Genomic DNA, 71,528 nt, shown 5'->3' on the forward strand with positions numbered 1-71,528 from the left:
TTAGACCAGTGCACACCAGGTTACAGCCCCCCAAAACGGTGCACCCACACAGCTGCATCTTCCCTGGCCACTGGGCACCCACATTCACGAGCATCAGCATAACATCCCCAAACTGCGCCTATACCTGCCCTGAAACAAATCACCGCACTGAGTGCTCCACTCCGTGTCCTGCTTCCTGCTGGGCAACCATCCCACAAACACAAGGCCTGAGACTACTGAAAGAAATCAACTCCCAAAGTAAATCAATCAAGATATTTACATGCCACAAAGACAGCAGAAGATCACTAAGCATATCACAATGCAGACAGATACAGCCCTGCCTAATGACCAAATTAAAACACCAGAGGAGAACTTAGACATTGGAACAACAAATCAAAGATGTTCATACAACTCTACTTAATAAAATAAGTGGAATAGCAAATGACATAAAGGAAATCAAGAAGATAGTAGAAGAGCACAAAGAGGAATTTGAAAGAATAAATAGAAAAATAGCAAAAATCACGGAGATTAAAGACTCTGTTGACCAAATAAAAAACATACTAGAGGCACATATGCCTAAGTAATGTCTTTTTGGGCCTTTTCTCCTCCATTATTAGATCCAGTCCAAGATCATGTATTGCATTTAATTGTCATTGTTTATTTCATTGCTTTTTAAAATTAATTGTGGAAACATATATACACATAAATTTTCCCATTTCAGCCACTCCTAAGCATATCATTTGTAATGATAATTACATTCGCAATGTTATGCTACCCTTATCACTATTCATTACCATAAATTTCCCATCACTCCAAACAGAAACCCTACAAACATTGGGCATTAAATCTCCCTTATCCCTCCCCACCAACCCCTGGGGATCTCTACTTTACTTTATTTTTCTATGCATTTACATGTTCTAGCTATTTCATATGAATGGGATCATATAATACCTGCCCTTTTCTGTCTGACTTATTTCACTCAACATCTTTTCAAAGTTCATTCATGTAGTGACATGTATCAGAACTTCATTTCTTTTCTTTTTTTTTTTTCCGCATGGGCAGGCAACGGGAATCGAACCTGGGTCTCCAGCTTGGCCTGCCCTGAACCTCATTCCTTTTTAAGGCTAATTATCCATTGTATGTGTACACCACATTTTGTTTATCCCTCCATCTGCTGATGGACATTTGGGTTGCTTCCACCTTTTGGCAATTGTGAATAAAGCTGTGAACATCAGTGTCCAGATACCTGAGTCCCTGCCTTCAATTCTTTTGAATATGTAAGTAGAAATGGGATTGACAGGTCATATGGAAGTTCTAAGTTTTACTTTTTTCCGCAGTGGATGCCTAAGTTTACATTCCTTCTTATAATGTATGAAGGTTCCTATTCTCTCCATCTTTGCCAGCATTTTTTATTTTCCATTTTTTAACAGCCATTCTCGTGAGGCAGTATCTCATTGTGGTTTTTATTTGAATTCCCTTATTATTGATGTTGAGTATATTTTCATGGGCTTATTGTTCTTTTGCATATCTTTCGAGGAATTTCTACCCCTTTGCCCCTTTTAAAATTCGTTAGTTTTCTTGTTTGGGGCATCATTTTTGAGTTGCTTGTACCTTTGTTGATAGGATTTAGCAGGACAACCACTCGCTATTGCTGAGTGCCCCCTTGTGGATAAACAAAGACCTTTGGTGGTGCATTTGGATGTTGGCAACAGTTGGACATAATTCTTGGATTAGAATTTTTGCTCTGCCACCTACCAACCATGTGACCTTGCGCAGGTTACCAACCTAACTGTATCTCAGTTCCCTCATCCATAAATGTGGATAATCTACCAACGCCATAGTTCCTGGTTTTATAGTGAGCACACAATATGACTAATATGATGTCTTTGCATATCATAAATTAGGGGGGCACTGGTGAACAAGATTATGCCTAAATGAGAGCAATCATAATAACAACTAATAGTAATATTAATAACATAATAATGGCTAGCATTTAGTGATAACTACTTTATGGCAGACACTGGGCTAAGTTCTTTACATGAACTATTTCATTTAATCTTCACGACGGTCCTTTGTATTGAACACTCTCAATGTGCTTAATTCACAGATGAAAGTATTGACACTTGATAAGGTTAACTGATTCCCCCAGAGTTACCCACCTAATGAAGGGCACAGCTGCGAATCAAACCTAAGTGTGATGTTAAAACTTGTGAGCCTAACTTTGGTGAGACTCTTGTGAAAGGGTTGAGGCTGAAAATAATATTTTATAGGGAGAAAACAAAGCTGCGTGTGTGTGTGCGCGCACACGTTCATGCTTGTGCAAGAAGCAAGAAACAGGTGTGTGGTAGAGGTATGGCCATTCTTTTCAAATTGTTAAGTAGTTGTCACATGGAGTCTGCCCATGCTGCGTGCTGCTCCCCCCACACCACCAAAAAAAAGTAAATAGTTGTCATAGGAAAAGTAATGATATGTTTTTTTCAAATGACTCCAAATGTTAAAACACTTTGGGTGAAGAGATTTCTGCTAATGCTCAAAGAATGGTTTTCTAATAGAGTTGCTCAAATATGGAATGATCTGCTATTGGAGATATTCAAGTCCTCAATATTACAGTTAAGTAGAGTCTAATGATTCTTGGGAGAGATACTTTAGGGATTGTATCTGATTGAGAGGAACCATTAAGATCTTTTCTTATGAGTCAATATTTCTATATTAAATTTCAAGATTGGATAATTTCTCTGGTCTGTGGTAGGTTTGGGGGCAGAGGAGACATTTCATTTGGATTTGTGCATTAGGTAGGACACTTTTATTACAAGTTACAGGGTGAAAACTCATTTAAGAGAAACATGTTTAATTATAAGAAATAGAAAATGTATCAAGAAATCCAGAGGTAGGAGGAAGATAACGGAGTCTAGGACCTGGAAAATAATCTATTTTCTCTCTCCATCCTGAATTGATGCTTCTGTCTACAGATTTGGTTTCTTTCTTCTCTACCTCTCTGTAGAATAGCTTTCAGCTTTCTCTCTATTCCCCTCTCTACTATGCAAGCAGTAGATAATTTCTGAATTTGATCGTTCAGAACTGGTATGTCACAGATATTGCCATCTTGAGAAAGATAAAAATCTTACTTTTGTTTTTAATTCCAACTTCTGGTGGACTATTTTTTGAGAGGTTAAATTTACATAACATAAAATTAACCATTGTTTTAGTTTGCTAAAAGCTGCCGAAATTCAACAAGCCAGAAATAGATTGACTTTTATAAAGGGGATTTATTTAGTTGCAATTTTACAATTCCTAGCTGTCTTTCATCTGGGTTCCTCTGTCACATGGGAAGGCACATGGTGATGTCTGCTGGCCTTCTCTTCCAGCTTCTGTGTTCAAACAGCTCTCCCGGAGGTGTTTCCCTTCTGCATCTCCAAACATCTGGGTCTATATTGGCTCAACTGAGCTGAACTGAGCTGTGCTGAGCTGTGCTGAGCTGCTTCTTTCTCTTCTGACTTCTCCTTTTAAGACTCCAGTTAATCAAATTAAAAGGTCATTCATTGTGGAAGGCACTCCCTTTAGCCAATGGCAGATGTAATCAGTCACAAATGAATCTCGCATGCTGAAGATTTACATCCACAGCCACAGAACACTGGACAAACCATCACTTGGCCAAGTTGACACCTGAACCCAACTATTACAACCATTTAAAGCGTACAGTTCAGTAAAATTTAGTACATTCACAATGTTCTGTAACCATTGCCCCTATCTAGTATTTCAAAATATTTTCATCACCTGCAAAGAAGATCCTATACTCGAGTATTAAGCAGTTACTTTCCATTCTTTTCTTGCTCAGTCTGTGGCAACAACTAATCTGCTTTTTGCTTCAATGGATTTATCCATTCTGAATATTTCATATAAATGGACTAATATAATGTGGCCTTCTGCATCTGGCTCTTTTCTTTTAGCATGTTTTTAAGGTTCATGCATATCACACACTTTTTATAGATGAATACTATCCTATTGTATGGCTTGACCACACTGTTGCATATCCATTCATTTGCTAATGGACACTGAGAAGTTGTTTCTACCATTTGGCTACTGTAAACAGTGCTGCTATGAACAGTTGTGTATACTTTTTTATTTGAATATATGTTTTTGACTCTTTTGAGTATATACCTAAAAGTGGAATTGCTGGGTCATATAGCAATTCTGTGTTTAACTTTTTGAGGAACCATCAGCATTTCCACAAAGGCTACACCATTTAATGCTCCTCCCAGCAATGTATGAGGGTTCCAATTTCTCCAAAACTTTTTTCCTTTTTTTTAAAAAAATAATACCTATCCCTGTACGTATGAAGTGGTATCTTGTAGATTTGATTTGCATTTTCCTAATGCTAGTGAACAGCTTTTCTATTTTGTTTGTTAGCAATTTATATACCCTCTTTAGAGAAATGGCTATTCAAGTCCTTTGTCCACTAAAAAAATAGCTTGTTTGTCTTTTTTGCTTTTGAGTTGTAAGAGTTCTTTATATACTCTGGGTATTAGACGCTTACCAGATGTATAATTTGCAAATATTTTCTCCCATGCTGTAGGCTATCTTTTCATTTTCTTAATAGTGTCCTTTAATGCACAACAGTTAAATTTTGATGAAGTCCCATTTATTTTTTATTTTGTTGTGTATGCTTCCAATTACAATTTTTGCGGGAAAGTGATGTGGCTTAGGTCAATCAAAGATGAAACAACTGTACCTAAGTAGATGTCCCATTCGTTGATAAATGGCTGCAGAAGCACTTGCCAGAGAAGTTTATATGATTTGTAAGAATTATACAGCTAATAAAGGGGAGATCTGAGAATCAGATATATATCTGATGTGAAAAACTATAATTTTAACTGCTCTAATTATGCACACAAGGGATTATTGTGGTGAGCTCAAGAAAAACCTAAAGGGCAATCAGCTTTCTTTTAATGAAGGGGTAGCATTTAGGTAGAGAGGGGAAAGGGCTTTTCTTTTTACGGAATCGTTATTTGTAGAAGATATGTTCAAGCTTATGCACAGCAGTATAAATAAGGAAAGAGAAATCACTGTAATCACTACCAATCAACTTCTTTCTTCCAGGAACTGCACCCCCTATTGTTAAGCCTTATTTTATGCCCCTATCATTTAGCAGTGTTGGTTTCTGTCATTACTACTTGTGCACAAGAGAATACTTAATGATCTGTCCTCTTTCCAGTCTTTAGGCCCAGATGCAGAAAATTTATGTTCCCTTCCCTTAACACTGTTTCCATTTGCAGTAAAAGAACTTGATTCCCCAAATCAGGAAAATCCTAATAGAGATAAATGGAAATACAAACTAATAGACAAATTTTTAGATTTCAATATTTACTGAAGTCCCTTGATGATTTGGTACAAGATGAATGGAGGAGAATTTCAGAAACAGAAAGAATGTTTAAAATGACCTTTCCTTTTCTTCCTTCCTTCCCTACCTCCTCCCCTCTCCCTTTCTTCCTGGGACAGTTTGTTAGTGCAGTCTTTCCAGGGTGGCAAACAAAACAAAATATAACCAGTGTTGCTCTTGAAATGGAGATAGAACCCTGAAGTCCAATCTCTGGCTCTACTTTCCCCATCATGGCAGCCCCGAGAATAGTCGTCTAGGCAGCCCGCCACATGCAAGAGCTTGAAAAGTCATTCTTAAGGTCAGGGGTTGGCAAACGATAGTAACAGATCAAGTACTGTCATCTGATTGTTTTTGTATAGCCTGCGATCTAAAAATAGTTTTTACATTTCAAAATGTTGAAAAGCATCTTAGAAAGGCTATTTGGTTGTACTGGTTTGAATTTGTTATGTGGCCCAGCAAACCCTGTGTTCTTTAGTCCATTCCTGTGGGCGCAGGCCTAGAGTGGGAAGGGGCTTTTGATTAGGTTCTTTCCATGGAGATGTGACCCACCCAATTCAAGGGGAGTCTGATTCCTTTTCCTGGAGTCCTCTATGAAGAGAACAAAACACAGAAAACACACAGGGAGACTCTAAGAGATGAAATTCAGAGAAAACCTCAGAGGAGGGAGAGAGCCATTGATAACCAACCCAGGAGAGAAGGATCAGCAGATGTCGCCACATGCCTTCCCATATGACAGAGCAACCCGGTGCCATCGACCTTGCCTCAGGAAAGGTATCCTTTTGTTGGTGCCTCAATTTGGATGTTTTCATGGCCTTAGAACTGTAAATTTAATAATAAACCCCATTGAGAAAGCCAACCCACTTCTGGTATATTGCATTATGGCAGCTTTAGCAAACCAAAACATTTTGTGGCACATGAAACTTATAGGAAATTCCAATTTAATGTCAAAAAATATAGTAGAACACAGCAACATTCACAATTATTGTATGTGGCAGTTTTCTTGCTACAAAGGTAGAATTGTGTAGTATGACAGATGCCATATCTCAGCTTCTTCATTCAACATAAAGTTATAAAAAGTAATAATTATAAAAAAGTGTTGTTGGCTTTGTAAGACTTATAGATGCAATAGGTATAATAGCAGAAAAAGGAGGAAGTGAGAATAGAGCTATTAGGAATAACATTTCTATATCTCACTTTTATTCAGTATAAATGTGACATAGATTCAAGGGATATATGATAAGCTTGCGAGTAACCATTAAAAAATAACCAAAAGTGCTTTGAAAAAATCATTACAAGAATTAAAATGTAAACTAGAAAATATTCTCTTACTGCAAAAGAAAGGGGTAAAGGAGGCATAGAGGAACAAAAAAAGACGTGAAATATTTATGGAAAAGAGAAAGTAAAATGGCAGATGTAAATTCAACTGTATTATAATACATTAATTCTGAATACCTTAAACAAGCCAATCACAAGGCAGAGATCTTCAGACTGGACTTAAAAAGAAGATCCAACTATATACTGTGTACAGGTGATGTAGTTTAGATGTAAAAATGCAAATAGGTTGAAAGTAAAAGAATGGAGAAAATATCATGTAAACAGCAGCCTAAAAAAAAAAAAAGCTGGAGTGACTCTATTAATATCAAACAACATAGATTTTAAAAGGTAGAGTGTATGGCCCTCAAAGTTTAAAATATCAAATATCTAGTCCTTTACAGAACAAGTTTGCTGACCCCCGCACTAGCTATTAATTCTGACTCACGGTGGAGAGAATACAGTAAATTTTCTATTACATTAACAAATCTAATTATTTAATAATTTTCAATCACAATATGTTTTATATTATACACAGTATACTAGAGTAGTTCATATATATACTTTATAAATAAAGTATACATATTTTTGTGTATATATTCACAAATGCTTTCCTGATTGAAGTGCATAAATAAATATCTTTAGAAACCACTATAATTCAATGCCATTGTTTTCTAAGTGGAAAAATAGAGATAAAACGATTAAGGTTCCAGAACAAGTTACTCAGAGTCAACTGCAGGCTCCTATTCTTTTCATTATACCATTTTGCTTCCCTCCAGCCTGGTTTTCCTGAAGTAAGCCCCACCTGTGGTGACTTCAGGTCTTCTCTATTGCTAGACCCATTACTGTGCAATACATTCAGAAGCCTTGATTTCTAGTCTTTTTATGAGTCTTATTTGTGTTCTGGTCATATTAGTGCTCTTTGGTCTCTAGACAGAAGTAGAGGAGTAACCTAATTTGGTTCTAATGTGTTCTCTGAGCTAGCAAATGTTTCATATACTGGATGCAGTAGAAATCTGCATACTACTGCACGGTACAAGCAATTTTTGATTTAAGAGTGTGATATCAGGAATAGCAGATTGGAAAAGTTGCTCTAGTTGATTTTGGACCTCCCTGGCTGGAATGATGCCGCTGCCTTGGGAAAGTTACGAGTCAAGAGGGACACACACAAACTTAGGCACATCACAAAGAAGGTCTGGGATGGTGAAAAAAAAGGGCAACATCACGTCTGTGAAAAAGGGGAGAAGTAACTGCGTGATATTTAGCCCAGAGGAGACTCAGATGTCAAAATAATTCTCTTCCAGTATCTGAATGACTGTCATGGGGAAGGAGGAAGATAGTTGCTCCATATGGCCCAGAACTAGGATGAATGGGTAGAATCTTCTGATATTTAGGATTGGGCTTAGGTCTAAGGATGGACTCGATGCCACATAGGCTCTAACATCAGAGAGATGTGGCTAAAGCAACATAAATTTACCATCTTATAATTCTGGAGATCAGAAGTCACCAAGGCTGTGTTCCTTCAGAAGGCTCTTGAGTAGAATCTGTTTCCTTGCCTTTTCCAGCTTTTAGAAATCACCAATATTCCCTGACTTTTGGCTACTCCCTCAATTTGATCTCTGCTTTCATCACCATATCTCTCACCAACTCTGACGCTTCTGCTCTTCTAAGGATCCTTGCGATTGCATTGGCCTTTCAGGATAATCTTCCTCAGAGGGAAGTTTCTGGGGATTAGGATGTGGGCACCTCTGGGGGCCCATTATTTTATCTACCACAGGAGAAATTCTTGTGGTTTCGTTTGTTTTCCATGATTTCATCAATTTCCACCTAAGTCCATGTAAGAGAGACTTTCTCTTCTATATCACCACCTCTCAGCATCCCACATTCTGCTTCTTAGGCATACAAGTGCCCTAGGATGCTTACTGGGAGTTGACAGTTCAGGGTAGGCTGGATGGGAATGGAACAGAACTGAAGGGTAGGGGTATGCATGGTGACCACTCCTGCTAAATGCTGACTTTTATCATTATAGCTCCTCAGTGCAGACAACATATAAGGCTTCATATCTGAAGGTCCTAGCTATTGTTCCTGGTCTCCAGCTCATCTGGGCACTGATACTTCCCTAGATGCTGACTTGATCCTGTCCTTATGGTCACGTCAGCTTTAGCTCCTCTTTCTTTGTCCTACTAACCTCTAGGGCTCTCCTATCTCCTTACCTCCTAGGCTTGGGAATCCTTTTTATTTGTTTATTTTTTGTCTTGGAGGTGGGAACTTTTTCTCTTATTAATTACATATTCTCTCAAAAATCTCATGTTTCTACAGCTGAGTCATAATATATAGATTGCTAAACTTAAAAGGCCACAAGTCAGATAAACATCTCTCCTTGCTTTCCCTGCTTTCTGCTGTCAGTTCATCCCTAACACAATGACTGAGAATGCTTAGCTGACTGAATGAGGGAAGAAGCAAGGGTTGACGCAAGCTCTAGGAACAAAAGAATATTAACTAATATTTAAAAATATTAGCCATTTGCATGATTTTAAAGATTCATTTCACCACTGAAACGCAAAAGATGCAATTTCTCACGTCTAGGATTAGAATTTTTTTCTACTATACCACACCCCTTTGTATGTTGTCTTTAGCTTATATTCCCTCCAATCACTTTTTCAACAACTTCATGGTATTGGATTACCAAATTGGCACTGGCATATTATGGCTTAACCCAGCACTTCTCCACTGCTAGTGAATCTCCACTATCACTGATGTGAGAATATCCTGCTCTCCCACTCCTGGGAAAGACTGAATAACAAGAGATCTGCACCACCCTGGGTTAGGTTTGTGTGTGTTCCACAATTTCAGCCAACTCTCTGACTCAGCTCTCTGTCTGCCAAGCTAGGCAAAGACTGGTAGAAATCATCTCCTGCTGCTTCCCTTCTCCCAGGGTGAATAGGATTAGCACTCAGAATACTTGAGCATAGGGCTACTCCTTTTCAGTTTGTTTACCTGGTATTAAAAGGGGATGGGAAGGAGCTTAAGGTTTGAAATGAGTTCCTTCCCATAGCTCCCTGCCCACCCTCTAATTCTCAAGAATTTCTAAGTCTACAGAAAGAATGTAGATACTGCTTGGCAGTTCAACTGGTCCCAGTTCCTTAGTGCAAGTAACTGCTTGTCTGAACCTTTCTCACTGTTCTAGCTTTTCTCTTCTCTTCCACTTTATAATAAAATAGTCCATTCAGAGAGGTAGTCAAACACCAGGCGAAATATGGACAGCATCCCAATTCTGCTACTTACTAACTGTGTGACCTTGAGCAAGTTATTTAACCTCACAAAGTTTCAGTTTCCTGTCCTGTAAAATGAAGTTGAATGCACTGACATTATTTGATTGCTATATGGATGGCACACATTATTCTATAAGTGGTAGTCATTATTATAATCTGTTTTATTTAATAAAAATTTGTTAAATTCCTATTATGAAAAACACCATTTGTGGTACTATGCAAGTAGGCAAAGAAGAAGGAAATGTGGTCCCTGTCCCCAAAGAATGTGTAGATTAATGGGCTAGAGAGCAGATATCAAATAAGCAAAGGGAATGTATGAAGGGGTGTGAAGTACGAGGGAAAGGGCTGAGTAGGGGTGAAGTTGGAACTACTCATTGCCATGGTGTGGCAAAGGCCAATTACCATTGTGTCTCATCCTGTGGGTGAAGCTTTCCCCACACTCCTGTGTGAAACTCTTCTATTCAGTATTGCTGCACTGCTATCATGAAAATATATGCTTCGATTATTTTGTGTTTTCTGGTATAATCACTAGTTAGAGCTACACTTAATTAGGGGCCTCAAGGAAAACCAATAAATAAGGTAAGACCTCATGTGTCCTGGTCCACCTGCCTTTCCCTTACATGATTGTGCCCATCTGGGCTATAGTGAACCATCTAGTTTCTTTGGCTAGCTGGCATTCCTTATAGATAATTTCCAGGCCAGGTTTCAGCTGGTTCTAAAATTTGGAATGAGAAGTAAATGAAGACATATGTATGCCAAGCTGTATGCATATATTACTTCTCCACCCCAAATAAAGTGTGCAGATTCTCTGCGTACTTGACTGTGTAGTCATTGCCATGTGTGGGCTGAATGCCTTGGGTAGTACCTGGGGAGGTGGCTGGGTCATTTCTCAGCTGACTAGCACAAAGTTCCCCCCTTCCTGCATTGTCAGGTCATCTCTGTTCTAGTGCTAACCCAGCTGTGACAATTGCATATAAAATCAGGCGTATTTTCTTAATTGCTCATATGGCCCTGAGGCATATAAATGTAATTTTCTTTGCAGAATCTGACATTTCTTGACTATGAAATGGTGGAGTGTTTTAACTTCAGCCTGGCCTACTTGGCTTGGTTATTGTGAAGACCAGGTGAGATCAAGGATGCAAATGGGTTATCATCAGCTATATATATATACATCTAGGAGAATGTCAACTGAACTCAGGTTACCCAGTCTCAGTAAAGAGATAATAGGAAGGGGAGTGTCTTCCAGGATTTAGGGTTCTCAGAATAAGGCATTTTGTAGTTATGACAATCACATTTCAGTGTGCTTAAAATTATTCTAATAAATTCACTTTGCACTTGGAATAAAATTCAGACTCATTATCAAAGACTGTCCTGGTCAATCTTGGGCAACCTGCAGCTTCTCTCATTATGATCCAGTCACACAAGGATTCTTTCTGTTCTTCATACATACCAAACCCATTCCTGACTGAGGATTTTCACTTCTACACTTCCCTCTGCCAGAAATGCTCTTCCCCTAGAACTTTGCATGACTGGTTCCCATTCTTTTATCTTTGTTCCTGTCTCAACTCCAGTCTCAGTTCCTTACAGAGGACGTGACTGATCGTGCTCCCCAAAGTTGTCCCCCACCCCCACCTCATTCATGTATAGCTCTTATCACAATCTAAAATTAAATTGTGCACTGTGTCATTTACTGATTTACTCTGTCTCTTCTCACTAGAATGAAACCTGTTCTTCCCAGGTGATATGCAAAATATTTAGCAATCAGTACTATGTGAGCATTAATCAATCAGAATTGACACTAGAAAAATTCTTGGACTGGGCCCAGGAGGCCCCTCTGTCTGGGGTTTAACACAACTTTAAGTTGCTGGGTTGTGAGATTGTCTAGGAGTCCCGGGGGAGGGTTTGCAGCAAACAGGGCAATGTGTGTGAACTAGGGGCTCAGAGGAATGGCTCTCCGCCCATTAATATGGGAATATTTCAGTATTTTGCAATCTCTATGGCTACCTGTTTGTACTAGTTGAACATCAATCCTACTTGTCTCCCATCTTCAGAACAGTACCAGGCACATAAGTCCCTCAGATGGTGTATCTTTGGAGTATTATCGAGTCTTGCCTGTATATCATTTTCTCCAACTTAGTGTTTTCTAGAAGAGCTGAAAGGTCTAGGGCTCATGGGTCACCCAAGAGAGCAGGTAATGGCGAATTTAGACCATCAAGTCTGCCCTAATGATAACTAGTGTTCATTGTTCATCAAATTCACACATCTATTATTTTATTTTTATCCTCACCACTTCCCTGTGAGGCTGTCAGGATAAGAACTATACTCAATTTTTTGGTTGAGGAGACTCAGGATCTTGCAGGTCAACTGATAGCTAAAGGGTGGGTAGAGCTGGCAAATAGCTCCCATCTTCTGGAATGAGACTGCATTATTTCCACTGGGCTATGTATTTTCCCCTAGGCCTGGATAGATCTGAGGCTGAGCATGGAAGCAGCCTTTAAAGTAGGTGTAAGGATTCTGGGCTCTAGAACTCAAATTAGCTTACAGAACAGCCACTGCTGTTTATAAAATAGAGCATTTCCAGGTAAGAGTGATGAGCCTAGGACAACCCTGTCCTATGAAGTTGAGGACCAGGAAATGACCAACCTGAAAAAGACTTATAGGAAAATAATCTTCTTAGACCCTTAAAAACCAATCTTCTTGAAAGAGAAAGGCTAGACCAGAAGGAAAGCTAGAGGATAAAAACTGGGGCTGTTTAACCAGAGTGGACAATGATGGTTGTTTATTGTATAAATACAAGAGAGAGTTCTTATATGAACTAGAACAAATGTATGTCACTATTACTAGGTGTTATGATAGAGTGTTATATGGGGAAAATACAATGAATGTAAACCAAGGCCCACGGTTAATATTGTAATATTCGTTCATTAATTGTAAGAAAGGTACTATACCAAAGTTAAATGCCAATAATAGGAGGATGTAAGAGGTATGGGATTTTTTTCTTCAGAAGAAAGGAGAATATTCTCATATTGACTGTAGTGGTGAATGCATAACTGTGTGATTATACCAGGAGCCTTTGATTTTATACTTAGGATGGATTATATGATGTGTGAATAAAATCGTTTTTAAAAATATAGGAAATTATATTCCACAGGGACAATTAATAAAAATATGTATTTTTCTGGAAAAAAATAACAATCTTGGATACAAAGTTGCCGAGGAAGAGTTAATACCAACAAAAAGCAGGTTTTTGATTAAAAAATAAGTATTTAAATAAGATATAATATACCTTAGAGCAATGTTTCCTGAAATATGGTACACGTAAACAATAGTGGCAAGGAAGATGGTTTTACTTAGGACGTGGATAAACATTTTGAAATTTCTATTAGTTGTAAATTTATTTTACTTTACATTAGGGAAATACATTATTAGGAAACCAAATTTATGTTTCTGGCAATTAAGAATAGTATAAATTAGGTATTTAAATTTTCTTAAAAAATAAGACCATTTAAAGAAAAATGATAGAAGTGATTCTCAGGCATATTTCAAATCAAGTCATAGATGAATGACTGAAGTTTGTGAAAATATGTTCTTTAAACCCTGCGCTACCATTTTGTGTGATCTTGAGCACATTCTTAACATTATGATGTTTAATTTCCCTGCTTGTTGTCAAAACCTGTTTAATAAGTTTATGGCAAAAGTTCAATGGTTCAATGCATGGAAAGTATTTGGCACAGTGGTTGGCAGGTAACATACTGAGAACTAAATAAATGTTAGCCATTTTTACTTTTTACCAAGAACAACGAGAATTGTTGAATCATGGAAAGCTGCCTCATGAAGCAAAAAGCTCCTCATCACTGAAGATGTATGTATAAACAGAACTAGTGGGCATTTTTCAGGGATGCTGGAAGGGAGAGTCCTGTATAAGTAAAGTTCAGCTAGAGCTTTGAGGTCCTTTCAACTGGGAGATTTCTGTGATTCTGCTTTCTGGTGAATTCCAGAGTGCAAGAGAGATCTGATATTTATTTTATCTCAGGGAGACAGTCATTGCTCATCAGGGCTCAGAGAGCCACTGCTCTGGAAGCACCATTGTTCGCTGTGGCTTCCAGACCTGGTCTTGCCATCACCCATGTCAAAAGGGAGTGATGTCTGAGAACCATGCAGCTATTGCCTCATAGTTCTTGCCCAACCAGGAGAAATGTCTGTTCTCTCCTTACATCCTTCCACCGTGGGAAATGCTACTAAGGTTTTCATGGGTGCAGACAGGATCAGTTATGGCCAGCCCTCACCTGGAACCCAACCTCTTCCAGTGGTAGCTGCTGACAGACAACCAGTTCCACCTTGAGGGCTCTGGCTGTGGGAAAACCTTCTTGAAGCCGGCTGAAATATATTTATTGGTAGCTTTCACATCCTTGTCCTAGTTTCATATTCTGGCACCACAAAGCACAAGTCTCCCCCACTGCCTCTGATGAGAACCTTCAGAAATTTGCAGACAGTTCTAGTGTTTTCTCTGTGGTTGTTGGTTTCTCTGTTGTTTGTGTCCTGTTGTTCCCACAGATACATTGTTCCTGCAGAGCATCATTTCCAGTCCCCAGCCCTTCTTAGTCACCTATGTCACATTCTTATACAGTTTGTCTCTGCCCTTTGGTGAGGCACAGATTATGGAATCTGGGCCCATTTTCCTTCACGGAGGGAGCTGCTCTCAGTAGCAGTTCAGTTGCAAGGGGTCTGGCAAAATGCATTTATGTGAAGCTGGTAGTAACAGATGATGGCTTTCGGTGCCCTCAGGGTTCTGGTTCCTTACTTATTCTGGATTCACTTCTAAGAGATCTTCTCCGGTCCTACTTCTCTACTTTGATCCACACACCCGGGACTCTATTATCTTTATCTTAAGGCTTCATGCCTCTCTTGAGTTTCAGGGTGGTGCACAATGCAGAGTGCACAAACATTTCCAGGTGCTTCAATCTCACCAAGGTGAAAACTGAACTCATCCACTTTCTCGATTCTATTATCTTTATCTTAAGGTTCATGTCTCTCTTGAGTTTCAGGGTGGTGCACAGTGCAGAGTGCACGAACATTTCCAGGTGTTTCAATCTCACCAAGGTGAAAATTGAACTCATCCACTTTCTCTCAGTTTTCCAGTCTCTGCAGTGGTGATAATAAGAGTATTTACTTTGAGGTTGTTATAAAGACTAAGTGGATGTTCATAAAGCACTTAGGGTAATACCCGATAAGTCATTAAAACTATTTGTACTGCTATTATTGATGGGGGTAGGGAAACAAACAAAAAATATAATATAATATGATGAATGGTGACATTTTCTGTGGAGAAAAATTGAGCATGAAAGGAAATAATAAGTGTTGATAGGGACAGGAGGATGCTACAAGGCAATTTTGGGAGATGATTATAAAATGTGCCTCATAGTCATCTTGGGGGGAACAAGTGTACACAAACATTTTTGGTAAACTGTAAAAGATTGTGTGTGTGTGCATGTGAAATATAGAGAAAGGGGGAGCACACACATACACACATGTCATTACGATTGGTTCATCTTTCCTAATGTTTTCATGTCACTCAAAGTGAGTGGCCTTCAACCCTATGGGACATCACTTCTCGGTCCAGGAGTCACTTCTCTATGCTCCACAGAGGACATGAGTTCATGGTGACCCCCATGGAATAAGGGATTGCATTTGCAGATGGTAACAGACTGCTTTGTAAGAGTTCTGCAGTCAGACTCCAACTTGCTACAGAGTGGAAGGGTGCTGGCTTAGGGATGACATGTAGAGCAGGGCTCCTCAAGGGCAGTCTGTAGATGAGCGCTGGCCCTCTAGCTCTTTGTTACTGATTTGCAATGGTATAAGCACGGATTTGAGAAAGATCATTTAAACAAACGTATAGCAATCTTAGAGTAACTTTATATCTGTTAAATCTCACAGAGAAATGTAGACTTGGATTTTGCCTAGGTGGATATATTTTAATTCCATTTAAAGTGCTGGTTTGTGATGAATTGTAAACAAAAAGAAGGAAGGAGGGAGGATGGATGAAAGGAAGGAAGGAAAGAAGGAAGGAAGGAAACAACAAAGGAAATAAATAGGTTCTTTAAACAAATAGTTTCAAAGCACTGCAGCATGATATGGAGCCATGACTTCTAGTCCTGCCCTGATGCCAACTCATGTGAGATCTTAAGCACTTCTTTCCTCTTGGGGAACTACCTTCCTTATCTATAGAGTAGCTTATTTTAAATTTCCATTTCAACTTTAAAGATGCCATAATTTCTAGTATCCTAAATATTTTTTTTATTAGAAAAGTGAACTTACAAAAAAATCATGCATAAAAATACAGGATTCTCATGCACTACCCCACCACCAACACCTTGCATTGGAGTTGAGCATTTGCTACTATTAATAATAGCAATTTTTTATTGTTCTCAAAACTTGATACAATTTTCTGATACAATTTTAGTGGTCAGTTTTAAGATGATTGTCCTGTTTTTAAAATAATACTTTTTTATAACTGATGAAAGATTAATAAAATAGTTCTTACTTATTTACAGTAGGTGTATTTTTTCCCTATACACCACTTTATAGTCACCACCCTGTATTAGTATCATATATTTGTTAGAATCCATGAAGAAATATTCTTATACTTTTATTACTTATATTATTGACTGTAGTCCATCATCTACAAATAGTGTTCACTGTGCTGTACATTCCTATGTTTTAATTTTTACTAAAAATATTTTTTAACAAAACAAGTTAACCAAGTAAAGCTCCGTTACTTGATTTCTAGGCAAATAACCCCACTTTCTTGTAAAGACTTAGCATCCTAGATCCTAATTGTTTTTCTTCGACTCCCCACAAGATAGAGTGGTAAGGAGCACACAGTTTTGTTTGGGTGATTATCTTCCAGAATGACACTCTTCACTGCAAACATCTCTTCTTGCTGCGCTTAGCAAGATTTCTTCCTGAATCTAAATAATTGTAGGGAAACTTTTCCTCTGCTGGGTGTTCATGGACTGATGCTCCTCTTGATTTTGCCAAGAGCTCCTCTGAGTCTTATGTTCTCTGAATAAAATCTAAAAGGTCAGCCACTGACCTTTGTTTTATTCTAAGGGTAATGGGAAATCATAGGATGATGCTTAGAAGGGGGGGTGTCATGATTTATGTTTTTTCAAAGCATAACTCCCTTTGGGGATTGGATTGCAGAGGGACAAAGGAATGCATTTAGAGACCACAGTTGGGAGTCTGTTGTAGTAGTGTCGATAGGATGTAAGGCTGGTTTGACCTATGGTGTATGTAGAATGTGTCGTGGTATCTAGCTTGTTCACTGCCTTTGGCAGTGCCATGGTGAGAAATTGTATGTTTCAGATGTGAGTTCTCTTAGCTGGATTTGTGCCACAGTTGTTTACAGAGTTATAGGTAGTAGTTTGTAGGAGTTAACATTGATTTAGAAGTCAAACCTTGGAATTATTGCTGAATGTCCTATTCATATATTCATTGGAGCATATGTAATCAGAAAAGAGATATGCAAAGAAAAACAGGCACAAGGTTTCAGAAGGGAAAGGCCTTTCACCCTCCCATCTCTTATATTTAGAGAACAAAGGTGGCAAAGAAAAGTGCTGCTTGTTTAGGAGCCAAAGGCCACCCAAGACAAAGTGTCGACCTGTTGGGCTGTTAGTGCTGGGGCTACTGAGAAGATGAGGAGGCCTGCATTTGGGGATCAACTGCCTTCAGTCTCACAGACCTCCGTATCAGGTGACTGACTAGCAGTAGAGGGCATGGGGCCATTCACCCCATTTCCACTTGGACTGTCTCCAAGTGGAATTTTACTGGGAAGTAAAAGACTTAGAGGAAAAACCAAGGACTCTGGTAATACAATTGGTTGGAGATTTCCTACCTGGAAAATGCATACCTGTACGGATGACCAAAATTGGAAACTGCACAGTGAAGACAAGAGCTTAAGATGTGGAGTGATCCATGAAACCCATGATGGGAAGCAGTGGTGAGTGATGCAAACAGCTTTGGAGTAGGAACCAAGGCGCAAAATCTGCTTTCTCCTCTGCTAGTTCTAGCTCTAGATTCTTCTCTAATTCTCAGAGGCAGCAAAATAGGATAATTGCACATTGTACACAAGTAAGAACTAGATAATAATATTTATGAACTATAAAAAAATCACATTTTGGTTATAGCAATGAGGCCTTCACTGAATTGCATCAGACTATCAATACTATTTGTAGAATTCATATGACTTGTTTGGTCATGACACTGTTAGTGAGACTTGACAGACACTGTGAGAAAATACCTGTAGGTGTAGAATTGCATAATATATAAATATGATTTTATGTGTACGCACCTGAATGTGTTTGGTTTATTTTATTTTAGTGCTGTATTTGTACTCAAATATTAATGAAATTATGATAGGTGGGATCAGATGTCATATGGGACAAAGGTTCAGGGTAACAGCTTTGGAGTTAGAAAGAACAGTGTTCAAACTCCAGCTACAAATTTAGCGAGTTCAGACAAAATTACTTAATTTCTATGAGTTTTGCTTTCCTTGTCTGTAAAATGGTGATTGTATCTATTTCATAGTGTCAGTGTCAGAAATAAGAGGAAGTATATGAAACATACAGCTAGAAAAATAGAAGACTAATAAATGCTAGTTGTGGTTGTTGTTATTTTATTATTATTATTAAAATCCCTTCCTTGAATATAAAGACTCTTAGTGACAGACGCAGGAAGGGACAGGCAAGCAGAGAAGAGAGGATGACTTGTGTGAGGAAGTAGGATCATTTCTTGAGTCTCCCTTTCCTGGTTGGTGGATTCAGTTCCCTAGTCATTTTCCTCATAGATTCTTCCAGAAATGGAAGGAATTTAAGGGTTCTGGAAATTTTGAATGAGAAAAACAAAGGAGTGAAAATTTTCCTATATCCTTTTCTGAAATTATCCAGGGAAAGAAGCAAGATGGATAGGGAGACCACACAAGGAAGGCAATGGCACAAACCCCATTGAGAGAAGGGGGCAGAAGGCATGATAGATGGGCAAGATGGAAACAGTTGGTAGGGCTAGGATTAAGGAATTAGGAGACTCAGAAAGACACTATGGTTAACAAAAGGGGCTTTTACATCATGCTAATCTGGATTCAAATTACTGTTCTATCACTAACTATGTGTGTACTTGGGTAAATATGCAAAATGGAAATTAAAATAGCTTTCTCCTTGGAATGAGGTGTTCTAGTTTGCTAGCTGCTGGAATGCAATATACCAGAAATGGAATGGCTTTTAAAAGGGGTGATTTAATGAGTTGCTAGTTTACAGTTCTAAGGCCGAGAAAATGTCCCAATTACAACAAGGCTATAGTATTGTCCAACCAAAGGCATCCAGGGAAAGATACCTTGGTTCAAGAAGGCCGATGAAGTTCAGGGTTTCTCTCTCAAGTGAGATGGCACATGGCAAACACAGTCAGGGTTTCTTTCTCAGCTGGAAGGGCAAATGGCGACCACGGCGTCATCTGCTAGCTTTCTCTCCTGGCTTCCTATTTCATGAAGCTCCCTGGGAGGCATCTTCCTTCTTCATCTCCAAAGGTCGCTGGCTGGTGGACTCTCTGCTTTGTAGTGTTGCTCTCTCTGGATCTCTCTGAATCTCCAAAATATATCCTCTTTTATAGGACTCCAGTAAACCAATCAAGACCCACTCAAATGGGTGGAGACATGTCATCCCCTAATCCAGTTTAACAACCATTCTTGACTAAATCACATCAACCACGGAGATGATCTCATTACAGTTTCAAACATACAGTATTGAATAGAGACTATTCTACCTTTAAGAAATGGGATTTATATTAAAACATGGCTTTTCTTAGGGGGCATACTTCCTTTCAAACCAGCACATTCCACCCTCTGGCCCCTAAAAAAGACATGTTTTTCCCATATACAAAATACATTAATTTCATAACAATATCAGAAACCTTAAACCTTTCAATAGCAATACAAATGAAGTACAAAATTAAAGACAGTATAAAATCTCATCAAGTCAGTTACAGGCATGGTCCGTCCTAAGGCAAAATTCTCTCCATTTGCTCTGGACCTTTGAAAACTCATAACAAATTATTTGCTGCCAACATATAAAGGAGGAACATTCATAGGCTACATATACACATTTCCATAGGGAGGAAGGAACACAGGGGTCACTGGACCCGTACAGTTTCGAAAACCTGCAGGGCAAAGTCCATTAGATTTTGAAGTCTGAGAGTCTTTATCCTCAGGGCTTTAGAAAGTGGCAGTCCCACCCTTTCCAAATGCCTACGCCTCCCTCTCTCTGAATGCAACCTTAGGGGATATTGGGGAGACCACCTTTCTCTTGGCTCCACCCTCTCCAAGCATTGGGGCTGCACCTGGGCTCTCTGCCATCTCTGGGGCACACGCTCAACCCCTCCATGTGGTGGCAGCCAGGCTCTCCCCCAACCCCAAGAAATGTGCTTCACCCTCTCCAAGGCCTGAGGTGGCATGACTCTTCCACTGCAATGAGGTGGAAGGCCCATTTTCTGCCTTTGGGGCAAACTCACCCTCTCCACGGGCTTGGGTGTGTCCACTCTCCTGGCCCGAGGCTTCTTGACTTCAGACCTCAGCCTCCACGGTTTTGCCTCTGAAGTTATTTTTCCTCCAATGTGTCCCTTCTCTGAACCCCTCAGTCCAGACTGGCAGTGACTCTGTTTATACAGGTCCCACAGCACTCTTGTTGGCTTTCTATGCAGTAGCCTTGGATCATGCCCATCAGACATAAGGAGTTTCCACAAATCTTTCCTGGATAACTCCATGTCCGATCCTGACTTTCTCTGAAATGGCTGGCTGGTTCCACATTTGGTTAAATCCACACTATACTCTGTAGTCTCCCTTTCTGTAGGCCCAGAATTTTCCAGGACCTCAATTTCTGGTTTATTTTTACTCAAGAGTTCAGTTTTCAGCTTATTTCTTTCCTGTCGCATTTCACTATAAGCTGCAAGGAGAAACCAGACTGCACTTTTGACATTTAATTTGGAGATCTCTTCTGCTAAATATCCAAGTTCATGGCTTTTAAAATCTGCCTTCCAGCCAATACCATTAGTCAACTTTGCCAGATTATCTGCCATTTCAAAACAGGGATCACCTTCCTTCCAGTTTTCAATAACACGTGCCTCATTTCTTTCTAAGTCCTCATCAGAGGTATCTTTAGAGTCCACATTTCTACCAACAGTCTCTCCAAAGCATTCTAGACCTTCTCTATCAAGCTTCTCACAACTCTTCCAAAATCTTCCCTTTATCCATTTAAAAGGCCATTCCAACATATTTGGTATTTGCGAACTGCAGCAGCAACACCCCACTTCTCTGGTACCAAAATCTGTTCTAGTTTGCTAGCTGCTGGAATGCAATATACCAAAAACGGAATGGCTTTTAACAAGGGGAATTTAATAAGTTGCAAGTTTACAGTTCTAAGGCCGAGAAAATGTCCCAATTACAACAAGTCTAAAGAAATGTCCAATCTAAGACATCTAGGGAAAGATACCTTGGTTCAAGAAGGCTGATGAAGTTAAGGGTTTCTCTCTCAAGTGAGAAGGTACATGGCGAACACAGTCAGGGCTTCTCTCTCAGCTGGAAGGGCAAATGGCGACCACAGCGTCATCTGCTAGCTTTCTCTCCTGGCTTCCTATTTCATGAAGCTCTCCGGGAGGCATTTTCCTTCTTCATCTCCAAAGGTCACTGGCTGGTGGACTCTCTGCTTCGTGGTGCTGCAGCATTCTCTGCCCTCTCTGAGTCTCTCTGAGTCTCTCATTCTCCAAAATGTTTCCTCTTTTATAGGACTTCAGAAACTAATCAAGACCCACTCAAATGGGTGGAGACATGTCATCCCTAATCCAGTTTAACAACCATTCTTAACTAAATCACATCAACCAGGGAAATGATCTCATTACAGTTTCAAATATACAGTATTGAATAGGGATTATTCTACCTTCAAGAAATGGGATTTATATTAAAGCATGGCTTTTCTTAGGGGGCATACTTCCTTTCAAACCAGCACATGAGGTAATGCATGTGAAATGTTTGGCAAGTGTGTGTGTGTATATATGTATATATGCTAGTTTTGATAGCTACGAATGAGAAACTTCTCTTTTAGAAACTTGGTTACTTATGCTCCCTAAAATTGTGATTATTGCTTTATTTGACATAGACTAAAGAAGATGCTCATTTTGAAAATACCACCCCAAGTTTTCTATGCTCAGATCATCAAAGGAAAAGGAGTTTTCTCCACATGGGGTCAGAATTGTAACTTCCTGATCCTGGGCATAGAAGAAGCAGCAGATCTCAAAGGGAGAAACCCCAAAGGGAAGGGAGATCTCTGGGATACAGAGACAAGCCTGCCAGGAAAGGCACAACTCTTCTGGAAATTATGTCTTGGAGTACAATTCTTTTAAATGCTTGGAAATGTTTACAATCTGATTTAACTAAAGGAATTGTAACCTTAACAGTTGCCTTTCTCCTTCTATTCTTTATTTTAATTAATTCTTCATTTTATTTTTATAATTATTGAACAGCTGTTTTGCATAATGGCAGTTCTTGACATTGGGAGAAACAGAGAGGACTGAGATTTCTGTCTCCAAATAACTACAGCACTAGGCAGCATGTGATAAGAAAACTAAGAACAAAAAAGTCAAGAAAATTGCTTCAGAGCTTTATGAAGAAGGGTGCCCTAGAGCTAGAATTTCAGTTACAGAACAAATCTAACTGTTGATGAAAATCAAATTTCAGATAGAGGCAACGGCATGGAGAGAGACTCCAAGGCTAAGGTGAGTAGTATGTGTTCAAAGACTAGTAAGATTTGGTTTGGTGGTGTCAGGTTTTCAGGAATGATTGTGGAATTAGGTTTCTTATCAAGATAGGGATGCATTTAGAAGCATTGACACTGGAGTCTAGACTGCCTGGTTCCAATGCCAGTTTTATTTCTTAAATAGCTTGTGTAGCCTTTGGCAAGTAATATAATGTCACTCTGCCTTCATTTCTTCATTGTAAAATGGAAATATTATAAGATTACAAACTCTTAGAGTTGCTGGAATGATTAGATTTTATAATCAAATATTATTAGTACCAAGCTGGCACATTTTAGGCCCTCAATAAATCTTAGTAGTTACTATTACTAGATTATTGTGGATTTTTTTTAAGGAGGCATATAAAATATTTTAAGTCCATATCAAAGATTTGTCTTGAAGGTGCACTCTAACTTCACAAAACATATTCTACAAAAATTTTGTTCAGTTTGACAACAGTGAAGGGATCCTTTTAGCATATACATCTTTATGAAGGTATAACTTCAATATCTCTGCTTCTTCGTGGAAAGTACAAAATCTGCTTCAAAATCTGTTATACGCTGAACCAACAAAGCATATTTAATTATACCTCTTCTGCCCTACTTGGATCATCCTGGTGCTTCTTACAAGCCTGGTTAAATGATCTTTATTTTGATTTAGTGTTTCTTGTAAACTTAACAACCAGGCTTCTCTTTTAAATAAATGTAATTGGCATACTTTCACTTAAGCAAGAAACACAAAATAAAATGCATCCTTTAATATGTATTTTTTATGAGGATACTACCTAACATTTTTGCATCAGCCCAGTACTTCATAGTCTGAAAAGCAATAGAGCACTTGTTTAAGATGATTTCAATCCTGGCTCTGGCACTCAGAGCTATGACACTGCATGACGTCAGGGCATATGGTACATATAGAATGCAACGTCAGTGGCACCAACTACAGCCTCATACTAGGGAATTCCATACCAGTAAATTATTTAATCTCTTGTGTCTTGGTTCCTTATTTTTTAAAATGTTTGAAAATCCACCAATATTTCTGTGTTTTCATAAAGTTTAAATGAGGTGGTATAGATAGCATATTTAATAATATTTAGCATATAGGGAACCATACATATGAGCTAAAATTTTTGTTGTGATCATGATTACTTTCTTGTTCAAAACTTAAGGTAATTCTCTGAATTTTTGTAGCCATTATTATACCCGTATTACAAGTGAGGAAACTGTGGCATTAAAAGAAATAAGTAAAATTTTTTTTCAAAGTGGTAAACCAAGTCTGCTACTGGGCTGAAAGATTTTGCCACAATTATATTTAATTTTTTAAAAGTTGTGATGTTTCTCTTTATTTTATTAGTCAGAGCTCTTTGCCATTGTGTGAACATATAAGAAAAGCAGGATTTAAAGGTTAAGCATCAAACAGGTGAGTAGCCATTTTACCTGTTTTGTTCATTGAAATTTAGGTGGGAATCTGCTATCATCTTAACATTCCTGAGGATCCTTAGGCAGGTTGACTCTGGAGATGTGTCACTTTGAATGTGACTTTCTCATGTTGACCCCAGTGTCACTATGTGGGCACTTACATTTCCCTCTCTTAAAGAATAATGTGAAAGTATACGTGGGAAACTATTTCCTTGGTCATTATATTTGTGAACGGAAAGTTTTAATACTTCATGGGTTAAATGATCCATTTATTGCTGAGTTATTCTGAAACGTTCTTATAATAACAGGAAAATAATTTGTAATACTTAGTAATGGTGGAAACAGAGTGACTCATGAATAAGTGATGTAAAGAATAAAAAAAAAACCCAAAAAACACCCACCATCAATATCCAGTCTCTTGGGCAGGTCACCCTTATTTTAGGAGTTCTTCACATAATTTCAGTTTTATGTTTTCCACCAATTAAGAAGGCTACCTCAACTGTGTTTTATTTAGTCAATTTGAATACTGTTTATTTTATTCAACAAGGGTTTATTAAGCACAAACTACATGTATTGTACTCTTCTAGAAGCCGGGGACAAATGAGGAGATGACGAGACATAATTTCTGCCTTCATGGTCTAGTAGGCAAGACAGAATGATTAAATAGAGTGTCATGTCATATACAATCTTGTCTAGAGGCACAGGGAATATCTTGCTTGAGGAAGTCATGTGCAAACTGGTATCTGAAAGATGAGCAAAAATTTTAGCTGCATCCTCACGTGGATCTGGTTCTATGCACTAATTAATCCATTTATTTATTCACTCATTCTTTCTTTTCACAAATGTGTAGTTTTCCTACAATAAGGCATATCCTACTCTAGGCTTTTAAGGGCACAAGAATGAACAATATCTCCCATTTTCAAACAAAAGAAAACAAATAAATAAGTAAGCAAATATATAAGATAATTTCAGGTCATGGTCAATGTAAAAAGGAAGAAGAAAATTGAAACAGGGAGCTGGGTTAGGGGAAGATAATGTGGGCACACTCTTTGAGGAGATAGCATTTTAGGAAGAGCCAGCCATGCAAAGAGCCTTTCATTATTGACAGAGTTTTGTAAAGTCTAGTAAAAATGTAGAGCCTTCTTTCAGGGATGTTTTGAAAATAGTGGAGGGCAAAATTATAAGGACACCACCTTCCCTGGCTGATGCCAGAATGGGACTAGCAGTGGCAGTCTCCTCTGGATGACAGATGTACACAACTGAATGATAATTTCTAAGGGTCACTGGCAACAGAAACTGGAATGTCAGCATGGTAAAGAGTTGAGGGCAGAAGAACCAGAAGTTCTATTTCCTAACCACATACATAGCACTAGGGGGCAGAACTCAGAAATATTTGAGGGACCTGGGGGGGATGGCCATTCCTGAGAAGGGGATTATTGATCCCATCACAATTTAGTTCTATAAAGGAAATGAAATCTCATGTTATGGCCACGTCTTGGTGAAGCCTGGAATATGTAATTTACACTCGATGATAGCTATTTTATACAGCATACATTCAAAACTACTTATGCAATAATAAGAGCTAACATTTACTGAATGTTAACTATGTGTCACTCTCTGCTCTAAGTGCTTATATAGGCTACTTTATACAATACTCATTACATCTCTATAAAGTAAGCTACACTATTTTTTTTGTATTTTCTAGATGAGGCAGAGAGGAGTCAGGGGATTTGCCCAAATTCACAGGGGTGGTAAACAGAAACCCCACGTCAAGCCTGGGCAGTCCTACTCCAAACCAGGGCTCTTACCCACTTTGCAATACTGCCTGGTATATGCCTCATCAGTGTTTTTTACCTTTATCAGTCACTAGGTAAATGTCAGTGTGTTATTCTTTAAATGATGAGGAGTTAATTGAAAAAGAGGGTGGGGGGCGAGGGAGGGAAGTATTGGAATGAGAGAGGGAGAGAAAAGGATGAGCAGAGACAATGAGGACGTATGTGGATATGTAACAATACAATAATTAATCAAATAAATGAAATATTCTAAAGAAGAAGAAAAAGAAAATGATTTTCACATTAGTAATGAAAGCAGTTAAAGAAAAACTGACAATCAAAATTCCAATTGGGCTATCTACTCCCTCATTTTCTGCAGCAATGATATAGAATTTAAAATTCCCCAGCTCAGGCTTTTGACCTGTTGTTTTTCAGGCATTGCTCTACATATGCCTGTGGAGAGCCGCCTCCCGGGTTGGGCCTAGTGGTCGCGCTGCAGCCTGCTCTAGAGTTCCCCCCGCCCATCGAGTGAGCCAAGATGGCGCCCGCATCCTGCCTCCGCGTATGACGTACGCGCCCACCAACCCTATCTTCCAATCACCTCTGTATACGTGGCACTAACCTATTGGGTTTGGGCACAGTATATAAGAGGTTACCCGGACAGGGTGGGTGGAGACGACCCACAGGGAGCCGTGCCTGACGGCCGCATAGAGGTTGTTCCCCCGCGGGGTATCTTGTCCCGCGCGGAACCTGTAACAGAGAATGCAAGCTTAACTCCAGTAAAGGTCTGTGCTTACAACTGCTACGTGTCTTGGATCTGTGTTTCTCACCAGCGCGGATTTGTCTGCGTCTCTCTGTCTCTCCTCATTGTCTCACCCGCCGGCCGGGGGCTTGACGCTGAGCGAGAAGTCGCGGACAAGTGGTGGCCCGTACGGGGAACCCTTCTGCTGCCTTTCCCCGAGCTGGTGAGGACGTGCTTCTTGAGTTCGCAGCGGACTTCCCGTGCCTGATCACCGCGAGAAGGTGAGTGCTTCCTATTACGTGAGAGTTAAGGGCTGTGGGCGTTCAGGTAGCCCCAGTGACTCGGGAGAGCTCCCCGAGTGGTTAAAGTACAGTGCCGACTGCAAGCATGGGGCAGTCAGGAAGTTCACCTTTATTACCCCCTTTAAAAACCCTTTTGAAGCAGCGGGGCATCTCGGTTAGGAAGAGTTCCCTCCTGCGGTTCTTAGACGATGTTGCTGCTTTTGCACCTTGGTTCGCCCACTCCGGGAGCCTTAGTCTGCCTTCTTGGTTAAAACTTGGTAACGACATAGAACGGGCGCGCCGGACGGGCCTTTGTATGGACCCGATCCTGGTCCCTATATGGGAGACCGTTCGTGCTTGTCTTGAGGCGGAGAATGCTACAGGCCTAAGTCCGTCTTCCGCCCTGCTGCAGGCACGGCACGCGCTCCAAGAAACTCAGTCAGTTTCGTCTGCGGACGGCTCCCGTAAAGGCAAGCCGCCAGAGTCAGACACTAGTTCAGACACCTCTGACTCAGAGTCAGATGGTGATGAGACCGAGGGTGCAGACGCGCCTCCGCTGATCGATTGGGGGAGGCCCCCTGTCTCACCCACGCAGCCTTCCGCCCCGCCAGCGCCTGCTGCAGGGACGCGGCGGCTTCCGGTGAATGGTTTTGGTGATCTCGCCAAAAACCCTCACCACGGGCTCCCTCTGGTGGCCGAATCAGGTAATTACAGTGGCTGCTCTCCAACTTCTAAGCGCTTGTTAAAAGGAATGGGATATGTCCCCGGCAAAGGCTTAGGAGCCTCATTGCACGGGCGCGCAAGGCCTATACAAGCTGTCTCCAATTCTGACAGACGAGGCCTGGGTTTTTCCTAGGGGCCACTGAGGGGAGATTCCCACCCACACCTATAAAACTAAAATGGAAGACCAGTACCCCGGTGTGGGTGCCTCAGTGGCCCTTACCAAAAGAAAAGCTGTCAGCATTGCATACTCTAGTGTCTATACAGCTAAAAGAGAGCCACATCATTCCCTCCACATCACCTTGGAACACCCCTATTTTTGTCATAAAGAAAAAATCAGGCAGATGGAGATTGTTACATGATTTAAGAGCCTTTAATAATTGCATGGAGTCCTTAGGACCTGTTCAGATGGGGTTGCCCCTTCTCTCAGCTCTGCCAGAGCATTGGTCTATTTTCATCTTAGACATCAAAGACTTACTAAAGAAACAGAAAGGGGGAATAGGTCACGGCCTGTCCCCAAAGGCCCAACTGTCTGTAGCCTTATTTACATATAATTTTTTAAATGAAAATGCACAAGGAATGACACCTGCCCTACAGCACACCACTCCGAGTCCTCCACATAGAGGTCTAGTCCGTTGGAAGGATGTCCTGTCAGGACAATGGCAAGGCCCTGACCCAGTGCTCAGCTGGGCGAGAGGCTCTGTTTGTGTTTTTCCCCAGGAACCAGGACGTCAACCTGTGTGGGTTCCGGAAAGACTGGTGAGAACCGTGACGTCGCCCGAGGACGCCAAGGAACTGTTGCCCAGAAAATTGATAAGCCTCCAACCAGAGCCACCAGATCCGGTCTCCAACTCTGCTGATGATGGCGACGACCGAAAAGATGACAACAACAGTGCAAGTGACCCTCCGACCGAGTAGAAGAGAAACTAGCTTTAACCCCACTTTTCCCACTACGAGCTACTGTGGGACCAAGTCACCTCATAGTTCTCTTGGCCCAATTTGACTACTTGGATTCTCGTGGCAGTGGGACTATTAGTGGGCTTAGTCACTGTTAAATGTTTGTTAGAACGCTTGTTCCAGACACAGCAGCAATTACGTGTCACTACTATGTTGGCTATGTCACTTGCCCCTGATGCCCCTGGCGACACCCGCACCGTAGCCCTGTCCTCCCCCCCACTGCGTGGCCCGTCACGGCCACTCAAGGCGGGACGCTCGAAAGTAAGGTCTGCTGCAAAGCCCATGGCCGTGTCCCGGGTGTAAAAGGCGGCACCAGAAGTCATAATTTTTGTCTAAAGGATGATCTCTAAGGCAGAGTCACGGTCCTGGCCAGACTAGACTCCGGCCATTGCACAGAGACATCTAGTGACACTCTCGACTCTGGTTGCCGCTCTCCTGAGCCCCACTTAGCCCAGTTGCGAGGCAAAGCACTGCAGGGAGAGTCACGTGGTTTCCAGCTCACGGGCTCTCCGGTCTCTATATGAGGTGAGCATTCTGGTCGGTGCCAGAGGTTCAGCCGCAAGATGGCTGGAGCCTAGTCCAGACTCCCCAAAGCACCAAATCAAGTAGTGGGCTAATCAAGCTCACGGGAGCTCACTCATCAATGGAGACACTGGGTCTAAGAAAGGGTCTACGGACCAAAAATAATAAAAAAGGGGGAGATGTGGAGAGCCGCCTCCCGGGTTGGGCCTAGTGGTCGCGCTGCAGCCTGCTCTAGAGTTCCCCCCGCCCATCGAGTGAGCCAAGATGGCGCCCGCATCCTGCCTCCGCGTATGACGTACGCGCCCACCAACCCTATCTTCCAATCACCTCTGTATACGTGGCACTAACCTATTGGGTTTGGGCACAGTATATAAGAGGTTACCCGGACAGGGTGGGTGGAGACGACCCACAGGGAGCCGTGCCTGACGGCCGCATAGAGGTTGTTCCCCCGCGGGGTATCTTGTCCCGCGCGGAACCTGTAACAGAGAATGCAAGCTTAACTCCAGTAAAGGTCTGTGCTTACAACTGCTACGTGTCTTGGATCTGTGTTTCTCACCAGCGCGGATTTGTCTGCGTCTCTCTGTCTCTCCTCATTGTCTCACCCGCCGGCCGGGGGCTTGACGCTGAGCGAGAAGTCGCGGACATATGCCCTTATTTCTTTTAAGTCCCAAAGCAAAGCAAACAAGTTATTTTTTATTTTTTGGGGGGTGCATGGTCCGGGAATCGAATTGTACCTGGGTCTCCTGCATGGAAGATGCGAACAAGTTATTTTTAGTCCTGTTTTACAAATGAGGAAATTAAGGTCAGAAAATTTTGGCAGTTTGGGTCCATCTTACCCCGAGTTTATACTCTTTAAGATCCTATTCCCTAAGAATGCTAAAAAAATAATAATAATAAATAAGTAAATAAAAAATAAAATAAGAAGCACAAATAAGTCCATTATCTGACCTGTCCTCCAATCCTGAATACAAGATAATGAGCCGGAAGTTCACACACATGCACACAGTAAAGTGAGCTTTTTATTACAGACTGCACAAAGTATATGTGCCTTTATAAAAATCTGTAAAATATACTTCACAGAAGAAGTAAGGACACTCAAACATTCTCAGTTTGATGCTAGCAAGGCTCCTAGTAACTTTAAAAACATCTGAGTGCCAAATCTCAGTCAATCTCTCTTTCTCTCTCTCTCACACACACACAAATGAGGATATAATGAAAAAAGGATGTGTGAAGAAATAAGGGTTGTTCCAAATTTTGCATCTTGTTTGGCTTTTTAAATTTGTTCCTTTGACTGAAGTATGGCTTGCAATTTTTTGTTGGTATCTAGGCATCTGATTATCTTGATTTGTTTACTCCGATGGTCAGTTTCTCTCTCTTGCCTAGAATTTTGCTGTTAATTGGCTTTGTATTAAGACTTTTCTTTGATATTTGGTTCAATTTATTCTAGGTATTTGGAATTGCCTGTGTTTAACTGATCAAAACAGGGCCAGGGACCCACAAAAGGGGCTCAGACCAGTTTCAAAGGGCCCTGGAGAGAGGGTCAGGAAAGACTCCAAAATGCTTCATTTTTTGTCTGCTTCCCTAAGCTGAACTTTTCTGGCCTGCCCAGCAGATGGTCCTCTTCAGCAGACCTTTCTCCATAGCCCCAAATATGGAGTTGGAAAAATGGTTGTGGTGATCCCTATTCTTGGCATCTAGAACTGCAATTCAGGGCTGAGCAGTCTAAACTCACCAGTCAGAAGCCATGTGCATATTCAACTGTGACACCCCATTCCCAGGAAGCAAGACCTTCATGCCCACCTCACATCTACAGCAGCCAGCCACCAACCATACCTGTGTCAGACTTCAAGGGTGGGAGATGGGAACCAGCCACTGCCACCAGAGCAATGTACTTAGTGTTTTCTGTAGCTTCTCAGTTTCCCTATCTTGATCTTTCCTGAATACTGTTCAATGCTCCCTTGGTCTCTGGAACCCCAGAGCCATTGATTCAGTTTCTTCCTGTCCACCACCTGTTTTTGTAGGAGTATATTCTGTATCACCCTACTCCAATATCTTCCCTAGAACCTGGCTCTAGATCACCACTTATCTCTCTTACTTTCTCAATAATTTTGCCTTTTCCAGAATGTCATACAGTTGGAATCATACAGCATAGAGCCTTCTCAGACTGGCTTCTTCCATTTAGTAATATGCATTTAAGATTCCTTCATGTCTTCTCATGGCTTGAAAGTTCATTTATTTTTCTTGCAAAATGATATTCTGTTCTACGGATGGACCACAGTTTGTTTATCCATTCACCTAGAGAAGGATATCTTGGTTGCTTCCAAGATTTGGCAATTATCATTAAAGCTATTGGGTAATTTGGAGGCTGATGTACCCCAGAAAGTATCATGTTGTTTTAATCCATACCTATGAGTGTAGACCTATTGTAGGTGGGACCTTTGATTAGATTATTTCAGTTGAGATGTGTCCTATCTTATTCAAGGTGGGTCTTAATCCTCATACTGGAGTCATTTATAGGAGGATAGGAGCCACAGAAGCTAAGAGATAGAATCAAGCAAAGCTCACAAAAAAGCCCCAAGGAAGCTGAGAGAGGAAGCCACTGAAGCCAGAAGCTGGAAGTAATGAAACTCAGTAGAGAAGGACCAGCAGACATTGCCATGAGCCTTGCTTTCTGATAGAAGAGCCCAAGCTTACTGGTAACTGATCTTCAGAGGTTATCATCCTCTTGACAACTGTTAATTAGGACATTTTCATGAGCTTAGAGTTGTAAACTTATAGCTAATAAATTTCCATTGTTAAAAACCAGTCCATTTCTGGTATATTGAATTTCATTAGCTTTAGCAAACCAGAACAGCTACTATAAACATTTGTGCGCAGTTTTTTGTGTGGCCAAAAGTGTTCAACTTATTTGGGTAAATACCAAGGGCCATTGGATTGTTATGGTAAGCATATGTTTGGCTTTGAAAGAAACTGCCAACTGTCTTCTAAAGTAGCTGTACAATTTTGGGTTATCATCAGTAATTAATCAATGTTCCTGTTTCTCTACATCCTCACCCCTCACCAGCATTTGGTGTTGTCAGTGTTTTGGCTATGAACTGTTCAAATAGGTATGTAGAGGTACCACACTTCAGATTTAATTTGTGGTCTCATAATGATATATGATGTTTAGCATTTCCCCCCCATTTCTGTATCTTCTTTGGTTAAGTATCTTCATATCTCTTGCTTATTTTGTAATTGGGTTGTTTGCATTTTTATTAGTGAGCCTTAGACTTTTTTGTATATTTTGGGTACATGTTCTATATTGGCTAAGTGTTTTACAAATATTTTCTCCCAGCCAGTGGATTGTCTTTCATCCTTTTAACTATGTCTTTTGCAGTCAAACATCAGTATTTTTTTCCTTTCATGTATTATGCTTTTGGTATTGAATACTTAAACTCAAGGTCACTGAGTTTCTTTGCTTATGTTATATTCTAGAAGTTTTGTAGTTTTGCACTTTGCATTTCGGTATATGATAACTTTTGAGTTATTTTTGTGAAAGGTCTGTCTAGATATGGATGTCCAGTTGTCCCAGCACCATTTGTTGAAAGGACTTTGCTCCTACATCAAAGATCAACTGGCTATATTGTGTGGGTCTATTTATGAGTTATGTACTCTATTCCATTGATCTATATGTCTATGCTTTGCCAATACCAAAATATCTTGATTATTCTAGCTTTATATTAAGTTTTGAAGTAAAGTAGTGTTAGGTTTCTGAATTGATCTTTCTTAGTATTGTGTTGCCTATTCTGGGTCTTTTTGCCTTCTCATATAAATTTTAGAATCAATTTGTCAACATCCACAAAACAACTTGTTCATATTTAATTAAAATTGCATTACACCTGTAGATCAAGTTGCCATGTGACTTGCTACCTGATAGAAGAGCCCAAGCCTGTCTATTGAATCCTGCTATTTATATATAAAGAATATTTCTGCATTGATATAGATTTTCTTTGATTTCTTTCATCAGAAAATTTTAGGTTTTCTCACAGAGATCTTATACTTCTTTGATAGTTTTATGCCTAAATACTTCTTTTTTTGGTGCTAATGTAAATGGTATAGTATTTATAATGTCAGATTCCAATTGTTTGTTGTTGGTATATAGCAAAGAAATTGACTTCAGTGTATTAAATTTATATTCTGAAACTTTGCAGCAATTGCTAATTAGTTCCAGGAATTTTGTTTTCATTATTTCAGATTTTCTGTGTAAGCAATCATGTAATCTGCAAATGCAGAGAGCTTTATTTTACCATTTATTTCCTTTTCTTGCCTTATTGCAATAGGTAGGACTTGTAGTACAGTGTTGAATGTAAGCAGTGACGGGGGTATCTTTGCTTTGTTCCTGATTTTAGTAGTAAAATATATAGTATCTCATAAGTAAGAATGATATTAGCTGCAGGTTTTTTGATGTTCTTTATCGAGTTGAGGAAGTTCCCCTTTATTCCTAGTTTGCTGAGTGTTTCTATCATGAAGGAATGTTGGATGCTGTCAAATGTTTTTTTTTTCTTTTGCATTCATTGATTTGGCCATATAATGTTGCTTCTTTAGCTTGTTCGTGTGATGGATTACATTAATTGCTTTTTGAATGCTGAACCAGGCTTGCATACCTTGGATAAACCCCACTTTCTTCTGGCATATACTTATTTTAATACATTGCTAGATTGCTTTTGTGAATATTTTGCTGAGAATTTTTGTATCTATGTTCATGAGACATATTGGTTTGTAGTTTTCTTTCTTGTAATGTCATATTTTTCTCATTTTGTTTTTTTTTTACTTTTTAAAATAGGTATAATAAGTTAAAGTTTTTCTAAAGATAACATTAATTTTTAGTGATTATTAAGTTCATCTCTTCAGCATTTGCAGCTGATTTTTAAAAATTTCTTTCTCTAATGTTGGTTGGTACTCTTGATCATCATAAGTTTTTTCACCTTTAATATTTGTATTAGAACTGTATTAGTCTTTTTTTATCACTATGTAACAATTTGCCATCAACTTAGAGCCTTAAAGCAATACAAATTTACTGTCTCACAGTTTTGATGGGTCAGGTTAGTTTAGCCTGGGTCCTATGCTCAGGTAACCTTGACCAAGCTGAAATCAGCCTCACCAAACTGAAACCAGGGAGGCTGAAATCTCATTTGCAGCTCAGGGTCCTCTTTCAGGTTCAATGTTTTTTTTGGCAGAACTTAGTTCCTTGCAGATGTTTGGACTCAGCCCTCCCTCATTACCTAGAGGCTGCCCACCATTCCCTGTTACATGGTCCCCTTCGAAAGATGGAAGTGTGCTTCTTCAAGGCCAATTGGAGAGTATCTGCTATTGCTTTGAATCTCTTTACTTATTTTGTTTCTGGACTCTATATAATAAACTCTCTTTCAGGGATGCACCTGGTTAGGTCAGACCCATCAGGATAATCTCCATTTTAAGTAACTTAAAGTCAATTGATAATTATACGTAGAAAATCCCTTCACTTTTGCCATATGATTAATCCACACTAAGGAAACCATGAGAAGACCATGAGAAACCTTTCTGTGCAAAAATGATTGTTGTAATACTACATCATAATATATGTATGGAGTAATGTCAAATTGCAAAGTTAGTGCAATGTTAAGGAACTTAGGGTAAACCTCATGGATAAGCATTATATGATCAATAAGAATAATAGAAGAGCATGAAATATATGTACAAGAAATATGAAATATAAGACACAAGATTTTACATAAACTGTAATTTAAGCTATATAAAATATGTAGGCAGTTGTGACAGGACTAGAATAATTTATGGGAAAATAGAAACTGTGATAAAAGAAGTCAGTAGATCGTAAGTAAATTTTTGAACAATTCCTTTAAAGTTACCAAAAAGTTTATACAATGAAAAAACAAAATTAAGTCAGAGTTTAAATATCTGGAAAAGGGTAGGTGTGAAACTTTCCAACTGTGATTCTCTTTCATCTGAAATCTGCTGAACCTTTACTAGGTGGAGGGTGAAATCTGTTGCTGTTGCTGAGAAATCAGTGAATTATTTTGTGAGTAGACAGACACAGCCCTTCCCTCTAGATGATGACTAATTGGCAAACCCTCCTGACTGGGTGTGACCTGGGGCTGACCTGTGATGACTGGGGATGAATTAAATACAGAATGTGCATTTTTCCTTGCTTTTCTATGAAGCGTCGTATTGGACTAGGTCATTATAAGCAAAGAAGAATTACTAGATTCTTTTAATAAAAATCTCAGTACTAAAGGTATCTGAGACTTCAGTTGTCAATTTTTCCATCCCGTGTGGAGATCCGTCCAATGCATGTGTGTGAGAGAGAGAGCATCATTTTGCATCTCCTTGTACAGTGTATGCTTGTTACCACTGAATGTTCTAAAAGCTTTTTTTGTAAACAGCAAACTTATTTGACAGATGACTATTTTAAAATTTTTTTTCATTGAAAACACCTCTACAACAGTGTCCTCAGTAACATGCTTTGGAAAAGACCAAATTACAAATAATCCTCAAAAAAAATGAAGAATCTTGGCATGTGAAAGAGAGATTTATATTTAATTTTCAAAGTCCTAAAAGGTTTAAAACTAGATTGGAAAGATACAGTTATAGCAAGTTAAATAAATAGCTTTGTTCTAAAAGTCAAGATTCCTATCACTACTAGTTCTCCAGCATGGATTTAATGAACATGTGCTGTGAATAGAAAGGGGGGGATTCAAGTGTTAGCCTGGAGATTAGAAAAAATAGAAAGATTTCTCTCTTAACTCTTAATGAGCATCAGAATCTTCTGGAAAGTTAGTTAAAAAAAAAGAAGAGAGGAAGGAAGGAAGGACGGAAGAAAGAAGGGAAGGAAGATTTCTAAACCCTATTGAATTGGAATATCTGAATTTAGGGCCTAGGGATTTGAAATTTCAATAAACTGTTAGGTGATTCCTATGTATAGGGCTTGACAAATTAGCAAATGAAAACCAGTGGGCCATATTGCTTTTAAGGTTACTTGTACTTAAGGAAAGCTATGTTTCCATGGTATAAACACACAATATGGCTAAAGAGTATGAAATTGCTTGTCTTCTGGGAATCAGAGACTAGGAATCAAGTTTCCCAGGTTTCTAGTCTAGGGACAGTAGGATCAGCCAATGATGCTATTTTTTTTTTCTTACCTTATTCTTAGAGATATCTGGAAAGAGATGAAAATTGAAGGAAGAAGTGCCCTGGGAGGGCTGTCTTAGAAATAGCCTCCTCCACCCATGCACAATCCCTTCCTTGCTCTCTGATGCTATTGCTTCATATAGTTTAATGGGGCGCATCCTGTCCAGAGTAGCTGTCAGGACTTCTGGGATGGTTGCTGCAGGGAGTGGCTTCTCGGATCATAGCATTTATTTAATCCTTCCCCCATCACCAAGGGTCTGTCAGGATGTGTCTGCCTTGCCAGATTTCCAACTCTTATTGCCATCTGGGTTTGCCCAAACCAAAGACAGTTGCCATACGTAGCACACGGTTTTAACTGGCAATATTAGTTTTGCCTAGTGTTATGAAGGGATCTAGAAAATGAGGCAGCCCCGTGTGAAAAAGTGGACCCAGTTTTCCGGAGGTGGCTGGGAAACCAGGATGACTCAGAAATTCCAGGCTTTTACCCAGTGTATGTGAGGGTTCACTGCTCTCCAGGAATGCTCAGATCCTGGGAAGCTGGAAGGTAATTGCCAGACCATTCACCCATTAATTCATCCATATTTGTCATGGGCCAACTATATACTATTCACTGTACTAGACACTGAAAATATAATAATGGGTACAAACAGCAGGCCTATAGTTTATAGTTGGCTAAACTTCTGTACTTGCTCTGACCAACAGGAAATTGACTAGTACTCTTGATCACCAGGATGAAAATCATTACCATCATCAGATCATCACATAATAGTAGCTAATGTTTTTGGATGTGGTCTTTGTGCTAAAAGCTCTTTTATGGACTACAAATTAGTCCATTTAATTAGTGCCATTACTAATACCCATTTTTTTCAGGTAAGAAAATACAGACACATAGATAAGACGACTCAACCAACATACCTGGTCTCTGTTTATTGTGAGGGTGGGAAAGGGAAAACAGAGATTTAGGTTCCCCCAACCGCTCCTATGAACTTGGTTCTTGCTTGTTCTCAATCTCTGAGGTTAGGGACTGAGGTAGGTCAGGCTTCGTTAGCATTGCATTAATACAACTCAGTCTCCAATATCAAGTGAGGCCTTCATGAGGAATAAGGATTACCTCTCAGCCCTGAGTGAGAGGAGAGAAATACGGCTCACAATAGCTAGCTTTGGAATCTCAGGGTACCTAATAGGCTCAGAGGAGGTGGAAGAGTTTCAGGGTTTGGAGATGGCTATTGTTGAGCTTTTCCTTTGGATGGACCAGAGGGTGAGGCTTTTTCTCCTAAATTCTTATACTTCAAGGAGTCAACATGGCACCTAAATCTGACTTCCTATATTTAAAGGGTCAGCCGGACATGGCCCCAGTGGGTCAAAGAGGCTAGCCAAACCTGACCAGCAGGGTCCTGGCCAAGTAGCTAAATCTCAGATTTGATTAAGATTTTTTTCTGTAATAGTGAAGAAGCCTCACAGGTAAGATTAATTTAAATGAGATTGAGGTGTAAGGCAGCAGAGTGGAAATAGTGTATGAATGTAATAATATAGTGGATATCATTATTTTCTTTTTAAAACATGATTCTCTCTATGTGCTTTGAGTATCAACTCTTTAGCTGTACCTTCAAAAAGTATTTATGATCTCTTATTTATAGATAATGTATTTCTTCATGGAGTGGAAAACAGTACTACTTTTCTTTGCAGTTGCATCCAAATGTTTACTGGGCACTTTCAATGAATTGGAATTATATGCTACATATGATTTCAGATTTCTTTTTCTCCCTTATAGCTTTTGATAACCTTCCTGAATATTCTCTTGTATAAGTAAAAAATTTGTTGTAATATATATTTTGGAAGGCTGAATAATATTTTATCAAAAGATACACTAATTATTTAACCATTTCAATATGTTGTTTTCAAGTTTTCAGTCCTTTGTTTTACTTTTAACATTTATAACAGTGAAAAAAATCAGAAACAATGCTAACACTATTTTGAATGCATTTGCCCAAAAATCTTTGTACACAGTTGTTATGAAACAAGTATATTGACTTGATCAAATATTGATATTAAAATGTTCTTGCTGTTTAGAATATGAATAATTTCTGTATGTTTGCATTACTTTAATTATTAACCTTATCTAAGTTACTTAAACATTCTGGGTTTCAGCTCCCTTATCTAATATAAGGATAAAATTGGTTCCTATGACACGGAGTTGTTAAGATATGGAATGTACTTAGAACTGTTGTTATAAAGTGCTTAGAATGGTGTGTTCTATAAAACAGTTTGCTCTTTTTATTGTACTCCTTCCAACAGTATTCAAGAATGCCACATTTATGATACATTTTACAGCTTTTATTTTTATTATATAATAAAAATACTGGTTTAATGAATAAAAAGGTACCCGTGTTTATTTGCACTTCTTTGATTGCTAGTGAAGTTTGACGTTTTATCTCTTATTTGGATTATCCACATTTGTTTTTCATGGATTTTACTCATTTAAAAAGTTGTACTCTCATTGTTTTTGTTAACATTTTTATGGGCTCTTATATCATTTATGTTACAAATATTTTGTCATTTGTAGGATACAATTTTCCTTGCTCTGGTTATTTTTAATTGGGGGGTTAGTGGTGACTGAGAAAGCTTCAGGAATAAATGTCCCTACTGGCCTGCTTGTTGAGTAGATGTGAATGGGCTTTACAAACTGCAAGTAGCGGACAAGAAAAAGTCCTACTGACAACACGGGCAGTTTTGGAAGAGGAGTCTTAGGGCGTTCTTAGGCACATTTTTTTTTCTAATTGTCCATCTAACTACCTATCCATATCTAATCTATGAACCTGTCATACTTTAACAAATATGGTAGTAATTATAATATATTTTTTATTGACGGTATTTTTGTTGTGTTAAGGAACACGTATGTGTTGGACTCCAGCTTCAGCTTATGATTATATTTCTCCCTCTTTTCTCAATATAGTCTTATAAATAATAAAATGTTTAGTTAAAAATTTAAGTGGATGGTCATATTTTCCATAATGATTTTCCTAGTCTTGGCAGAATCTAGAACAAATGGTCCCTGAGGATAAGAAAGACTGTAGGATTTGGACCAAGTACAATATCTTGATATCCTTTTCCTCACCTCCATGCTGCTGTCTAGAACTTCTGTGGCTGAGCTCAGTGCTGAGTTGTTTTCTGTTCAGTGTATCTTTGTCATTGTGTGTAGGAACCATAACCTGGAACTGCCGTTCAGTTTGTCTAGACTGTGCTGCTCTTCTCTATGTTTAATCTTTTCTCCATTTCTCTTCACAGACTACGCAGACTTTCATTCATCTGTAGGTTCGACTGACCCTGGTGATCATGAATTTCTGGTTTAGGAAAAAAACACCTACCCCTGCTCAGCTCATTTTTAAATAGTTAAGAACTGTAAAATGTCCTTGATTTGGCTTGGACAATAATGCCCTGAAATATCTAAGAGAAAAATCTGGAAAAGTCCCATCTTTGCCAGATGGAGCAACACTATCTGTGGGAAGATGAAGCTTGTATGAAAGATGTACTATTGGTTATCGCCCTTATATTAATAGAGGAGAAGGTGCAGGTACCTGAAAAACTTACCCCAAAATGAATAACCAATCTCTTATACCCTACAGGAGGAACAGAATCTAGTCCCTTTGCCAGATCATATGGGAGAATGTGATTTCAGCTAAAACAAATGTGCTTGACAGACAGAAAGACAACCAACCTTGTTTTGGGAAAAATGAGTGCCCCTCCCAAAAAGCCCTTAGCAACACTATTATTCCTAGACCCTTGGGTCCAAAGAGCCAGCAGAGTTTGCTCGTCTGGGTTATGCCAGGGGTCCTTATATTGGATTGTCTCAGTATAAAATGAGGCCCTAGAATCATTATTCCTCAAGTTTTTTAAGTTTAGGAATGCATTCCTTAGAAATAATGGTTCTGGAATATCTAGGGAAACTGCCAAAAGAGTAACTGTACTTGAAGAGGTTGTCTCCCTCTGTTTAATTAAAGAACCCTCTTCTAGAAGTCTTTCATATGTCAGTCTTAACTATGGAGTGACTGGTAGATATAAAAATGGAATAATTATCTTTAATTAGAATAATCTGTTTCCAAATGAAATGATCTAATTGTATTATGTAATTGTGTTAATTAAAAGAAATCAATCTTCAGATATTTCTATTTCAAAAAGAATAACCATATTGGAAGAAATCCTGCAAACAATTTTAAAAAGTTCTTATTTGAAAACATCAAGCAAATGTAATATTGGTTGAAAAGACAGAATAATATGTAAATATATGTACATAGGACTAAAAAGTGACCTGAATTAAACTCTTTTTAAACCAGTTATTTTTTTTTCTAGCAGAATCTTGGCCTCAAATAGTGAAATTTAACATTAAGCTGATAAGAACAAATCTTAGATCCAGCAGTAGTAAATAAATGGCATTGGCTTGAAGCTGGGCTGTGAAAGGGTATGAGATAATGGTGGTGATACGAGGAGTGATGGATTTTAAATTCTATCTAATAACCAAAAAAGGAAGGAAAGAAGGAAGGAAGGGGAGGGGGGGTGGGGATGGGAAAGGTAAAGAAAGGAAGGAGAAAGGAAAAGAAACCCAGATTCTACAAAGGTTCTGTCTAAGCAGCTACCTCCCTTCTTTGGTAAACGTCTCCTTTATGAACCTTGTCATTTTTCTAAAGCATTTATTCCAAAATTAGACATTCTATATTACATTTTTTTGCAAAGTTCATAAGTTGATTTTTAAAAAAAGTATGATTAATTTGAAAATCTAAAATTCTACATTAATTAAAATAAAAAATGTCATTTTATGTGTTGACCTATACTAGTGAGTGCAGTTACTACAGAATGCAAAATTGGGAATTTGGGACACAGCAATTACTTTCAAGAGCTTTGGATTTATACACAATTGTCAAATAAAACTGAATTTATATTGAAATACCATATAATACAGACCTAAAATATGCTTTTTTTTTTTTTGCATGGGCAGCCACCGAGAAACAATAAAATATGCTTTTTAATGAAACTCCCAAACCTGTCCTCATGCTGCTTTTAGCTCCCCTTTCTTATCCCACTCCCCAGTCAACTACCGATCTGTTTCTGTCACTACATGTTAGTTTGAATTTTCTAGAGTTTATGTGAGTGAAAGAATAGAATATCTAATATTTTAATAATTTGTTTCACTCAGCATAATTATTTTGAGATTCACTCAAATTTATGCGTGTATGAATAGTTCATTCCATTTTATTGCTGAGTAGTATTCTAGTCTATAGATGTACCACAATGCTTTTATCCATTCACCTGCTGATGGACATTTGGGTTGATTCCAGCTTTGGGCAATTGGAAATAAAATTGCTTTGAACATCTGAGTAGAATTCTTTATATGGCCATATACATTCATTTCTCCTGGTTAAATAACAGAAGCAGAATGGATGGATTGACTATTAGCTGTATAAATCTAGCTTTTTGAGAAACTATCAAACCATTTTTCCAAAGTGATTGTTCCATCCTGCTTTCCCACCAGCAACATATGAGGGTTACAGTTTCTACATCTCCTCTCCAAAACTCAGAATGGTCAGTTATTTTAATTATAATTATCCTAATAAATGTGTGGTAGTATCTCATTGTGGTTTTTCCTAATAACTAATGAAGCTGTGCACCTTTGCATATGCTTTTTTTGTGCTTTTTTTAGATATTTGTATGTTTCGGCTCAGTGTCTGTTCAAATATTTTGCTATTTTTAAATTTGACTATTGTATTCTTGAGTTTTGACATACCTGTACGGATTCTTGCACACTAATGTTCATAGCACCATTATTCACAATAGCCAAAAGGTGGAAACAACCCAAGTGTTTCTCAACAAATGGAATGGATAAACAAACTATGTTCTATCCTTATAATGGAATATTATTCAGATATAGAAAGAATGGAGTTCTGATACATGCTATTACATTAATGAACCTTGGAAACTTTGTTGTGTAAAATAAGTCAGAAACAAAGAGACAAATATTGTATGATTCCATCTATATGAAATATCTAGAATAAACAAGTTCATAGCAAGAGAAGGCAGATTAGAGGTTACCAGGTGTTTGAGGGGAGAGGATTGGGGAGTTTTTACTTAATGAGTACAGAATTTCTGTAGGGGGTGATAAAAAATTTTGGTAATGAATGGTAGTGATGTTTAGTACAATATTGTCAATATAATTAATGCCACTGAATTTTATATTAAAAATGGTGAAAATGAAAATTTTATATTATATATTTGCTACCACAATAAAATTTAAAATATTGAAGTATTAAAAAAGATGTCAAATATTATTCAGAAATATTTAAAAGTGATTTTCAAAATTAGTTGACTAAAATATATTATAAATGGAATGGTGATTTGCTAATTAAATTTAGTTGCTTAAAAAGGAACTGTTAAGCAATATAAGGCATAGAATGGAAAGATACTATCCTGTGACTTTTATGGAAGAACTGAAGGTAACTGCAAATAAAATTTGGTGACATAATGAATAACCTCAGGTCTTGTGTTATGCACCAGGAAAACCGAAAAGTTAATAGTACCAAAGCATACCTTTCTTTTCCACTTATCACCAAGTCCAGCTCCCCTAATTGTGTTTTACAGTGATGGTGAACAATTACACCATCACCATAAAATTTACTGCCTAGTGGACATCTAGATGTAAATGTGTTGATTATAGACCCACAGCCTGGAGACTGAAAGATGAAGAAATTAACCCTCCATAATATGACAATGCCTTATATCAAGGTGGGGAAAAGGAAGGAGTTAAAGTCTGAACTAAAGACATCCTTAATAAGCAATGTGACCTTTTATAATGTTTCGCCAGACAAATTTGTGACTTCTTCCATATGTTTGTTATTAGCATCACTTCCAAGTAGCTTTTTTTCCTTAACTTTCTTTTATTGTATAATATAACATCTATAAAAAGCAAAGAAAGAAAAAAGCAATAGTTTTCAAAGCACTCTTCCACAAGTAGTTACAGGACAGATCCCAGAGTTTGTCATGGGCTACCATACCATCATCTCAAATTTTTCCTTCTGGATGCTCCAGAACATAGGAGGCTAGAAGGAATAAAGATTTTTTTATCATCACAATCAGCTTACTTCCAAGTAGCTTTTATGGACTTTGCTATTCAAGGTTCCACAGTTCACCTACCACACCTTTCTCTATTTAGAGTCACAAAGTCTCTTTTCCTTGTGCACACTTCAAGCTCTACTCATCTGTTGGCAAAAAGGCAATCTCAGAGGAGTTAATAAAAGTCTGTAACTTTGGTGTGTTAAGGTGTTGGGATGAAGTAGTTCTTATCCTTGCCTGGGGAGAATTCATTTTCTTCTTTCTAACAAAGCAGTTTTTTTTTTTTTTAAAATAAAAGATACAATTCTTATTTTAAGTTTCTGAATCTGTGATCTTATTTTCCATGATAGAAATTAAGCCACTGTGCAACAAGTGAATCATGGGGCAGTTTTGGTTTAACGAAGAAAGCCCTGTGTGTGTAGTCTGTGGATAAGATTTTCTCTATCTCGGCATCAGTTTTTTGTGCAAACCCGGAGCTAAGGAAGCATTTAGCTCTGGCATTCATTGTCCCTGATTGTAGAAAGCAGCATCAGGAGCCTATACATTTAAGATGCATTTAGAGACTCCAGTGTTCCTAGAAAGCAAAATGGGGTAGAAAGTAGAGATTCTGGTGGAACTCGGAAGAAGGCCAAGATAAAAAAATAGATTTTGGGCAGGCAATGGTGACGCAGTGGCAGAGTTCTTGCCTGCCATGCTGAAGACCTGGGTTCGATTCCCGGTGCCTGCCCATGTTTAAATAATAATAATAATAATAATAATAATAAACAATAAAAAACGAGAATAAAAAAGCATTTTGGTTTTGAATACCCTGCTGAATTCCACATCTAATTCTTTACAGCAGATCATTACTTGCTATGGAAGTTTTCGTTGTTGTTTTGTCTTGTTTTACTTACACTGCCACACCTAAGACTCGGGAAGGTCAGTGTTCACCGAGCAATCTCTGCTGTCTAGATCAGACCTCCAGAAGCATGGGAAGCATTAAGGTGAAGCTGCTCAGTGTTTGCAAGTAAACATGAAGTTTTTCTATCCAAAAAGGGGGACTTATCCTAGTCACAGGGGCCAGCTTCTTTGTAAACGGTCATTTAGCAAATGTTTTTTGCTTTGCTGATCAGTAAGTCTCTTATCACGACTACTCAAGTCTGCTGTTTTAGAGCTAAAGCAACCATAGACATTACATATGTGGATGAGTACAGTAAAAACAAACAAAGCGGTATTTACAAGAACAGGCAGCAGGCCAGATCTGGACCATGGACTGTAGTTTGCCAATCCCAGTGAGTGGAAATAGCTTTGCTGTTGGAAATAAAAATTACGGGGGTCTGGTCTTAACCTGCTTCCGGTCACGTGTGTGACTTTAAGAAAAATCCTTTTTCTTTCTCTGGAAATCATAGTTAACATTCACTGAGCACCTCCTATGTTGTTGTAACTTCATGAGCCTCAGCCCATATCATATTCCAAAGACCCCAATAATGCAGGTGCTATCATCACTTTATAGCAGAATTAGTGTGTTTCAGAGCAACAGTTTAATAAACCCAGGTCTGCTCATTTTTTTGTCCCTAAAACTCATATTCTTAATTACACTCATACTGTCTCCCAGTATATTTGAACTTATTGTTCCTTTCATGCTCTTCCGTAACTGATAGTTTTTGGTGGAAATACGAGTTCTCGGTAGCATATCTTAACCTTTCTCTGGGCTAGTACTTGGGGCGGCTCTTAAGAAATTTGCTGTATGTTCTTCATTTTGCTTGTTAGTTATAAACTTGTTTTTGCATTTGGTGAGCCAATGGAATGACAGACTTTAAGGAAACATTGATGACTCCCTGCTAAAAAATAGGTTAACCAAACTTCCCCACCCTCTGCACAGAGCTTTGCCTCTACTAGCTGCCTTTTCCTAGTGGTGACACTTACATGGCCTTTAACACAGAATTTTTGTGTTTGACTTTTAAAGAAATAGTATTGCATTTTTGTATTTTTAAGCTAATGAGAGATAAGGCAGAGACATTCATTTAAAAAGCCACTTAAAGGCCTGAAGGAGGGCATGTGGAATCGTTCTGACAACAGGCTCCAGGCAATTCCATGGGCATTAACGAGAGCAGTACAAATCTAAATGCACTAATTAACCAGGGCACACTTAAAAATAGTTTCCCATGAAATGTCTTTAAGATCAGATTAAGTGAAGGGCTGGAAAGGAAAAGGAAAGATTTTAGAACTTGAGTAATATATTGAGCAATGTGTCTGACATAGTAGACATTCAAGAAGTTATTTTAATTTACAAAGAGCTATGTTGGATGAAATTATCCACTTAGAAAGGTTGCAGTGTCTCTAAAGCCATCAAGAAAATATGTTGAAGTTTTATATTACTATATATGTGATACAATAGTTCTTAATTATCTATTGATTTTTAGATTAAATAAAATATTCTGATATTTAGTTGAAAGATCTATTAGAAAAAAATCTAAAGAAATTTCTTTCTCTCGTCACATAGACTTTTGGACGTTGTGAGTTAGATGGAGATGGATTTCTAGAAGAAAGTGATATAGAAGCTAAAACTTAAAATACGAGTAGGCGTGGGGCCAGAGAAAGAGAATGAAAAAATAGTGTTCTAGACAAGTTAATTTTTCTGTTTAGTTAAGAAATAGAGAGATGGAAATGAGAAAGAAGAAAGAAATCAAAAGAAAAGTTGGAGGGAAGTCCTGGAGTGTGGAAAAAGGGAGAAGGAAATATGAGAAAGAAGGGGAAGTTGAGAATGAAAGAAGATGGCAGAAGAGAAACAGAATTGGAGGTTGGGAGGCCAGGAAAGAGTCTCAAGAAGAAACGAAGAGATGCTGCAAAGTGAAAAATTTTGGACAAGGATAGTTATACTAAGAACGTAAAAAACTAGAACACTCAGAAGTAGAAACAAGAGTCTCAAAGAAAGAAAGGAAAGGGGTGGAGGCAAACCGTGGGAGCAGATTGTAGGGGAACCTCCCTAGCCTCCTCTATTTTAATCTCCCCATCCCACACAACTTCCTCACATCCTCTTCCTTCTCTTCACTTCCCTCAGTTTCGGATCTGACAAGAAAAGGGAGCAAGTTGATGAGACACTTGAAAGTAGGACAGAAAGGCTTCTGGGAGAAAGGTAGAGGTAGCATTGTGTCTCACAACCTTCCCTTGGTTGGCAAACGAGTATTGATTCAAATGCCAATTCTGACAATGGCACTGCCAGAGAGAGGTCTCCTAGGGTTGGCAGAAACGGGTGCAGGGATCAAGCAGGGAGCCTTTTGTTCCCTTGGCAGAGGTATGGTGTTGGCAGAGGTATGGTTCCTTGAGCTGAACACAGAAATAAAACTGACAACAATGTCCTCTAGGACCCTAATTTTCTGGGGTTTTTAAAAGTTCTTTTCTAGTTTGATAATGATTTTCCATATCTGGTATCCTCCTTCTGAATATAGATAGGTTTAAAATGCTATTTTTCAGGGATTTTGTCACCTGAGACTCTCCTATCTCTTGTCATTCATCTCACTCATTTAACTCATATTGAGCATCCATTAGAAGTCAGACACATGGTAAGGAATGGAGTTAAAATAAAGAATAGGTTGGGATTCTTGCCTTCAAGTATCCTATAGTCCATTGGGATAAGCTGGCAAGTAATAGAGCAATTACAGTTCTGCCTCAGCAGCAGAAACCATGGTGTGCTATGGGAAGACATGGGAAATGGGAAATTTTACCCAATCTTTTGGGAAATGAAGGTTAGAGGGGGATTCATGTTAGGAAGAAAGTAGTGCAAAAGCTGAAACTTATAAGTAGGAGTAGGGCTGGGGAAAGAAGAGAATGAACATGGGGTTCTAGGCAAGGGTGACTTATTGGGGAACAGAAAGTAATTAAGCATGGCTGAAAAGAAGAAAGAGGGTGCAGTTCAATGTGCAGAATGGAGCAGTAGTGTGTTGGTAAATCTGTTTTAGGAAAAAACCTTCACTTCTAGTTTTGCTAATTTCTATGGTATAAATACTCCCACAATGGCCAATTCAAGCTACCACAGTTTATCAAACAGTAAAATTCCTGCATATTTAATATGCAGCTCTCAAAAACTAGTATCAGCCAGTTCCACTAAACCAGAAATTAGCTAGAGCCAGAATTAAAGTACTTCAAGTTCTGAGCTTTATCCCAGCGGCATTGAAGTATTTTGAACTTGAAAGTGGTATGGTCAGGTTTTTCCATTATTAAGATCATGCCACAGCTCTGTAGGGGAATGGACTGAGAGAAGGCAAGGACAAGGCAGGAGGTAGCCTTTTAACTGGACTTCCTGAGCTCAAACCTTAATTCAGCAACTCGTAGCTGTTTGAATTTTGGACATATTTAACCTCTCTGGTACCTTGTGTATCTCTGTCAAAAACAAAATTAATAATATAACCTGGGCTTTGGGGAGCACAAGAGATTATGTATAAACACTTTATTAAATGTAAACTCATTAATTCATTCTTCCTCTATTCTTTCCAGACCCATTCCTTTTCTCTTTCTCTATCTCCCATATCCATAATTCTCTTATTTCTTCAGCCCTGTGCACTGGAGAGAGCATTGAACTAGAAGCGAGAATGCTTGGATGTCCACATGGCTCTACAATAACCTAACCTCTCTGGTTCTTTGAAATATTTGACATTCCCCAGCTTTTATGATTTATGATCCTAGAAGATAAAATACACCTACGGATCTCAGTTAAAGTAATGCTGATGTTGCCAATGATGACGAGAGAGCAGCTGGCATTTGTCGAGCATTCACTGTGTCCCAAATACTGTGGTAAGAATTTTACAATGACCATTTTATCAATTTTCACGGCAGACCATGGGTTGGGACTCCTCATAGTCTTATTTTCTCAGTGGCTCAATGGAATCACAGAAAGAATACAGAAGTCGTTCCAGGTCTTGTACATCTAGGAACTGGATAGGTAACTCAAGTGTGTCTGATTCCAAAGCCTATGTTCTAGCCACTCTCAGTGTTTCCCATTCTTCAATCAATCTCTTACCATCTTCATGACTTTTCTCATACCATCCCTGCTGCTAATTTGAATAATACCTTTCTCTAAATTGATTGATTTAAAGGAAACATATCAACAGCATAGTCTCATTATATGCTTATATCATATGCCATAAAAAAAGAGACCAACATCAATATACAAATAGAATGAAACAAAACAAAACTGCCTATTCTTGACTTCCTAAAAAGGGAGATTATTAAGTTCTAGAAGTGCTAATGACATGAGCACGATCCTGAGACTTTCTCATTGAAGTAAGTAAAAGGATTAATATATAATTGATATGGGGATTATTTTTTCATTATGTGCTTCAACGTTAAGTAAAATCAATTTAAATCTTTGTGTAGACTGCCAGGGTTGGGGTTCCCAGGCTTTGAGAAATACTGCCCTGCCCTGCTACAGGGCCATGGGCTAAGGTTATTGCTTAGGAAAACATGCTTGAGCAGTTATAGCAGGACGGGGACTATCGTGGGGATGCAGGAGCAATAAACCAGGCAATCAGGAGGCATAAGCATTCATCAGATGCCGTGTAGTAACACAGGAGTATTCTACTCGGTGTCCCCCTGCCCCTCACTGGCTGCTTTTATCACCTGTAAAATCAGAGACAGTGAAAATACGTATTTGTAAGGTCTCTTCTACCTCTCTCATTTTAAATAATTTTGGGAAAATTTATTGAACTTGCTACTTTCTGTGACCGTCAGAAAGAAAGAAGAATAGACATTTGTTTACAATGTTAGCTTGCTCTGAAAGGATTTAGGGATGTTGAGAAATGATATCAAGAAAATGTTTTCAAGTTACTGAAACAGAGAAGTGATATTACATTACCTTGTATTAATGAATGTTTCTTTGCTCAGAGATCAAAGTCTTTGGTGCATTTGGTAGAGCTGCAGGCTCTAGGAAGGCTCCTTTCCTGGGTGGATCTCAGGATCACCCTTGTGAAGGGTGTCATTTCACCGGAGACTAAGAGAAGCTGATGCCCAGGGATAAAAAGTGACCTCTCTGAAGTCAGAGCAAATTGGAATGAGAGTGAAAAAAAAACCACCAGGATTCTTAAGTGCCAGCAGATCTTCCCACCTATGGTGCTGTTTCAGGATTTTAACATAAAATTTAGGCCAAAACTTTCTAGTTGATTTTTTTTTTTTTGGCCTAACTATACAATGGAAGTTTCTAGATAGCATAAGCTATCTTTGTTCATGTGTGCTTACTTATAATATCTTGGATCTTTTCCCATAATGGGTATCTTAAACCTCAGGAGGCAGAACAATTTAGCAATGTGTTAATAAGCAGTGCTAGGCAAAACCCATAGTGAAATGCGTAATTCTTGGCTCCATCCAAGAGATACCGATTGAGTAGGCCTGGGTGGGGTCTACGAGTCAGGATTTTAACAAGCAAATCCCAGGCAATTTTGATGTAGATAGACCTTACATACATACATTTTGAAAACCACTAGGTGAGCGACTGGAAGCACAGGTTTTGGAGACAAAAGAGTTTGAGCTCAGGTCTTTCATCTGTCATTGTCTGCATACCTGGGCAAATTGCAAACCCTCCTCTGAGTTTCAATTTCCTCATTTGAAAAATGGCAGTGATAATGATAATAATAATAATACTTATGTCAGGGTCTTTCTGCTATTTAAGTAAGATTTTATTTTTGAAGCGTCTAAGCCCTTAATACAAGAGATCATATTTGTTACTACTAATTATTGACCATCTAAATTTTGTGTTCCACCCTTAAATTCTCAAAGTATTCCTTACAGAGAGTTTTCTGTCATATCTTCAGTGAATATAGCATGCATTAAATTGTCAGCCACACAGGTCAAGTTAGAGTGGCCCTTCAGAGACTAGCTGTGCTATTTGTGTCTACGTAATTCTATCTTTCAACTGGAGGATAAAGTCTATAATACTTAGGGTGTTGAAGTGACTTCCACATAACAGGATCAACAATAAAGATTCTCCATGCTACTGCTGCTAAGGAGAAGGTATGCATACATTTATTTATTGTATTTAATCATGATTTCTCATCTATATATATATATATATATTTGTGTGTATATGTGTGTATGTGAATAATATATAGCCATTCCTTAGCCTTGACCCGCTGTGTTGAGTCCTCCTCTCATTCCACTATGTTGAGTGTAGGAAGTGATGTGTTGCATTGCTATAATTTACATATCTGTCCTTTCCTCACATATACAGTGATTTGTTTATGTTGGTATATCTATTTCATAGACTATCCAGCATACAGAAACTGCTCAGTAAATATTTGTTAAATTGGCTAATGAATTTTATGAATGAATAAGTTAAAAAGTACTGTTTTTTAAATTCTTGCATGCACTACAAATGATCATTTGCTGACATTCAAGTTAGTAACTTATGAAAAATGTATTTATTGCATTGTCACTCTAAAATATCAGGTCTAGTCTTCAATTTTACAAAGCCATTCATAGAGAAAATTCTATCATGTAATCTTTGGACTTGCACTGAAGCATTCTTTCCTGTGGTCCTGCTCCCACACCGAAGAAGCGTGCTGGCTCTCAGTGAGTGTGAGCATGGTAGTTTCCCTGCTCTGCACATCTCCCACCCTCTTGCAAACCCAAGGCCAATTTCATTGTCTATTCACCTGTTCGATACAGCCCTGGGTCTTTAGGGAAGCTGACCTCACCTCCTGCTCTAGGCTGGGCCTAACTGGTATCAGGCAAATTCTGTTCTCTTTGCCAGTGATTAGTTCAGGAACAACATAAATTTAGTTCCAGCTAATGCAAAGTGAAGGAAAGTCTGCATGGGTCTTTGGGAAAAGATCCCCCTCCTCTACAAGGATTCTTCAAGAGGAGATGGGAAAGTCTTGATAATGGATGGTAGGGACGGTTGCACAACATCGTGAATGTAATTAACAGCACTGAATTATAAATTTGAATGTGTTTATAAGGGAAAATTTTAGGTTGTATATATGTTACTAGAATAAAAAAAATAAGTCATAAGGCTGTACAACACAAACAGTGAAGCCTAATGTAAACTATGGACTATAGTTAATAGTACAATTATAATATTATTCTTTCATCAATTGAAATATAGTTATCACACTAATGTAAGGTGTTAATAATAGGGGTTATAAGGGAACTCTGTCCTTCTTGCATGATTTTTCTGTAAACCCACAACTTCTCTGATAAGAAGAGTTATATTAAAAAAACACAAACGAACTATTATAGATGTTAACAACAATAACATAGACAAGATGGACTTTTTCTCCTCTGGGTTTGATGCAACCCGTTTTCCACCAGCCTGAGCATGACACAGTCCATGCTATTCAGTCACCCAGTCTTGAAGCCTGCTCCACTTCTGGGCTTCCTGTCGTGTGAGATAATAAATCCCCTGGCTGACTAAGATCTTGTATTCGAGACAGGCTCCTAATAGAGGCCACTTTGCAGAACATGTTAAAATAATGGTTTTTCATATAGGGGATTAAGTTTCTGTGGTGGGAAGAGGTCCCTAAAGCTTTACAAGCTGCTAAAGAATCCATAGGCACATTAGGGTTGTTGGCAGACTGCATAAATGAGGAAATCACTTATGATTTATGGAAACCTACAAAATTATCTGGTAATATTAAAATAGGGTGCTCTGAGAATACCAAACTAGTAATGAAACAGCTCTTATTCAGTCCTGGGAAGTCAGGTTTATGTTTCAGAAAACGTATTTCATAAGTAGTACCAGACTTCTCCAGTTTCTATATGGGGGACTTCAAGAAAGATACTTAAGGTCACTTAACTTTAGATGCCTCTTTGTAAAATGAGAACAATACATCAGTGCCTTACCTACCTAGTGGTGTTATTGCGAGGATGAGATGCGATAAAACAAATAAAAGGGCTTTGTAAGTACAAAAAAAAAATTCCATGTGAAAGAGGCAATTTTTGTTAAGATAAATATTCCTAAAGCTTATAACTCATTCATTTACTATACTCCCCATCCCTACCCATCTCTAGGGTTGGTTCTTTGTCACATAGTTCCAGGTGGTAATTTGAGGAAGTTTTCCCCTTACAGTTTGCCAGTTTTTCCACTTTCTTTCAATACTAACAGTGGATATTGTACTTCAGTATGAAAATGCCACTTATTTGAATCCTGTCCTCCTAGCTTATGCTAGATACTGTCTACTCCCTGAAGCTTATAGCTGATTGTGACGTTGTCCAAAAGCATTCGAAGAGACTTTCATAATATCATGAATTCTTGCCTCATCTATAAGTTAGAGACTCGGTAAAATGACCACACCCTCAGTTCAAAAAGTTTTAATTCACAGGATTTTTATATCGAGGATTTTACTTCAATCCTATAAAGGAAAGATGCACACATATTTTTCTACAGAAGATGCTGGCTTATCTGGGAAAATATAAACAAAACCAAAGCAAAACTCATTTGTTCTTTCTAAAAAAAGAAGTCAATTGAAACTCAAATCACAAAACAAAATACCAAGCCTTAACACTCATAAGCCTGAGAGATAAAATGGCATGAATATCAGGTGTGTGAACTTTGGCAGATGCATGCAGGAAGAAAGAGGAGATGACTGTTCATAGGAAGTAGAATTAGGGCAGGAATGGTGCACCCCATAGGAGCAAAGTTAATAAGAAGGAGCAGTTGGATCAAGCTGGGCACTGAGAGCTAAAGCAGAAAAAACAAATGAACAAACACACACACACACACACACACACACACACGCGCGCGCACACACACAAATGCACATTGTCTGTAATTTTTGTAATTATAAACTTCGTTAATAATAATAATAGTTGCCTTTGCAGACTATAAAACTTATTATTGACAAATACATCACCCTTTTTCTTCTCCTTATAAGTCTGTGGCTTAGATGGGGATTATTAGGATTAAAACTGTTTTCATATTGGTGAAGAAACTGAAGCTCAGAAAGATTAACTGATTTCTCTAAGGTTGCAGAGCTGGTGAGGTTTGAGTTGGGATTTCAACCAATATTTCTGAACTCAGTGTCCCAGGCTCATTCTACTCTCTTATTCAGGATCACAGCATCTCAATGTTTTTAGAGATCTTCAAGATGATCTGGTCTATTCCATCTTTAACTTAAGGATGAGTCCCTACTTTCGATTATTTAGTTATGTATTAATGGTTTTATACTCCAAAGAAAATGGAAAAACTATTATTTTAGCTAGTGGCATATATCATATTTTCACTATCCCCTCTCATGTGTTTTTCATGGTGCTAAAGACCAAATTATTATCTTGCTTTCATTTCTTCTATTTCATAAATATTCAGGTTTAATAATATGCTAATACATCAAAATACAAAAACTATAACAAGAAAAACTTCAACTGTAAAACACCTGAGAGGCAGGAAGAGCATGTTAGATGCCTTAGCTATATAGCCTTGGCAATGACTCACCATGTGACTTTGGGCAAGTCGCTTAAACTTTCTGTGCCTCAGTTGTGTAATTTGAATTATCTGTAAAATGAGAGAGTTAGAAGAGATAACCTTTGATGCCCATTTCTGCTCAAAGATTCTATGCTAAGGTCCTGAATGGAGGTGACTGGATATCCAAGTAACGGCACACAGTGAGTGGCTTCTGGAATATTCTTGTCCTCTATAATTTCTGTAAAAATTTCTGGTGTTGGGTGGCAACCCCCATGTTTACTAAGCCATCTTTAATGGTGTTGACTGTTTCTGCCTTTCTGGGGCCATGTCAGATGTTGACATGGCTCAGCCAAAACTAGTTTAGGAAACGTAGGCTACCCATAGAGGAAAATATTTCATCATGGTAAACTTTCAATCCCATTAATAGAATCTTTCCTTTCCTGATTCCTGTTTAGAACCACCCAGGGATCTTGCTCACTTCACTGTTACTCCATTCCTTGCTTCTCAGCTTCCATTAATTATATAATACCACTCAAATCTATTGTGTGCTCTGGATCATTGAATGTGACTGCCTCATACACGGAATGCATTATTGTTCCAGCATTTGGCCTAATATGGTGCAAAGATGTGGTGAATAAGGGTGAAGAGGCTGATATCTTTATTATCACCCCAAGTAGTCACGGTGAATTTATATCCACATTGTGATGGATTGGACAATGTATGTTCTTTCAACATTTCTTATCTAAATTAAAGGCCTTTGAGAGGAATTTAATGGACAGTGCTTTGGTGCTTGAGTCAGGAAACCTGAGACTGGTTATGGTTTTGTCATTCACTAGCTATATTAATCTCAGACTAGTCAGAGTAATTATCTGTGCCTTAGCCCCCTCCGTGTACAGAGTAAGATTTATACTGTATCTGCTGTTCTTTCAATTTCACAGAGCTTTTTTGAGGACCAAATATGTGATATATAATATCTTGGAATGCCAGGCATAGCCTGATTAAATTCAGTGGGATGTAATGACTGGGAGGAGCTGGAAGCTGGAACTCTGTCCACCCACTGGGATGGGACAGTAGTGGGCAGGGAGATACTCAGCTGCAGTTGGTGGAGTTAGGAATTTTAGGCTTGCAGACACAATTCATTATTTATAGGAAGAATATGGAGAGACAGGTGATAGTTAAGGTAAGCTGTCTAGCTGACTAGGTAAGAGCCTGGATTTTAAAGTTTAACAGACCTAAGTTCAAATATTCCATTTATTAACTCTGTAAACTTGAGTAAAGCCTGGGTTCGATTATCTGTAAATTGAAAGTAATATTTTTCCTATCGGACTGTGGTGAGATAATATACAGGAAGCACTTAGCAAGCTCCTGAACTGTTGTATTGCAGCTGCCATTAAACATTAGGGAAGTTTAGCATTAAATTTTGGGGCAGGCCTGATTCCTCATGGAGAAAATGGAGCTTAATGGCGGGGAGTTGAAAATATATTCGTTGGACATCCAGTCAATTGTACAGTATCAGAGAATGTCTGTGAAAAGCTGGGTTCTACCTAACATTCTAGGGCTGGGATCCAGGCTGTGGGAAATGGGAGTAGAAGGAAGGAAGCAAGGCGAGGCTCAGACTTATAGGGGTTGGGGCATTACTCAGGTAAATAAGAGAATGGATAAAAAGGAAGTCAGATTAGTAGCCACCCCCAAGGAGTGAAGCAGAATTTTAATAGTGTCTTATGTGGAATCCTGGAGCACTAGGCCAGGATGGGTCTCAGTTGGGAACCCAGAAGCCTCAATAGCTTGTAAAAAACAACAACAAAGAACCAGATGGTGCCTGATGAAAATTCTTTGAGGACCCTTTAAATTAAACTACAAAGTGCTAAACTTATGTAAGACATTGCTAGTGTTTGAGGAAGGAGTGCAAACTCAGTTCCTTCCCAGGACAAAGAGGAGCTTTGGCAATGTCTGCGGTAGACCTGTGATATCATCCAGACACCTGCAGGAAATATATATCAGGAAAAGGCAGAAGGCAATGATGAGAGTAAATTCCTGAGGCACTAAATGTTGGATTATCATCTTCTTTAAGGTAGTTTCAGTGTCTCAGACTGGTGAGGGAAGTTTGGCCTTCATCTTTCCTCTGCTTCCTTGAAGAAACGTGGTTTAGACACTGCAAAAAAAATAGGAGATGAAATAAATCACAATATAGGCACTGACAAACACTTTCCCCATTATTCATACATCATAGAGATAACATTCAATTTTAGCAAGTACAACTCCTTTACTTGACAGACGAGGAGATTGTGGTGCAATGATAAGGAATTCCAGTCTTATTTGTTCTTAGATGTGTGACCTCTTGCAAGCAACACAAACTCCCTGGTCCATATTCTTCTGGTAGGAGAAAGGAGAAGATAATTGCACCAATATATTTCAGGGTTGTTTTTTGAGATACATACATGTGATACGTGTATCATATATGATATGAAGGGCAAAGAGCAAAGTATGATTTGTAAATAAATGGTTAATCAGTTGGTAAGATTCTGAGATGATCATACATCTGGAATGGGGGATCCATTTCTTTCCTAGTTCTTGGAATCTGTTGACTTGTATCAGCTATTTGCCTTCTTAAGTTCCATTAAAAGTCTAAATCCTTCCGTTTTCTCCCCATTCTCTTAGAACCATGCACCTCAAATTTCACATTAATGAGAATTACCCTGGAGAACTTGTTAAAATTTCATCACTAGATTCTTCCCCAAGAGATTCTGATTCAGTAAGTCTGGGTTTGGGGCAAGGATTCTAATACTGATGGACCATGGATCTCAATTGGAGAAACAGCTGACATTGGACTGTCCTGTTGAATTGATTTGTCAATAGTCTGCACATGTTGTAATACAAGAGCACAAGGTTGGGAGTACCTGCAGGCCTGGAATCCAGTCCAAGTCAAGTACCTAGTATAGCGTAGGAGTTCAATAAATATTTACTTTAATGAATTGATGAAATAACTTGTCCTATGACCTTGGATATGTACCACTTCCCCTCTCTGGGCTTCAGTTTCCTCATCAGTAAAATGAAAGCATTAGACTAGATCACCTCTAATATCTGTTCCAGCTTTGAAAGTCTTTCACCCTTCCAACTCTGATGTCCTATGGAAACTATAACTCCTGGAAAGTTTTTTGAACATCTTGAGATGCTTCACTTATTTTTTCCAGCAAATGAAGGGGCTTTCAGCAATAAAATTTAATTTACAAGTTGGCATCTTGTTGATCTGAGTTAATACAGTTTGGTAAGGTGACTAATTTCATTTCATAGAATGGATTAAGCAAAAGGGAAACTATCACGGGTTAATTTCTTAAGATAGGATACCTACTTTTTAGGAATAGAGACGTAACTCCTCTACTTTCTCATGTTGAATGAACATGTTCTGTCTCAAATTAATCTGCAACAACAGACTAAAGCAACCTAACCTATTTTTTTTTTTTTTTTTTTTTTTTTAAGGAAAGACAGAGAGAGAAGGAAGGAAGGATAGAAGGAAGGAAGGAAGGAAGAAAGGGAAACATTTTTAAACATTTTCTTGTTTTTATTGTATTCTGTTTCTCCGTTTTTGTTACATGGGCTGGGGCCGGGAATCGAACCGAGGTCCTCCGGCATAGCAGGCAAGCACTTTGCCCGCTGAGCCACCGCGGCCCGCCCCCTATTTTTAATAATACCAAACAGCAGAAGAAATAAGAAGGTGCCTGGCTAGTCTGAACAAGCTGCTGTCTGATTTCAGATTCTTATATGTTTTACTAGACTACTCCAATAGCCATAAAATGGTTTTCCCTGCTTTCTATTCCAATCCATTCTTCATTCTACCTTAAAGGTTCTTTTCCTAAAACTTTCTTTGTTTTGTTTTGTTTGCAAATAGTACAAATCTTTGTGGCTCTCTTGTTACAATAAACATTGTCTTATTAAGATACTGGGATGATATTCAGAATATCTCCCTCTCTCTACATTCTTATTCCACCCTCTTCTGCTAATATTCCTTTCTTCAGCAACACTGGAATCCTGGGACTTTGGATTGTCCGTTTTATTTTTGTTCAAGTTGTTCCTTCATCATGGAATGACTAAACTTTTACTCTGTATCTACTTCTCAAAACTTAACAGCTTAGTTCAAAGTCACTTCCTCCATGTGGGCTTCCATGATTACCCCACCTGAATTACAATCTCCCCTCTGAGCTTCCTCAGTATTTTTAAAATAGTAAGATTCCATCTGGTACAAAAGGAAGAGGAAGGTAATTTCAGGCAAAAGGAATTGGAGGAACTAAAATATAAACTAAAAAATAAGTATATGGTATAAATTTAAACATTTGCTACATATGAATAATAGTAATAATAATATATACACAAACCAAGTTCATATAGATTAAATATAATAATGTACTGAAGACTCATATACCCACCATCCAGATGAAGTAGACTATCACCAAATATATTGAAGCTCCTAGATCTCATGGTCTTCTCTCCTCCCCAAAAGTAGTCACTATTCTGAATTTCGTGTTTGTAATTCCTTTGCTTACCTTTATAAGTTTGCTCACTATATGTAGTCATCTAATAATTTGTTTAGATTTTTGAACTGTATATAAATGTTATTACACAGCATTTTTTATTCTTGTTGCTTGTATGTTTCCTTAATGTTATTGGTAAGATTACTGATAAGAGTAGTTATGCATATATCACAGTTTTAATGCTCTATACTGTTCCACTGTATGAATAAACCACAATTCACTTATCTAAAGCCCTGGCTGATGGATATTTATTTCTTTTATCTCTTTCTCTTGCTGATAAAACATTTCAATATTCATGCATTTGGTATCTTTTGGTGAAAAGAGGCAACAGTGTCTCTGCGACGTACCTCTAGGAGTTGCATTGATTGTTCATACGGTATGTATTTCTTCAGATTTGCTGGATACTATCAAATTGTTGTCCAAAGTATTTTGGGAATGGTACTGTTTAAACCTTCGCATTTAGGAAAACTTTGGATCAATAAAGCTGGAAAAGAAGGTGAAATCAGACTGTGAGGCAAACTGATGGACTAAGGAATTCAGACTTTGTTCCATAGGATAAAGGAAGTCATCAGTCATGAGATCCTAAAATTACTCACCTTCTCCAACTCTTAGTTTCTTCCTCAGAAAAATGGGAACAGCAATATCTTCCTCACAAGATTGTTATGAAGACCTCTGAGATCCTGGCATGTAACAATTGTTCAGTACATTTTTTCACCATTATATCAGAAAAAAATTGTGAACTGGGTTTGACATATACAGATTCATATTTTAGAAAGGTAATGGATGTTTGCAGGAAAACAGGAGCTGTTATAGTCACCTAGCTGATGAGAAATCCTCAATACTCTTTTAAGTGTCAATTCAGTGTTTTTCGACCTTGGCACTACTGAAATTTTGAGCTGCATAATTCTTTGTTGTGGGGAGCTGTACTATACATCATGAGCTGTTTACAACCTAGACTGTCTCTACCCACTTAATGGCAACAACATGTCTTCCCCAGTTCTAGCAATCAAATGTATCTGCAGATATTGCCAAATGTCCCCCGGGTGGCAAAACTGTACCCTGTTGAAACCTCTGATCCAATTCCAAGGTCAATTGCTCCACGAAGCCTTCCTTATTTCCTTTAGAAATGAAATGGGTGAATTTCCTTTGAATTTTCTGAATTGTTCTTTTCACACATGCTTTTTTATGCTATTCCCCACATACTTCTGTAATTCGTTGTCTACTTTTCTACAAAACCAAACGTTCTTGAAATACGAGGATTAGTCATTTTTTATATCTTAAGCACTCAGAACATAGTAGGAACTAGCGTAGGTTTAAAAAATGTGAAGGGGCGGTGCATCGCGAACTCAGTAGCAGAGTTCTCCCCTGCCATGCCAGAGACCTGGGTTTGATTTCCGGTGCCTGCCCATGCAAAAAAAAAAAAAAAAAGTGAATTATCCATAAATGATCCAATAAATACTGTTGAGCATATCTCTTGTTCTAGATACTGTTTCAAGTGCTGAAACTGCAAGGGAGAGAAAAACGGCATGCTCCTTGACCTTGATTAGAGTTTATAGCAAAAGTGGGAACCTTCCGCCGGAAATTTGAATTAGCCAGACGATCCGGATAGGCTGTAATCTCTGGAGTGTCCAATCAGCGGAGAAACAGGGCGGGTCTGCGAGCCAAACACGGGCGGAACCGCTGTGGGGTCTAGTGTTTGGCGCGCTAGCCGCCATTTTGTGTCGGCTTTGGCACCCGCGCTGGCGGGATGGGGGGTAAGTCCTTTTCTCCTCTACAACCGGGAGCGCGTTAGTTCTCCTTCAGGTACGGCATCGGAAAAGGTACAATAAACGCGTGAACAATAAATAAGCAAAGTAATTACAGGTTTGACAAATTCCATGAAGAAAAGCCAAGTGATGCTTTAGTAGAAAATAATAAGGCCTTTACTTAGGTAACTTCTTTCAGGAAAAATAGTGACATTTAATCTAAGAGGTTGAGATAAGAAGTAGTAAGCTACGGGAAGAATCAGGTGGTAAAAGCTTTACAGGCAAAGGAACTAACAGGAGCACAGTCTCTGACAGGGAAGAATCTGATGTCTTGAAAACAGATCACACAAATAGAGCCCAGAAGCCATGGGTGAGAGTGGCCCATGCTGAAGCAGAAGAGCGAGACAAAGATGAGATTATGCAGGTCATCGTAAGCCACAGAAAACAATGTGTGTTTCATTATAAATTCAACAAGAATCTGTTGGAGGGTTGCTAAAATGGAAGACACACGATGTGATCTTGTTTCTCTCTTTGGCTTTAAGAAGACTACTTAATGTCTCTGAGCCTCAGACCTCACAGGGCTGCTGTGAAGATTAAATCAATTAATATGTGTAAAGCAGTTGAATAGTGTCTGGCATAATGGATATATTCTGTGTGTTTTCTATTGTTGTTTTAGGAAAGGCCATCTGGCTGTTGTATAGAGAATGAATTGGAAGGGAGGTAAGGTTTAATAGTGAAAGTAGGTCAGCTATTTAGGTTTTCAAAATTGTGGTGAGTGACATTGGCAACCTGTTTAATGGTGATAACAGAGATGGAGAGAAGTGTCATTGGTTGGTGATGCTTAGAAGGTAGATCTTCAAGAATAGTTGATGAAGTGCAACTGGGGTTTGAGGGAAATGGGAGAAATCAAAGACAACTCCAATATGTTTGACGTGATCTTTTGGGAAATACGATCTTATTGTAATAGGACAGACTGGGAAGGAATAGATTTGGGTGGGAAAAGTCAGTTCTATTATGAGTGAATAAACGCATGTAAGCAAGCATGGACACATTAGTAATGGATATAAGAAGATAGGCATAGATTTGGGATTTTAAGTATAGAATTGAGATGTGATGAATTGGATGTGGCTAGATAAAGAGATGTTAAAGATGAATGTCATAAACTTCAGTATTTTTAACTGGGAGAGGACTGGGAACATAGCGGACAAGAAAGAATGGTGTGAGGAAGGAATCATGAATTCATTTTTGTGTGTCTTTGTGTGTATGTGAGTAATAATAAATGGCTGAACCTTAGATATTTGAATCAAGAAAGAGGTAGAGATGGGAGGAAAGGTTTGGGGTTAATCACATATAACTGAAGCTGAATAGGTCAGAAATTAAAGTGTGAGACATAGTTGCTTTAAGGAATAGACAAAGAGGGAAAGAAATAAGTGAGATTGAGAAAGAATGTTCATGTGGAAGAAGCATAATTGAAGAAAGTAATGCCATTGAAATGAAAGGAATAGAGAGTTCAGAGGAAAGTATAGTAATCATGATTAAACTTGATGAGAAACATAAAATCATGAAAAAAGAATTTATTTTAAAAGCTGTTGTATAGTGATTTTCATTCACGGTGTGGGAGAGAAGCTGAATTGGATTTGGTGAGTGGGTACATGAAGAAGTGAGAGGCAAGGAGTTAAAAGCCTTAAGTAGACACTGCCTTTTAGAGAAGCTTGGCACGATGAGAGGCAGGGAAGAACTGAGGTAGCAAGTTATGAGAGAAAGATGAAGCACGTTTGTGGGCTAAAGGGAAAACATCCTGTGTGCTGAGAATACTACACTGATAAAGCAATGCCACTGAAGACGTGGGAGTGGAGTACGTGGTCAGGTGGAGCTAGCCTTAGAGCTGTGCAGTCATCCTTCATCTGAGGCAAAATGGGGAAAAGCAAAGGCTGACTAAAGATGTAGATATATTTTGAAGCATAGAGGAAGCACTGAGTAAAATTAACGTCCCTCTTCTGTGAAATTAAGGAGTTTAATTTCCATTTAACAAATACTCATTTGGTGTCTGATTTTTGATAGGCTTTATGTGCAATAGTTTATCCACAGCGCTACAATCTAAGATGAAAGATATCAGATATGTGATTTCACAAATAAGTATTTAAATTACAATTGCAATAAGTTCTTCCAGGGGGAAGAAAGGATTATCTAGCCTAGGAAATGTAAAAAGTTCTTGGAGGAATGACAATGTTTGGATAAGGTGTCAGACATGAGCATAGTGCTGAAAGTTTGGAGGAACTACTATGGAATTAGGAAAGGGAATGAATGAATGAAACAAAGCAGAACTTGTCAAGTTTCTATTGGGGGTGGGGAGGGCAATCAAGCTAGATTATGTAATCTTCCAGCAGTGTTTGGTAATCTGTGGATAGAGGAGAATGAAATGAAAATTTAGTGTTATAAAATAATAATAGGTTCCATTTATTTATTTATTTTTAAAATATGTGCCAAAGTATACTAAATTGTGCTAGATACATTATATGCATCTTTTCACAATAATCCTATAATATAGGTTTTAAAAATATCTCCATTTTGTAGTCTAAAAATAAGGCATAAAAAAGTTAAGTAATTGGCTTCAGATCATTGAGATAGTAAATGGCAGAGTGAGAATTCAAATTAGTTTTATTCGAATCCAGAGCCTATTTTCTTAAATATAAACTGTGCTCCTACATGAAAACAGCTGATACTTATTGATAGGGGTTGGGATTTTGCAAAGAAAATAGGTAGAAGTTCAAGATCATGTTTTACTGATGGTGAGCTAGTTCCTAGTATGGTTGACCACTGGATTTATGTTAGAATAAAGGAGAGAGAAAATCTGAAAGGTGGCTTTTAACCAGAGATCATAGGAAGGAGAAAAGGGACTTTGGGTGTGATTAAGGCAAGGAGCAAATTGAGTGGGAGCTAAAGAATGGAAAAGATAGAAAGATGGCAATATGTTCAGAAAGGGAAATTTGAGTTTTGCATCTTGGGGATGGATGATTTGTTTGTAATAATGAGGACCATTTTGGGTATAAAACTACAGGGGAAGAGAATCCCACATGCCTCAATAAAATCCAGAGTATAACTATTTTATTACAGTTGTTAAGGATAGATTAAATTATGTGAAGTATTTTTATTCAGGGAGGCAAGGTATTCTGTATGGATTTAAAAAATATTTTTTCCCCTGGACAGAGATAGTCCATATGGCACAGAGAAAGTAAATTCCCAGTTATTCAGAAATCTTTATCATATTAAATAACTCATTCTCTGAGATTTTGGCTCACTGTGATCACTTTTTAAAAAATTATTCGCAGTATCATTATACTCATGAAAAGTGCTGGCCCTGTTTGTTTAACTGATTCTCTGTTGCACATGGCCAAGCTGGCTGTGTGTGAGTCAGGTTTATTACCTAGGTGTGGGAGTGTTCAGATTTCCAAAATCTTCTCTACTCTTTGATGATCCCTGAATTGAACTTCTCTTCCACCATGTCTGGTAAGCCTTTCCCTCCTCCAGGCAACACCTTGGGAAATCCCCATCTACCTTCCACCTGAGTCCCAGCTGCTTCCTTCCCACTAGATACTTTTGATAGCTCCATCAATATCTCCTTGTTATATAGTTTTTCTGTCTTCTTCCTGACAAAAGTAAAATTCTTCAAGTAATAAGAGCAATAAAACATATGTATATGCTACAGTTTTTGAAATGCTTCGCTAGGTACAGTTTTGGTCCTCACGCCAATCTTGTGAGAGGACTGAAATTATTTTGAATTTACATTCATCCAAACTGGTGCTTATAGTTGTAAACCATTTCATTGTATCAGTATAGCACCATTTATTCATCCATTCTACAGCTAATTTGAATAGTTTCTAGCTTTTCGATATTGTGACTAATACTGCTATAGACATTTAGTACATGTATTTTAGTGAACAGTATGTTTACATTTCTGTTGGGAATATAATCAGGAATGAAATTATTGAGTCATAGGATATGCATATATTCAGATACTACCGAACAATTTTTCAAAGTATTTATAGCAATTTAATGCCCAGTGTATGAGTTTTCATTGCCCCATATACTCACTGCACGGTGTTTTCTTTCTTCATTGTGGTTTTACTTTGCATTTCCCTTATGACTAATGCTATTAATACCTCCTCATGTTTATTGGTCACCTAGATATTGTCTTTTGTGATATCTGACTACAGATTTTTTTAATTGGGTTGTCTGTATTTTTCTTACTGATTTGTAAGAGTTTGAATCAGTCCTTTGTTGAATAAATACATTGCAAGGTATCTTTCCTCATCCTGTTGATTGCATTCTTTTAAAGGTGTTTCAATGATCTGAAGTTCTTACTTTCAATATAGTACCACTTATAATTTTTTTAAATTATGGGTATAATTTTTGTAAGACCTTAATGCCATGAAGACATTGTCCTATATTTTCCTTTAGAGGCTTTATTGTTTTATCTTTTACATTTTGATATTCAATCTGGAATTGTTTGTGCATGTGGTGTGAAATATATATGTGTTTCTGTATACATATATATATATATATACACACACCCACACACAATTGATTCAGAGCTCTGCATTGAAAAGGCCTTATTCTCTCCAATACAGTAGTAATACAGTGCAATGTTGCCTTTCTGATAAATCAGGTGATTGTTTATGTAAGAATCTGTTTCTGGGCCCAATTTTGTTCTTTTGGTCATTTTGTCTACTATGTTGTCTTACTTATTTAAGCTTTAAAATTGGCCTTAGTATCTGGTGGTGTAAGTCCTCTAGTTTTCTTTTTTCAGGATTACTCTACCTCTCCATAGCCCTTCACCTTGACATTAATAAGATACATTCAGCTACTCATTTTCTAGGGGTTGGAATGCTATTGCATTGAATTTATTTATTAATTTGGAGGAGTTTTGAAATCTTCACACTATTGAGTCTTTGAATCCATGACCATGTTATATTTCTCCATTTGTTTCAGTTTGTAATTTCTTTCAAGTAGTGTTTCATATTTTTTAGTGCAGAGGTTCTGTGATTGTTCATTGTATTTATTCTTAAAATTTTGCTTTTTTGAGGGTATTTAAAGGAATGGCATCGTATTTATAGTTCATTTCTGTTTGTTTGTGGCTGTTTTATAGAACTACAGTTAATTTTGTTAATGGCCTTGTGTTCTGTAATATTCCTGAATTCACGTATGTACTTTTCTGTTGTTTATTTGCAGAGTCTTTGAATTTTCTGCATTATCATACCGTCTGTGAATAATGAGAATTTGTTTTCGTTTCAATTTCTTATGCCTCTTATTTCTTCTTGTTGCTTTCTTACATTTTCTAGGACTAAAGTACAATAGTAGAGATAAGTGGCAGGAGAAGAAGTCTTTACTTCATTCCCTGTTCCAGGGGAAAGTTTTAATATTTCACCAATGAGAATAATGTTTTCTTCAGTTTTCTCCCCATGTTCTTTATCAGATTAAGAAAGTTTTTTCTAATTTGCTAAGAATTTTTAACATGATGGGTATTGAATTTTCTTGAAAGGTTTCTCTGCTATTATCTGTATGATCATATGGCTTTATTAATATGAAAATGTCTGATTTATTTTTGAATATTATACTACCCTTGCATCCTTGGAGAAATCCATTTAGTTTTTATGTGTCATATAGTTAAAGTAATTCATTTTTTCTACAGCTTTGTTGAGGATTTTTGCAACTATGCACCAGGAAAAGATTGGTCCCTAATTTTCCTTTATTATAATGTCTTTGTAGTTTTTCAATCAGTAATCAGAGAATGAGGGATTATTTTCATTTTTTATCTTCTCGTTTAGAGTTTATTCAGAATTTGAATTATTGAATCATTTAACATTTGGAAGAATTCACTGCTTATCTGTCAGGGGTTAGGGGTTCTCTTTGTGGAAGTTGCTTAATAATAGATTTAATTTCCTTCATAAATACATAATAAATTTTATATTTTTAATTTATTCTGTCAGGTTTCAGTTTGTGTTTTCAAGGAAACTTTTTCAGTTATTCAAATAGTAAATTTGGTGGTATATAGCTGTTCATTATAATTTTTTGCTGTTCATAAAATATTTAGTGATTACTTCTTTTTACTCTCTGATATTGAGATTGTGGATTTTTTCCCCTTTTGTTTCTGATCAGTTTTGCTAGGGCTTTCTCCATTTTATTAAACTTCTCACAGAACCAACATTGAGTTTTGTTGCTTTTCTCTACTGTGCAGTCAGTTTTGTTAAAATAGTTTCTACTTTTTGTTTGAATTTCTTATTTGAAGAGTGTGTTATTTAAAATTCTTTAAAAAAATTTCTAGGTACTTGAGTTTTATCTAGTTATATTTTTTGGTTGTACATAAATATTTTGAGGCATAACATATCCAATAAAGTATACAAATCATAAATAATCAGTTTATGAATATATGTGCATATGTGTGTTTATATGTATATTTATGTGGAATAGCTCTCATGCAATACCATCTACCTCTTAGAAGTAACAAAAATTCTGGTTTGTATTACCATATATTAATTTTAATTTATTCTTGAACTTCAAATAAATGAAATTGTATTGTACGTTCATTTTTGTGTCTGATTTCTTTAACTTAATATAATGTTTTTGAAGTTTATTTATTTGGATAAACATCAGTGAGTTGTTGCTATTTATACTCATTAGGTATTGCATTATTATGAATATAACATAATTTTTTATTCCACACTATTGTTGATGGATATTTGCATTTTCCAGTTTGGGGCTATTATGAACAATAGCTACTGTGAAGATTCTTGTATATGTCTTTTGGTATACATTTTTTTTTTTTCGCATGGACAGGTACCAGGAATTGAACCTGGGTCTCTGACATGGCAGGCGAGAACTCTGCCACTGAACCACCATGACCCGCCCATGTTCATTGTTCTTGATTTCATAATTAGGAGTTTAATGTCTAGGTCATAGGATAGACATGTGTTTAGCTTTAGGAGATATTGACAAGTAGTTCTCGAGTGCTTGAGTCAGAAATGTATCAGAGTTCAAGTTGCTCAGTATATTCACAGCACTTGATATTGTCAAGTCTCTTAATTTTACTTTTTCTGGTACCTGTGCAGTAATATTTTATGCTTTTAATTTGCATTAATCTGTTTGCTTATAATGCTTAGTATTTTTTGTTTAAAATATATATCGGGGACAGTGCAGCCGTGGCTCAGTGGCAGCGTTCTCACCTGCCATGCTAGAGACTTGGGTTCAATTCCTGGAGCCTGTCCACTGCACACCCCCCCCCCCCCCGAAATATATATATATTGGCCATTTTGATGTTCTCTTTTTTGAAGTGTTCAAGTCCTTTGCCCATTTATTAATTGGGTTGTTTGTCTTTTTCTTATTAGTTTGTAGGAGTTCAGTATGTATTTTGAATATATCATGTATTTCAGAATTTCTGTATTTCTGTATTCTGTATTTCTGTATTTCTTTTCCCCAGTTGTGGCTTACCTATTTACTTTCACAAACAATGATATATTATGACAACAAATTAATTTTAATAAAGTCCAACTTATTGATCTTTTCTTTTGTTGTTTGTCCTTTCTGTGTTCAAGATTATGAAGGTATTCTCCTTTGTTTTCTTACAGGAGGTTAATTGCTTTGAATTTCACATTTAAATTATGATACAGCTTAAATAAATTTTTGGGTGTGTTGTAAGGTAGGGATGAAGATTAATTTTTTCTAAATGGATATCTAATTGCTCCAGTATAATTTATTGGAAAGACAATACTCTTATTACTGAATTTCTGAGGTGCTTTTTCCTGAACCAAGTCCCTGCTTATGTGCGAACAATTTATGGTTTCTCTATTCTTTTCCCTTCTCTGTTCTACCATTATACCAATCCATACTGTCTTAATTACTAGAGCTTTATAGTAAATCTTGGAATTTCTAGTGTAACTGCTTTGAATTTATTCTTCTTCAATATTTTTCCTGGATATTTAAAATTATTTGGATTTCCATGTAAACTGGAATTTTTTATGGGAATTGTGTATAGATGGGTTTTGAAAGAATTGACATCTTGAATATTGAGTTTTTTGACTTATGAGCATCAAGAACTTCATTTATTTAGGTCTTTGACTTTCTCAACAATATTTATAGCTTTTAGTGTTTTATGGCCTTGAGATTTATTCCTGACTTTGATTTTCTGAAGTTTGATTTTCTAAAAATACAATCGTAAACAGTTTTTTTTGTTTATCTTGTTTTCAGTTATTTGTTGCTCGTACATAGAAATACAATTGACTTTTCTATATCAACCTTGGATGCAGTCTTCCTGCTAAGTTAACTTATTAATTATAATAGTTTGTTTTATCTTTATTTGGTATTCTACGTTCACAGTCCTGTCACTTGTGAGAAAAAGAAACAGTTTACGTATTCCTTTCTAAACACTGTAATTTTATTTCAGCTTTTCCTGACATATTTCACAGACTGGAACATCCTTTATAATGATGAGTGGAAGTGATAATAGTTGATATCCTTTCATATTTCTGACCTTAAGGAATATATATATATTTTTTTCCCCCAAAATAGGAAGACTTTATTATCTGCTCTTTAGATATATTTTCTAATTTTTGTTTCTTGACTCACACATTAATTAAAAACATTCTTTTTAAAATTCCCAAGGAGTTGTTGTGTATCTAATTATCTATTATCATAGATTGAGGTTTAAATCTTTAGTTGTCAGAGAGCATATTCTGAATGATTTCAGTTTTTTGAATTTCCAGTGTTTCTTCATGCTTTAAAGTCAGATTTAAGTAACATTAAAGTAGCTACACTTGTTTTCTTTTCCAGCCTTTACTTTCAGCTTTTAGTAATCTTATGTTTAAAGTGTATCTTTTGTAATCACATGGATTTTAATTTTGTGTAAAGTATTTCGCCAATTTACATGTGTTGTAATTATTGAGAGTTTGGTATTATATCTAACATCTTATCGTTTATTTTTTTCTTTGACTGCTCTGTTTTTATATTTCTTTTTCCTCCTTTTTGGTTTTTTGTATTAATTAAATTTTTGTTGTTCTGTTTTCTCCTATAATAATTTTTCAGTTATACATTATTTTACCCTTCTTTTGGTGGTTACTTTGGAGATTAAAACTTGTTGAACTCTGTTCCATATTAGTACTTTTAATTAGATTGCTGATATTGCTAGTACTTTGGAATCATTAAATCTATTACATGTTTTCCCAATATTTTTGTTACTGCTGTCATGTGTATTAATTTAATACATATTTTAAAAATTCCTTTTTTTTTGCTTGTGCAGTCAATATTCACTTGTAGTTACCCCCCACATTTCTCCTTTCTGATGTTATTCACTCTGTTATAGATACATACACATTTAACATTGTCATGTCTTCTTGGTGAATAGATATCCTTTTCTTGGTGTAACGTCCCTCTGTATCCTGGTACTATTTCTTTTACATTTATTTTGTTTGGGATTAATACGGCCACTCCAGCTTTCTATTGATTAGTGTTTGAATGATATATATCCTTTTACATTTAATCTATATATGTTTTATATTTAAAATGGCTTTTATGTAGATAATATATAGTTGGGTCTTCCTTTTTTATTTTGTGTTACTATACTTGCCTTTTAACTTGGGTATTTGGAATATTTATATTTAGTGTAAGTACTGTTAATACTGGATATGGATTTACAATCTTATCATTTAAGTGTTTTTTCCTCCCATGTTCTTTGCTCTCTTTCTCTTTTCTTGCTGTCTTTTGGGTTAATTGAGTAGTTTTTATGATTACATTTACCTCCATTATTGACTTATCAGTTATATGTCTTTTTAAAAATTTTAAGATTTACTCTCTTGTTTACAATAAACATTTCCTTTTTTTTTAACACATGGGCAGGCACCGGGAAACGAACCCAGGTTTCTGGCATAGCAGGTGAGAACTCTGCCTGCTGAGCCACTGTGGTCCACCCCATATTTACTTTCATAGTCTATCATAAAACATTATACCATGTCACTTATTATGTAAGAACCTTTGAATAGTATACTTTCATTTCTTACCTCCCAACCTTTGTGCCATTGTGGTCATATATTTTAATTCTCGAAGTGTCATAAATACCCAGATATATTTTAATATTTTTTCTTTAGAGCATTGCATCTTTTAAAGCTATTAATAATAGGAAATAATGTTTATATTTGAGTTTGGTAGCGATAAATGTACAGTCTCATCTAACTTCATTCATTTTTATTCCATGTATCCTTGGACGAGCTTGACTTGTTCCGTTCTGTTTTAAAAGAAGATGACTCTTTCTATATTTATAATATTAAAATGTTGAGAAGGTCACTGAGATCAACAAATGTTATTTTTGCTTCTCAATAAAACCTTTTTATAAATTAGTGAAATTTTATTTATTGTTGCTAGGTATATATATTATATATATATATATATTTTTTTTTTTTTGGGGGGGGTGTATGGTCCGGAAATTGAACCTGGGTCTCCCTCATGAAAGGAGGGCATTCTAACCACTGAACTACCCATGTACCCTATTGTTACAATATATAAATTACACTTTTAGGGGCTTATATATAACCAAATTCCAACAAAGCATGAAACATCAGTGACTTATGGTTATCAACCTAATAATAAAACTGAAATTTTAAAGCAAAATTTCCAAAATATCCTTTAATGCCTGTTTGTTTTGTGAAATTTTAATAAATGTTCCAACCTAAAGAGGGTTTAATAGTCCAATGATTTTAGAAAATGTTGCATACTTTATTTTCCTCTAGAAATCCCCATACATATTAGCACTTGAAAGAAGTCTTGCAGTTAAGAAAAGTTATTTAATTTGTTCAAACCAACATTGGCAAAACACATTGAACCAAAAAAGATTTTTAAAAAGTAAGGTAAATATAAATACCTAGTTGTCTATGGAATACATTCTGAGAGTCGCTGATTTGTAATATACATAATGTTTTCATTTTTATGTCTAAATTCAGAGAGGTTAAATTTTTCTCATACTTTATTCAATTATACATTCACCCCTCCCCCCAAATCAATTGAATGCCTACATCAATTGAATGGCAGACATTGTAATTTTTACAATAAATGGCATAGCCAAGCCTTGAAAACAAATTATCTTGTTTCAACTAAATTCTCTTTCTACTATGATTTTTCCATTGTACTAGAGTGGCTTCAACCAAAACTCATTTAAAATGCCAGGTATTTCTAAGACATTATGGCACTGAAATATGAAATCTAATCCCAACTCTTTCCTTAAACTACCCTTTCCTATACCTTTGCTTTCCTTTTCTGCAGTTGAAAATGTGATTCTAAATATACCACAAATCAGTCTCTTGGTATTCTTGATAAGAGGTGAGATTCAGCCAGCCGTCTTTATTTATAGACCATTGTTTTTTTTTTTTTTGTTTTTCTTTGTCTTTTTTGTATATGATATACAC

The 71,528-nt window shown here is 37.6% G+C and overlaps 1 long non-coding RNA gene across 1 annotated transcript; it reads right to left on the minus strand.

Annotated features, from left to right (window-relative positions):
- Window positions 1–55,113: 55,113 nt before the first annotated feature.
- Window positions 55,114–59,735, minus strand: LOC143664511 (uncharacterized). Its single transcript, XR_013166452.1, has 3 exons — window positions 58,936–59,735; window positions 58,687–58,823; window positions 55,114–55,965 (listed from the first exon to the last, which is right to left on the minus strand). It is a non-coding gene; the product is annotated as an uncharacterized LOC143664511 (long non-coding RNA).
- Window positions 59,736–71,528: the final 11,793 nt, after the last annotated feature.

Source organism: Tamandua tetradactyla, chromosome 20 (genome assembly GCF_023851605.1).
Source record: "Tamandua tetradactyla isolate mTamTet1 chromosome 20, mTamTet1.pri, whole genome shotgun sequence".
Lineage (NCBI taxonomy): Eukaryota > Metazoa > Chordata > Mammalia > Pilosa > Myrmecophagidae > Tamandua > Tamandua tetradactyla.